At 48.1% G+C, this 70,928-nt stretch overlaps 1 protein-coding gene across 4 annotated transcripts; it reads left to right on the top strand.

Annotated features, from left to right (window-relative positions):
- Positions 1-49,282: 49,282 nt before the first annotated feature.
- On the top strand, positions 49,283-65,703 carry TSKU (tsukushi, small leucine rich proteoglycan). Of its 4 annotated transcripts, XM_048051086.2 has the most exons (4): positions 50,063-50,137; positions 51,722-51,806; positions 59,253-59,338; positions 62,011-65,703. In XM_048051086.2, the coding sequence occupies exons 3-4, from the start codon at positions 59,295-59,297 to the stop codon at positions 63,074-63,076; spliced, it is 1,110 nt and encodes a 369-aa protein (XP_047907043.2). In that variant the 5' UTR covers positions 50,063-50,137; positions 51,722-51,806; positions 59,253-59,294; the 3' UTR covers positions 63,077-65,703. The 4 variants fall into 4 exon arrangements, with proteins under 4 accessions (XP_066846107.1, XP_047907043.2, XP_047907044.2 ...); XM_066990006.1 differs by lacking the exons at positions 50,063-50,137; positions 59,253-59,338 and adding an exon at positions 49,283-49,344; XM_048051087.2 differs by lacking the exon at positions 59,253-59,338 and having other exon boundaries at positions 50,066-50,137.
- The last annotated feature ends 5,225 nt before the right edge of the window (positions 65,704-70,928 follow it).

The raw sequence follows: 70,928 nt of genomic DNA, 5'->3' as shown, positions 1-70,928 counted from the left end.
AAATTCCTTTGCCTATCAGCAATCTTCCACTACCCTGCTTTGGCTTTTGCTGTGGAGCAGCTCCTAGGTGTCAGGCCAGGAAAGCATTTAATCGTATTCTAAGAAACCTTGATCTCAGTCGTACAATTGCTTTGCATCCTCATTTAAGCTGTTCTCCTTTCTCTGCCATCGATTTAATCATACAGCCATTTCCAGGGTGTCCCATCATCCCCATTCCCTGGTGCTGGCCATATCCTGCCCAGTTCCCATCTTGCTCCTTTTAGAAGCAATATTTTGTGTATGCAGAGCTAATGCAAGATAAATATTGCCCAAAAGACATCAAGGCTGAGCTTAAGCAATATTTGTAGAGAAGAAACTTATCTTTTATTAAGCCAACCACTTTAGCTGAGAGAAAAAAAGCAGCTCCCAGGCACATCAAATATTTGAACCACTTGACCTGATGGTGGATGCAAGCTGAGTCACCAGCATCTCATTACAGTGACAGAGGCAAATGGTGACCCACCCCAGGGCACCTAAACAAGAAAGACCTGGGAAGATGTGAAATTGTCACAGACTTTAAGATCTGGGTACACCAGAGTTAGTCAATCTCCAGCTTGCAAGCACCTCGGGTGTGATTTGTATGTCAATGCCCTTCAAGTACTCTCTAATCCTGTAATTCCCAATGCATCCATGGTATAAATGAAGGCACTCACACTGTGTGGAAGAAGTCCTGACCCCAGGCTCTCATCCGAGCACGTTTCTTTATAAAGTGTGTGCTGTGCTGAAACTGCTCTGGGAAGATGTGAAGAAGCATAGAGATATTGCAATAGGGTACAACTATAACTATAAACTGAGACTGGATACACAGTGGACAGATACATGGCTACCTGGATTGTCCTCATGTTGCTCAGAAAGAGGAAGATTTGGAAAGAGGAAAATACAGGAGGAAAGACTGGTGAACCCACATTGCTTGCAGGAACTCAGCCTTAATAAGACGTTCTGACTGAGGACATAGGAACAGGATGAGTTAGATCCCTGGAGGACATTTCCAGACCCATTTTCTATGATTCTCCAGAATTATCCAAAAGGCTAAAGTACTGAGTTTTTAGGCAGGACTCTTGCCTGTTCCTTATCCAGAAGTCCCCGGTCTGATCTCTTCCCCTAGGAAAGGTATGTGGAACTTCATTGATTTCCTTGCATCTGTTATTTACCTGTAGTGCTGTGAGCTCTGGAGAAGTGAGTCCTGACTTCACACAGTCATTTGGCTTAAACAGTTGAAGGCTTCTCCTTCCACCACCCCGTCTAGAATAACATACAAATATGCAATAGGAAGGATGTCCCAAATCTTGCAAACCCCACAGCTACTGATTCACCCAAATAACCCCATCCCAGCAGGTCACATCCCATAACAGCCAAGTCTCAGGAGCTGCTCTGCCTGCCCCTGCTCTCCCACCAGCTTGCCGCATGCTTCTGCCCAGAGGGAGCATCCTAGAGACCAGAGCCCTCCATCCAGTAGCAGATTAACAGCAATTAAGCAAAGCTCATCAACCTGGTCCTAACCGGACCTCCCCTGAATTGAATGGGAGCCACACTGGATCTTGCCTCTATCCATTTCTGGGGCTAATTATTACCAGCTAAACAGCACCAGGCTTTTCCTTTTTCTTTTTTGCCATGCTTGTTAGCATTGTTTCTTCCAGCAGCTTTTCATCTCAATGGAGGCAATTGTGCCTGGCTGACATTTTAATTCTTTCCAGCTGCATCTGAACAAAATGACACAAATTAAGTGGAATGGCTTGGGGAAGAGGGTATTGGGAGAGCCCTGCCCCCATGCTCTGTCCCACAGGGAAGGTTTTGTGCTCAGTGCAGCAGATGTTCAGAAGATGCCACAGGGAAAGGTTTTGGACATCACACCGATACCAGCAGAAGTCACAAGGCTTTATGGTCTATTCATCCAGCCCCAGGCATCCTGTCATGTACCAGTGCTCTCTCTTTGGACCCCTTCCCATGAAAGTGGCAGTGGGGAGACTTAGAGATGAAGGATTTGCAAGTTCTCCCAGCAGAGCAGTGGCACAAAATTGCCTTTACTTAGAGGCAGTTTTCCAAGGTAATCCGCTGCAGAGGGACCATGCTTTGGTTTATGGACCCCTATGCCCCAGTAAATATGGTTAAGGGAGCTCCTGCCCACTTTGTGAAGGGTCTTCTCAGGGAAGCTGAGCTATGTTGGCTAAAGGAACATAAAAAGATGAGACTGGCAAGCTGTGGACCTCTTTAACAATACAAAGGAATCCCAGCTGTGAGCTAAGACCTCCCTGGGTAAGTTATTGCATAAATACAGAATAGAAAGCATGCTTATATCCCTAAAGGTAATGAGAAGACTAAAGAGATACATTAAAACTAGTGTACTTATATATTGCTTTTTTATATCCTACGATGTTTTAGAGGTCCCCAAGTTGCATGCTTCAGAAGCTAAGCCTTTTAGCTTAAGCTATACCGAGAAAAGAGATGTCAAAAGAAGAATTAAAGGCAAAAAGTCCTAGCGGGTAGTATTAACCACAGGGAACAAGATCAGGCTGGTTCAGTAAACCACAGGGCTACACAATTAGATTGGCGCTGGATTAAGCCTGCCCTGGAACCAGAAGACCAAATTAGAGACGGTCGCTCACTACGTTTGTGTTACTGCAGCCTCAGCTTGGCGAGATGGGGCAGAGAAGGGTTTGGCCTTTCAGCGGTTCCTCGCTTGAGCACCGTGCTTGTGGGTACACCACAGCTCCTGGCTGCAGGGGCAATAGGAGCCTTCCCCCTGTGATTGCTGCTTACACACATCCGCCCTTCTCACATTTGGGAAGGATACATTTTTTGGCATTCATCTACTTTACATTACATTTGTAGAGATTTTCTGAGGTTTCGCAATGCCTAATATCCATATGTTCCTTTCTTTTGCTGTTTCACATTCAGCTTTTTTTAAAGCTCTCCTGACTTTAAAAGGGCCAGGACCATGTGCTATGGTCGGAAGGTGCAGTATGGCTGTCCCCTGAACTAGCACTAGGCTGCCTGGCTCAGACGCATCAACTGGATGGTCCAACATCCCCAGGAGCTTCCCATTTCAGGGCAACACAGCAGCTGGTACAGGAGGTGGTGAGGGACTGGAGAGAGCAGGGGGAGCACGAAGGACCCCTGGGAACTCAGATGTGGGAAGCGAAAAGAGAAGGTGAAAGAGAAGTGGCACACATAGCCCCCGCGAGCTGCTTGCCCTCACCTGAAATCCCCATGCTTTCTAAAGGTAGCGCCACTGGGTATGCAGAGCCCATCCCAACATTTCCAGTTCTCTAATATCTTTATCAATGATCTGGATGAGGGGATCGAGTGCACCCTCACTAAGTTTGCAGGCAACACCAACTGTTAATCTGCTCAAGGGTAGGAGGGCTCTGCAGAGGGATCTGTATAGGCCGGACCGATGGGCCGAGGCCAACTGTATAAGGTTCAACAAGGCCAAGTGCCGGGTCCTGCACTTGGGGCACAACAACCCCATGCAATGCTACAGGCTGGGGGAAGAGTGGCTGGAAAGCTTCCTGGCAGAAAAGGACCTGGGGGTATTGGTCAATAGCGGGCTGAGTATGAGCCGGCAGCGTGTTCAGGTGGCCAAGAAGGCCAACGGCATCCTGGCTTGTGTCAGGAGTAGTGCAGCCAGCAGGGCCAGGGAGGTGATCGTCCCCCTGGGCTCTGCTCTGGTGAGGCCGCACCTCGAGTGCTGGGTTCAGCTTTGGGCCCCTCACTACCAGAAGGACATCGAGGCCCTGGAGCGTGTCCAGAGAAGGGCTCCGAAGCTGGGGAAGGGCCTGGGACACAAGTCCTGTGAGGAGCGGCTGAGGGACCTGGGGGGGTTTGGGCTGGAGAAGAGGAGGCTCAGGGCAGCCCTTATTGCTCTCTGCAACTGCCTGAAAGGAAGGGGTGGGGAGCTGGGGGTCGGCCTCTGCTCACAGGTAACCAGTGATAAGACCTGAGGGAACGGCCTCAGGTTGTGCCAGGGGAGGTTTGGGTTGGAAATGAGACATTTCTTCACTGGAAGGGTTGTGAAGCATTTGAATGGGCTGCCCAGGGAAGTGGTTGAGTCACCACTCACTGAATGCCCTGGAGGCATTCAAAAGACATGTAAATGTGGTGCTTAGGGACATGGTTTCGTGGTAGACTTGGCACAGCTAGGTTATCAGTTGGACTTGATGACCTTAGAGGGCTTTTCCAACCTAAGCGATTCCATGATTTGGCATCAGACTGAAGTGCCTGCATAAGGAACTGAGTTGCCAAAGTCCTGGTGCAGTCTGGGGCACCTCAGAGACACCCCTGGAAGGTGATGTGTATTTCAGCAGGTCGAAAACAGTTTCTGGAGGTGTCTTTCTCAATTCTCTAACTACAGAGTGAGTCAAGTATGTCCAGTATCCCAACCCACATGCCTCAGGAATTCAAGTTGCTTTTAGTGGCAGAAGAAGTAACACAGGAAGGATCACACCAGTGAAGAAGTGAGCATATTTTCCAAATAGTTTCCCTGCTGCTTCAGAAAGTAATCTGAAGAGCAGACTACCATTTACAAAAATCACTTCTGCTCCTTCCCTCCCTACATGCCAGGAGGTGCAAAACTCATTTTTATAGGTTACAAGGGCTTTCTTTTTTCTTTTTTCTTTTTTCTTTTTTAATTATTTTTTGGGTTGGTAGAAAAATGTGATTGAGCACCAAGAAGGTACAAGGTGATTCTGGCCGGCTTTCAAAGCACCCATCCTACCAGCTGAGGAAACATCAATGGAACTTGGTGAACTGAGAAACGAGGAGTGAGAGGGTGGAAAGGCTTGTTGTTTGCAGCATTTGTCATGATTTTCTTTTTCTTTAAAGATGTATTTGAACAGCTCTCAGCATGGGGCTGGAGCCAGGCTTTCATTCTGCCATGCAGCTTACAGTGTCTTCACAAATCCATGCAGTCCCAAAATATTTGCAATCAGAATTCAGCTCCAGGGTACTTATTTATTTGCTGCAATATTGTGCATCTTCTATATATCCTCATGACTCTAACTTTGAAAGGAAGAAGCAAAGAAAGGAGCAGGGGGTAAATGAGATAATAAGCATTTCCAGATTTATAAAAGGCTGTTTGTTGCTTTTTTTCTCTCTTTTTTTTTTTTTTTCTTGCAGAAAAGATCTCTGTCCAGTAAGTCAAATTCCTTGAGGTATTTAGAGGAACATGACACTAGCCCTCTGTCATTCCATTTGGAGGCCTTGCACCTCAGGCTATGCCTTCTTGATACATTTTCTTTTGCAGCGACATCAGCTTAAATCATAGCCTCCCTGTCCTTGTCTCTTAACCCATCCCAAATGGTTTTCCTGCCCTATCGTGGTGCAGTACTGCAAAACTGCTGCTGAGTAGGGTGGGATGAAAAGAATCAAGGAAGCAAACAATATGAAAATAATCATCTGGTTTGGCCATGTTGCTTTTAAGCTGGATCTGTTCCCCAAACCTGCTCTCAGCAGAGCAGCTGTATTGGCGGGGGAGAAGGGATAGCACACACCGGTGTGATGTCAGGAATGAGAGGCTGTGGAGGGAGAGCAGAAAAGCCACCAAAAACAACACACCTCGGTGCTAAAGACTCAATTAGTGTCTTTGCATGCAGCTTTTCCGTGTGAAAAGTAACTCACAGATCCTGCATCCTCCCCGGACTGCACCATGCCCGGAGCACCCATGGTGTCGGTGCAGAGCCCTTCTCCACTCCAGGGAGAGGATTGCTCTGAGATCTGCAAAAGAAAGTTGAGAAAGGCTCAGCTTCAGACCTGCGTGCATTTCAGCCATGTCTGTGCATTCCAGGCCCTGGGACTAAGGAAGACTTTAGAATAATGTGTGTAGGGATGTGAGCACGGAAAGCTCCACGAAAATGTCCCCAGACCTGAAGTCAGCTCATCCTGGCACCACCGAACAGAGCCTGGCTCCATCCTCTTGCCACCCTCCTTTCGGGTATTTATGGACATGGATGGGATGAGGCCATGCGAAGGCCACCAGGGAACCTATTCCCAAGTGAGCAGGGGATTGGAAAGTGAAAAATAACGGTGTGCAGCGAGCACGTGGGCAGTGGTGATGCCGGTGCTGACATGAATGAGTAGGGCTATTTGTGGAGGGGAAGGACTTTCTGTCTGTCTTTCAGAGAAGAGCAGAAAGGGCAGGAGGGGGAAGGGAGGACGGCTTTGCAGAATTCCAATGAGGCGGAGGTGAGGCTGCTTGATGCAGAGCTGAATGTGCTGAAGGGATCCTCCAGGGATGATTACTCAAAATGACTTTCAGAAAACGCCACCGGGACACTCCAGGCTCTGCGCGGAGTACACAGCACAATACATCTTCACACCGTGAGACTGACGTGCAGATGATGAATGTCAACAGTGCAGGAATTCTCTTTAAGGGAAGAAAGGTAATTAACTTTGGGAACAAGGACTGAGGCTGAGTGCACGTGGGCATGGTTTTTACAGGGCCGTATTTGAAAGAAGCTGGGTGAGATGGGTGTGCATCACTCGTGGATGCATCTCCCTGCTACTGGCCCAAAGACTGCTGTGTAAGGATGATTTTACAGTCACCTCTTAGGAAGTTCCCAAAGCCCCTTAAACTCAAGCTCAAGCCTTGAAATTGCAAAGGGCTCAGGGAGGAGGGAGAGTTAACACAGCAAGAGAGAAACTGTTGTGCATCTATCAGAGGAGCTGTGACTTCTTGTCATTTTACCATCGGAGACCATCAGAGTGTGTTTTGCAGTTAAAACCTCCCTAATTAATACATACGAGTACAGAAGGGGGAAAATACATAATGCCTTGCCGCCTTGCCAGACGGCCACCCAGAGAAGCTGGCCATCCAGTGGGTGCCCCGGGCTTTCTTGCGTATTTAGGCACAGCTGAGGATGCCAGCGCAGGATTTGTGCTTGAGCTAGTCTCACATGCAGTAGATACCACAGGGGAGAAACACAACTCTCTACCAAGGCCTGTAATTAGGAGAGAAACCTCCTCTAGTCTTTACCACGCTGTATCAACAGCTGTCATTTGTTTCTGAGACTTCAGCTCAGCTGCAGCACCACCTCTATTTCAAACCCAAACCATTTTGCTTATGAATCCAGCTCAGCACGCTAAGCACCAACAGTATCCATGCACTTACTAGGAGGTCCTGCACAAAACACAAGCACTTATCCAAATAACTAAGAATAAACCTAATGTCTCTCCCTACCACCTCAGAAAAAGAAACACATTGTTCCCATTAAAGCTCCAAGGAGTGTACTTTGCTGTGACGCAGTATCATGTGGAGAGAGAACAAAGACACGCTGGGCAAAAACATACCAAATTTCATTTCAGGGCTCGTTTTTTAACTTCTTGTTACTCAAAAATGCCTTCATTGTTTTTAGTCTGTTTTGGCACCACAGTTTTCGTTTGCCTTCCAGTTTCAACCCAATTTGATTTAGAAACCAAATCTACAGGAAAATATAAACAAATAAACAAAGAAATACATGCTGTGTGGGGTTTACTACCGATTAAACCTTTGTTTGGGGGATGCTGTTGCCTGTTTGGGATTCCCAGCTGGTTTCGGCAGCAACCCCAGTGCTCTTGGTGGTGGGCGGACATGAAGGAAGACACTACTCCCATACAAGCAAGCTAAGATCAATGCCCATCATGACAATGCTATTCAGCACATCTATTGCCAAGCCAGCATGTTCCTGCTCTGAATTTTCCTCTGTAGAGGTCTCTTTCTATCTCTCCAATGGCTATATTCATGCCTTAGGTGACTCTGCTTAAAACCTGAGCATGCAAATGGTACTAAGTAGGCAGCAGAAATGTTCCCAGGGAAGTCTTTGTGTTTCTGCACCCACAAAACTCAGAGACAGCTCCTTGGCTAAGGCACCTGGAGATTTCTCCTTGTTTTCTGCCTCCTTTCTTGGTTATTTGAATAGATGTCAGGGTATGATTCATATCATCCAAATCTTCATGCTTCAGAAAGATCAGCATTTAGTCGTCCAAGTATTCTCTCTATAGATAAGGGAAAGAGACTTCCAGAGGGTAAATCAGCCAATCTACTTTGGACACTGTACGTCAGGGTGGTTTCAATCATCCTGCACAAGTACCTTTCTATTTCCATGCAGTAGACAAGCAGCCTTGGGCTCCTCAGCTAGTAGCTTCCAAAGACAAATGCATTATCCATTCCGGTACTTCACATTTCCACAGACCTTTGTTTCCTCTCGGTGCTTAAGAAGCTATTACATTACCTTTCATTCTAATTCTTCTTTCCAATTATTCTGTGCACAAATGTGGATAGGTTTTGTTTGCAATGATGGTCAAAAAAGAAAAAGAAAAGAAAAGAAAAAAAAAGAAAAAGACTTCCAGGAAACAGCAGGGGTATTGGTTTAGAAATATGAAAAAGATAATAGATTTTCATGGTTTGGAACAATGCTGCAGCTAAACTTCTGTTTGCATTTTTTTCCCAGCTTTCCATTGTGTACTTTATCGTTTGAAATTCATCAATTATTTGTCTTCAGAGAGAGAGTGACCAACCTACATCAGAGCCATCTATAGTAAAGGTTCGAGGTAATGTTCCTGAGCCTTACCTAGGTTCAATCCCCCCCTGAAGCAGCTCTTACCAGTCTGAAACAGGTCCTAGCTTGGATACCTCAGTCAGAAATCCATGTCCAGTAGGATCACCTTGCGTCCAGCTGGCTCGATTACCTCAAAAGTGTTTGAGACAAGTCTGTCACATGAAGCTGATAAGAAAAGTGGCTGAGTTTGAAAGGCCTGGACTGGTCTGCAAAGCGATTTCCCTCTTTTTCCCTTTTCTCCCCAGAATTTAAAGAAATGAATAATGGGTTTGTGGAGTGGTCAATGCAGCAGTCGAGGTCTACAGAGCTGTCAGAAGAACATCCCAGCACTGGCAGGAAAGCCAAATTCCAGCTGGATGTCTTGGTTGTCCCAGAGGGAGTTCTCAGATGAATGAGGCTGGGAGTTCAGACTTCAAAGCATGACTCTCCAATGTCTTGGGAAAAAAAAAAATAAGAAAAAAAGAGCAGGACATGACTCATTCAGGCTAATCCATCTCTGGATATCTAGCCTCAAGGGGATGGCAGCAGGATCCCTGGACAGCCTGGATTATTCTGGTCTGAACTAAGAGTGACTCCAGTGAAACCATTACCTGGAGAAAAAGAGACGAGACCCTGCTCTGATCCTCGTAGTTTCTCATTTCAAGAAGAAGCAAAGTCCACAACATGCCACATACCACACAGCAATGGCAACTGTGTCCTTTTTCTCTCCCTTGGACCTCCACTCTGGATCCCACATGATGAGGGTGTTCAGTCATCCCTTTCCTGTTCACTTCAGCCACTTGTATGATTCTGGACTGCACGTATCCCTCAGTTCCTGGGAATGATCTGAGACTTCCCACCTTCACACAATCCAAAATCAAGAACTTCCAAAGCTAAAAAATATAATTAATCAAACTTAATGCCTTAATCTTGAGCTAAATATTAAGCCCCTCTAACCCCTTCCCAACACCTACCCTCTGTAGATAAGCAGGCAGAGTAAGGAATTACCATGTCCTTGGAGGAGGGAGAGAATGGGGACCACACACATCTTCCATTTAACTCTGCAGACCCTTTCAGCACCCAGGTATGAAAGGGACAAAGAAGGGAGCACCAGGCTCTCCATGGGGCCAGCTTTGAATATATGGGGCTGGCAAAGTTGGGTTTTACCAAGGCAGGCGTATGCTGGCAGCAGCTACTTTTGTTTATCAGGTTCCTTGTAGCCACGCAAATTAGAGACTGGATCATTAGCTTCACAATGAACCAGAATACTGATTTATTTAATGAATGTAAATGGTCTTTTGCTAGCTAATTAAATTAAGGAAATAGGAACTTTAGGTAATAAAATGGATAGCAAGGAGGGAAAAAGCTTCTGGATCCCAGTGACAGCTTTCCATGCCCCTGACCACCCCCCTCCCCCCCCAGCCCAAAACAACCCTAAATGCTCCAGACTTTTTGTCCTTGAGAACAGGATTTTACTGCATGATCTGAGGTCAGCCATGGGTTACTGGGGGTTTGCAGAACTCCTGAACTAAGGTAGGTGATGGACCAGGCTTCACTCTGCAGTTACACCTGTGCGAATCCAGATGAAGCTGAGTGGCCTCCCTGAGTTCCATCAGTGTGAAGAGGATCCTATGCATAATTAGTGCAATGAGCTATTAGCACTCATTTCCACTCACATGTAGCAGGAGTCAGTTGCTCAGTGCTTCAGAAATTCCCTGGGTTGAAAACTCTCCTGTTCCAAACCACCTGCTTTGGAAAATACACAAAAGAACTTCAGCCGCCAAGTCCAGCATCCACTACATCCAGTCCTGCCCTTCTAATACCTCAGCCAGAGATGGAAAAATTGCCTTCACACAAAGGCTGACACAGATGGTCCCCAGCCATGCACTAGGGAAAGGCATTTCAGGACCATAAAAGACCTGGCACACTTGCAAGAGCGGATTCTGGGTCTGTTGTAACAGTAATGAGATGCTGTGCTTCGGGACAATGCTGCAGAGGACCTCAGGGTGTCACAGAAACCAAAACCTCTCTCACTGACAGTATTTGGCAAAATTTCAGCCTGACTTCCCCGTGAATTACTTATTCCACCGATACTGCTCATCTCAGGAATCCATTCTCCCACCTAACTCAGACGCAGCAACAGGAGACTCCTCTGAGTATCGTAATAGCCAGATGTTGGGCAATAAATCTTCATAATTCCTTTCAGATGAGGCATGGGTATTCTTAAGATAATAGAGCTCATAGAGGGAAGGCATTAATTTCCTGTCAAGGAACATAACTAAAAGCCAAAGTGCCCTTTGACAGGTTTATAATCCACCTATGCATTGCCATCCATGTAGGTCATATATTAGTCAGGTCATATATTACTCAAGACTCCTCTTAATAAGCAACTTAAAGACCTTTAACAGCATTTTGTAGACTATTAAGAAGTCAAGTAATAACAGAATTATCACCCCACACTGTACATCCAGAGCATCTACAAACAGATTGCTATTCTCAGCAAATAAATCAAATATAAAGTTCCAAGCTTCAGGGAAATAACCTCCATCAGTTAAACCATGTAAATGACCAAGGTCTTCAAATCAAATCAAGCCAGCATAAATAACTCATCACAAAAGGCCACTTCTTGCCCGGAGGTTATGAAGGAACTCACCATGTCTATAACTATTAATAGGAGTAAGTCTGTAAAGATTTAGGTCTATGCTTGAATTTTCAGAGCTATATATCTATATAGGAGGCAATAATTGGAAAGTAGTGATGATTAATATGCCTGATTAATTGCACTATCAGAGGACAGGCAATGCAATTACGGAGCCTTTCAGACACGCATGATCCTACACTCCATCACCAACTGAATAAAACAAACACAAATGGAATTAATCAAATGTAATGGGAAAACTGAATTTAAGTAAACGCATGCAGAATGTCAAAGACACCTCCATCCTGGATCCCTCTCAATATCAACAAGATAAGCGTAAAATTAAAAAGCTGAAGGAGATAAATGATGCATCCCTAACAAAACCAAAGGAATCTCCTGGCACAGGCTCCCTTTGCTCTGCAGTCCGGTGGTGTGGTGGGAACATAAAGTGGGTAAATTCACTTTTGGGGTGTTTCAGGGCAGGCTATAAAGCACTTTAAAGTGGCCACTGGCCATGGTTATTGCTCCAGTTTGTTACTGCTGAAAGTGCGTTGCTTCCCTTCCCTCTCCCATACTCCTCTTTTTTATATATACATATATAATTTTTTTTTTCTCCTCACCAGCCTCTCCCAAGTGGGGAGAAGGACTTCTCTCAGCCAGGTTCCCTCACCTGCAGGTAAAACAAACTGCCCTGTAAGAACTAAACAAATATGAGCACAGCCTTCCCCTTCCTTCAGGAATTGCTTCGCCATGGAGGACCCAGGCACCTTCAGGTGTGCACACATCCATCAGCAGAGACCCCTGGGTGTCCTTGTCATCCTGAGCAGGACAGCAGCCCAGCATGTCTACAGCCAAGGGGGTGAGGGGGCTGCATTGAGGCCAGGGTCTCCTCAGCCCCTCTGCAGGTCCACCTCTGCACGATCTGCATGGAGTTCATAGCAAAATGGAGAGCAAAGCCAAGAACCCTTAGTTATGAGAACAAAGTCTTTGCTAGAAGACAGCCCACCTGGTACCCCTTCCTGGTGGGACAAAGCATCAGGGCAGGCAAATGCAACTGTTCTTGAAAACAACACAACATGTATGTGTTGTATACATATGTGTATTTGTGTATGCATGTATATATTATTTTTCTCCCTGGGATTTATTCCAGGGACTGATGTACACGTTCCAGTGTGTGCTCAGACACAGTGGCAGCAGCTGTCAGCAAGAGAGTTCTGGTACTTCTTTTTTTTTTTTCTCTGTTATTTTTTCACAGCAGGAGTTGAGTGCCAGCTCACAGCCCTAATTTAAAAAGAGAGAGAAAAAAGCGAGAAAGAGCTCCTCAAATGCTCCACTTTCCCCGAAAGCCCATTTGCAAGGGAATATTTCCATTGTCAATACAACCTGATGGCTCTCCCAGCACCTGGGGCTGTTTACTAGGAATTTATGCATCGTGCTGAATTTGTCACTTGGAAAATAGTTCCTCCCTACCGTGGAGCCCAGAAGCCACAGAAATGGGCACAGGGTCGGCAAAGTCAGCATCAGAGAGATTTGACTGCGGCAAGGACACAGCACACGGCAGGATGCTGGAAATGTGGGGTGTCCACAACAGCTGCATTCCCCAGTCCTTTGAGAGGCACAGGTTCCACAAGGCACCTCAAGAAGAAATCAGTCCCAAAACCCCGGAGTGCAGGTCTAGATTTCGGTACTACGTGGCTTTCGGGATAAAAATGGTGAAGGTGGGGCTTGGAGCGATCAATACCTGTGAAAACTGACTGTGGTTTTTAAATCTTATCGGTACAACTCAGGACAAGGCAAAAATTCCCATCCTGTTGATTGATTTGGGTGCATTTTTTTTCTAAAAAAAAAAAAAAGAAAAAACAAAAAAAAAAAACAAAAAAAAACACAAGGGTTTCCATCACCACCACCAGCACCCTCAAAATCCGCTGCTGCTGGGTGGACCAAGAGGTTACAGCTCCTCTATGGATCTCTGGGAGATACGGAGACAGCAGCATTATTCATTGCCTCTGTCTCCCAGTCTCTGACCCGTGCGTCCAGGTCTCCCTCACAAATACCCACCCCATCTCCTTGTGCTTTCCCATCTCTCTCCAATGGCAGAAGAAGCCCAGCTTTGCAGCAGTGATCTGCTAAGAAGTCTGGAGTTGGCCAAATTGTGTCCTTTTCCCAGCAAAGCCTTTGCCAAGCACTTGAAGCTCAAAGCAACCGACATCAAGTAGGGATCTCCTGGGGCACGTCCCAGGGGACCTCAAGGGGTGACCAGCTGCTGAGTGGTGTTCTCACGTGGTGCCAATATCAATGGATGCTCCCATGTGAAGAGATTTAATACTAGTCAAGCAAAAAGAAGAAGAAAAAAAAAAGTAAATGAAATGTGTTCCCACTGGGACAAAGCAGTCTCTGCTCAACTTCACACGTGCGATTTACACTCTTCCTCCCCCTCCCTCCCATATGCAAGACAGAGGTTTCCTTATGGAATAAAAAAAAAGGAAATGGAGAAATTGACTGGTTGTACAAAACTCGGGCCAACTGCTTCCTGCTCTGTGTTCCACCAAAAGGGTCCCGAACACAATGGCTTTTTGGCGTGTATTGCTGCAGCCTCTCAGAGCCAGTTCTGCAAAGCCCAAGTGATGTGCTAACCGATGGAAAAGCCATTTCCATCCCAGAAATTGCTCCAATTTGCTGGCCAGCTTGCTAACAACCCCTATCTGTGAGGCGCAGACCTTTAGACTGTTTTTCCATGAGAAAAAAAAAAAAAAAAAAAAATCTTATTGGTAAATTAGAGCTAGAGAGCTGTTCCTGTGGAAGGGTTAAACTGAGGGGTAGATCTAAGCCACGGTACAGAGCCTCTCTCTGGCCTCATTGATTAAATAACAAAAAGTGCAGGAAAGGAGAGGTTCAGAGGGAAGTTAACCCTCATCTCCCCTTCCGCCTGCGAACGCCCAAAGCCAAGGCAAGCAGGAACAGAAGCTGGGAGGAGGGAGAATGGCGTGGGAAAGGGGCGAACATTACGGGCTTGGAGGAGAGACCAGAGGAAAAAAGGACTGGGTTTAATGGGGAAGGAAGAGGGGAGGGGAAAATGGTGGGACAAGTGGGAAGGGCTGATGGCAGATGAATGGTTGGAGATTACCAGGTGGCTGGAAGGGAGAGTCCAAGGGGCAGAAGAGCCCCAGGGAGCTGTGTAAGTTGCAGCTGGGGGGGGTGCAGAAAGGGGATTAAAACACAGCACCGTGTCTCCTCTCTTGGAACAGGGCCGATATCCTCCTTCACATGCTCTGGGTGTTAAAGCAGGGAAAGGGGCACGTTGGAACGACGCTGGCTGGTGCATTTTGTATGCTCACACAGTCCCACTGAAGAATACTGCTGGAAACCTCAAAAGGGCCCCTTAATTGATGACTCTCAGTGGTTTAAAGCCAAGAAGCTTCTAAATTGCAGTAACTCCAACAGCTGTCTTGCACGATGCCACACTGTTTTCCCTTTGCGACCAGATTTACATCCAAAGTTGTCCAAACTAGCATCTACCCTGAGCTTCTTGCCAGCACAGACAAGAAAAAAAGTGTATTTCTTCCTCTCTGCAGCAGCTTTGAATGTGCTTTTCTCCCATCTCCTTGCCAGCCCCTCTTCTTTAAGGGCTTTTTTCACGTTCTGCCCCCCAGGATGTGTTCTTGGATGCCTCTCCAAGTCGTGTTTGCTTCAGCCTGGGTAAATCTAGGATCAATGTACATTCAGCCCATGGTGCCTCAGGTGGCAGATCCCCCCTTGACCCATGTGTCTGAGAAACCAAAGTGGTGGAAGGCGCTGCTAGAGTGAAACCACAAGAGCAGGAGAAGTGCAGACTTGAAGAGATGCTTGTCCTAGCTCCACACTGAAGAGGAGGAGGAAGATGAAGAGGACTGAGAGGCACTTAGAGATGATGGAGACGAGAGAGGAAAATAAAAAGGAAGGAAAGAGGAGAGGTCCGGTTTGTGACAACATCGCAGAACTGCTGTTGAGTGACTGCAGGTAATTCCAGATGCTCAATAAAAAAGGCATCTTTTCTTTTTTTTTTTTTTTTTTGGACGTAAAGCTCTGATTATTGACTCCTTGGATGACAACCCTGAAGGCCAGTGGCTAGATCTGCCATGGAAAGAGACCCGCATGGGAAAAATTAGGACAGCTGTGAAGTGACAGCCTGAGAAGGTGGTTTATAAAGCAGGTTTCCCTGTGGGAGATCCCACAGTCCCCTGTGCAATCTGGAGAAATGGGCCTCTTGAGCGCTTAGTGTGTCAAAGAAAATTATGTATATGAAAAGCCAAAGAAAATGTAATATATGAAGAGCCAAGTACCACTCCCTTCCAGCAACCTGGATCAAAATTAGCTCTACTGTTTCGGCAAAGCTAATCCAGATTTGCACCAAAGTCACTTAGGCAGACATTGGTCTTAATCCTTTAAAAGTATTTCCAAATGAGCCCACTTTGTGTAGAATAAATTCACAAACATCACTTTGTGTAAATCAGATTATTTTCTGCCTTACAATGAGCTATTGTTGCACTTGAGTGATTTGCTCCCCTTCATCAACAAATTACAGTTTCCCAAAGAACATAATTCTATACTCAGAGCATGAAGAAGATCAAACATATCCCCAATTAGAAAAAGCTGTTGTTATACATAAGTGATTTTAAATGAGATCCACTTGACAAAGGATTCTTTTCTCTGAATCTGCCTTTACTTCCAAGACCTGCGAACAGAGATGTTCATTAACTAAATCCCAGAAGGAGGCAATTTCTGGTGCTTAGGGTGGGTATTGAAATTGGAAATCTGAACAAACAAAAAAAAATGCAGACAAAGCTAAACAAAATAAAATCCATTTTCCAAACGGATAGAGACTGTCACATGGAGCAGCCCTTCAATTTTGAGGTTTTAGGAATCAAAATCTCCCAGTCATGGTTTTGCTTGGCTCTAACTGAGTATGAACACCTGTACGAACCCCACTTTGCAGCTGGGAAAACCAAACCACAAAGCAGCTGGAATGTGGCTTGCTCAGGACGACACGAGGGATCAGCAATGAAGAGCCCAGATTCCTGGCTGCTATCAGAAAATCTCTGTTCCTGTGATGTGTCCCTGGACAACAATGCCGTATCACGGGTGAGGAAGCTTTTTGCCAGTAAAGTTGGCATTCCAAGTGCCTTAAATGCCTTGAAATTCCTTGGATGCTTGCATTTTGCTCCCTGGCCTTGTTTAACCACATGGTAAACAGGAAGATGGGCTCCTGCCGGTATCCGGGCTTGATCTGGGAGGATATTGCAATAAAATTGCCCAGGGCACCAACCCAAAAGGTTATTCTGAGCCAAAGGACCTGGGGCTCTTCCCCTTTGACAGCCACCAAGGCTGACTCAGCCCAACACTGCCCTGGCCGTGGTGTTTTACCCCACACCATGCAGGGACAGCTGTGCCAGCCTTGGGGACCTGGGGGAGCCCTACCCCGTGTCTCCCCCGTAGCCCCTTCTCCAGTCTGGGTATAAAAGCAATCCCAGGCAGGGAGCTCCAGCCCCTGGGAGTAAAGGGGTACCCTTTTTCTAAATAAATGTACCCAAAGGAGGTCGGCTGGGTTAAATGCCACGCGGGATGCGATAGTACAAGGGAGGCTGATAAAAAGGAAGGGAAATAAGAGCCATTCACATGGAAGCAAAGTGCTCACTGCACGCAGGCACACATCAAAGGAGCTCTCTGTTCAAAGGTGGTGCAATTGAAGCCCCTCATTTATAACAGGAGAGTGTTTGTTTTAACCAACACTGATAGAGCAGGGAGGGTTTGTAGCACGAGGGAGAGGATTTTCTGTTTTTTTTCAATACCTCTCCGGAGCTGGGCCCCGCTTTGTTGTGCTCAGTCCTCGCCGTGAGCGCGGGCTCCTCTCTGCAGGAATATGGCCCATGTCGAGCCCCCGCCATCCCCACAACGTTCCCACAGTCACGTTCTCCTCCCCGTGCTTTAAGCACGGGATTATTAAACCACTCGCTCCAAGTTGAGCCCTGAACGACAGGGAGGGTTACGTGCTTGTAGGCTGCAGTCCAAGTTTTCAGCTAATGATTCGAGCAGAGGTAGAGCAGTTTGGGAAGGTCCCTTGGAGACTGAAGCTGGAACGGCAACAGGCATTTTGTTGGGAAGCCAAAGGTGTGAGATTTTGGTTGACATCCACCCTGGCCAGCCCCAGCGAGCAGGTATTTAGCTATGAAGTAAAGGAGCCAAATGTGTTATATTCCCCATCTAGCACCTCCATACATCCTTGGCTACTGTTTTTCTTTAAGGGTTTAGCCTTGGATGTTGTGTTCAGGAAGGACAGTTGGTTGCACCAAAAAAGCCTATTGATCCAGTAGGACAGGGTGCACTGACCTGAAGGTGGATGCAGAAACAACAGAGAGGTCATTAACTTCTGGAACATATGACCTATTTCTTTTGGAGGTCAAAAGTTTTTATTTTTTTCTGAAAATCTGCTTAGGTCCATCACAATTCACCACGTTCAGCTCAGAACCAGACGATGTGCCATTGTTTAATGAGGTCAACACGTAGGAAACCATCGCCTGATTTGTTTTCATTTCACGGATGCTTCACATTAAAAATCCACTGGGTGGAAAGAAGTGTCCAGTCTGCTCACCTGAAGGATGGGAACAGTCTGAGGAGGGGGAGGAACTGAGGTGGTCACAGATGGGGTGGTCACAGGGAGAAAAGCGGCACCACCCTCAGTTCCCTCTCCCAAGTGGCACAGCTAAAGATTGTCTTTTTTTTTTTTTTTTTTTTTTTTGAGAAAGAGAAAAGGGCAGAGCTAGCTAAATTCTGGACCCTTTAACACAGATTTCATCTCACCATGCCCAGCAGCAGCCTGGGTTAAAAACCAGTGCAGCTCCGGGTTCTTCACATTGCATTTCCAACAAGCGACCATCTCACGTCCCAGGGACGTGCCTACCCTGGGTCAGCGCAATTTGCAGTCAGTTAGGGATTCATTTTGCAAATCCTCCTCTGACCAGCGCTTGCTCACACAATGAATCCTTTTACCTCATCAGGCCTGATGACGTGAGTCTCAGCAATTTTCGTGGCCTCAGCCCCTGACCTGCCAAAAGCATGGGAAAAAAAACGTTCCCCTCAAGGGCATTGCTATGTAGGAAGCCCTACGGACCTTGAATGCTGCAAGAACACCACAATTTTGCACCGCAAATAATGTCTACCAGCAAAGAGCACTCTGGCACTGCAGTGCTTTGCTGTCATCAGTGCAAAATTAACAACTCCGTAAGGACAAGATATTGTAGATCTGTCCCTTTATTTTCTCTTTTTCCCCTCCGAGTCTCCACTGGGGAGATTTCATTAAACGAACGTTAGACCATGGGTGTTTGCTGCATTTGCAGCATATAATTAGCTGGCAAGGCTGAAATAAAGTATCTGCTGTAACCTCGGCTGCCAGGCTGCGAGGCGCAGCAACCAGATTTTAAGGGAGATGCTACATGGGCTGCAGAAATAATGATTTTTCCCCTGGGAACCCATGGAAGCTGTTCTTTTCTTGCATGAGGACTCCTGGAAATGACGAGCCTTTAATGAGCAGATCCCAGGTAATAAATCAGATGGCGATTTTCCTATTTCACGGCCCTATATGACTGATGCATAGACGAAGAAAAAAACAAAGGGCTGTCCCTGGGGCAATCCCCACTGACCTCTTGGGAGGGCAGGAAACCCAACTGGAAGCTTAAAAGATTTAAGACCTGAGGGTGTGAGTGCTTCTGGCACATATTTTGGCAACCAACTGTTCGTGGCAGCTTCAGACCAGATTATCCCAACCTTCTGGCCAGTGGGGGAAGGTAATACCAGCCATGAACACTTCAAAAGGCATTTGTAGGGTGTACCCACAGGCTTGTGCCCATATCTGCTGGGAGTAGGGATTTGGACTGCTATCTCTCGAGGTCCCTTCCTGCACAAATTTTCCTACAATCCTACAAAAGTTGGGTCCCTTGAGCTGAATTCCTTCCCTTTGTGGCCTCAGAGGGAGCTTGGGTCCTGTGCTTTGTATCTGTATCACCCAGACCTGAGGGCAAACCCTGCTTGTGCTCCCCAGGCTGCTGAGGGGCTAGATGTAGGCACCTGCAGGACCAGGACTTCTGTGGACACCGTCTGGTGTTTCATTTAGGTCCCATTTTAGGTCCATCTTGGCCTAAGGATATTCAAAACCAGACACGATTACTTTCCAAAACTTTCCTTCTTCTACATGAAATAGAACCCCAAAAGACAATCTGTAGGTTCACAGCCTCATTGCTGGTAGCAAAAAAAAAGCTCTTGGTATATTAGCATTGTTAATTGCTGATGTGCTACTTGTCTTTAAATTGAGACTTGGTCTGAATTTTCCCTTTGCTTTCCGAAGGAGTGGAGTGCGGTTTGATCTCAGGTGATGCACTGGTGGTGAACTCTCCTGAAATAGCCGCCGGTGGTTAAACAAACAGGACTTCCCAGCATGAACTTTTCAAGGGAGAAAGCCCTTGTCCCACCGCTAAATCAACAGAGCTGCCGAGCAAAAACACCGGGCACACACAGACCTGCAGCGCTGCAGCCTTGAGCAAAACTCTGTATTTATGACTGTTATCTGGTCACCTTTCAAATATGAGCATTTGATAGTGAGGTGTGTGTCAGTGGCCCAGGAATTTATTAGCCTGTAGTCAGTAGAAAGCAGTCGGTGCTTCTCAGGGAAGGGAAGTAGCTGCTGTGCATGCCAAGCACCTAATAAAAGTGAATTTTGCTGTAACATGGGAGATTGCTCCTTCTATTATCAAACAAATTCTGTTTCTTTACTTAACTCTTCCCAGGTGAGGAGGGAAGCGTTGCTTAACATGAGCAACATGAGATAACCTTTAATGGGCTTGTATGTCACCAGAGACAGACAAACTCTTGGTCAGGACAGTGGTTTCCAAATAAAACCTTGATTTTGTTAGTTTAACGAACAAATGAATGGACACCACTGGTGGGAGTGTGTGTCCCGAGCCAGGTCACCCAACCCAGATGCTGACAGGGAGATGCTCGGGCACATGTCCCTTCTCCCAGCTACTCTCAGCACCTCATGGTTCAAGCTTCAGAGCCTCTCTCTTTGCTCCTTTCACCCAGAGAAGGAGCCTTTGGGGAATTTTCATCTAAACTCCACTTGGCATCCTGATATCCGAGGTATAAGAAGAGCAGGGGTGAAGATTTACAGAGGCTAACCCAGGTTGTCTGACTGCAGTTCAAGGCAGACAAAGGGCACGAAGCACCAGGTCAGTGGAGATGCAACAGTAAATAAAAGCAGTGTCATTAATTACCCACCCAGCTATATAATAGTTGAAGAAAGTAATCAAGATGTTGGGTGCACCAGCCCTTCTCTAGGGCTAATGAGAGAGCGGCAGACTTTGAGAGCAAGCTTCTTGCATTTAATTAGACTTGTACCAGTCAGACGACCTCGTAACTGTAGGGTAGAGGTGATGCTAATGAAGGGGAAAAGGTGCTTATTTCCAAGAGATAGGGAAAGAAAAGAAAAAAAAAAGTTTCTAATGTGTGCAGAGGAAGGCTGAGCTCATGCACGTGTCCCAGTTTAGAAATGCCTGTTGGACTGGTAGAGCAGCTGGTGTTGCACAAAGCAGCATGATCGCTCCAGACGTATTTTCACTGGAAATCTCAAGAGGAAATCTTGCTCACTCATTGCTTTCTTTTCTTGTTCACCCAAGAGCTGAGGGTGGTTAAGCCAGTGCATTCTATCACATAGCTTTATAGACTACCAGAAAAGCTCTGTACATCTCCAGCCTGCATTTTCTTCTCTCTGACAACTGCCCCAGTGTATACACGACCTTTATTCTTCTATTACATCAGTGTTTTGCAAGCGTTTACAAACTCACCGACAGTAAACTTTTATCTTGTCTGCGTGATCACAGCAGTGATTTTGTGTTCTGCTTTTATCAGCTGAATTCAGCCTAGAAACTTAGCAGCCCAGGGTTAATCTTGCATCTCATGAACTTCCATAAACCACAGGTCAGGAAAGTTCACAACCAGTTGTAGCCGTGTGGGTAAAGGGAAAGTTCAATACAGGGAAAAAAAAAAAAAAAAAAAAGAAGAAAGGTTGCATGATGCAGCATTTAAAGAGAGCAGTTACTACACAACAAGGTTCCCGAAAAGGGCTCCTTTGGGAGTGTTTGACTGCATAGGGGACACATTGGAAAGAGTAGGTGGCATTTTCTTCTCGTTTTCCTGGATGTCTGACGAGTCTGGAGGATTTGCCACAGGAGCAACACGAGAACTTCTGCTCTGTGAAGGATATCAGGGTTCAAAGTTGGATTGGGTACTCTAAGGGGCATGAGAAATGACAAAGATGCAAAGACCTTAGCAGGGCAGAGGGAGAGATCAGAGGTGTGCAGAAGCAAGATGGGATACCAAAAATTTCACAAGTGGCATGACTGGGCATAATTTCTTCACCAAGAGCTGCCTCCCTGCTGCAGATTCTGTCCTCTGGGCAGGCCGTTCTAGAGTTCCAGATGGAGGAATCCCTCTGAATGGATTTCCAGATGGAGGAAACCACCCAGGACACTGGAAGAGGCTGAGCATTAATCTCTTGTCCTACAGCAGCTCCTTTGTTAACCTGTGTAGGGCTAAGCTTTGCAGACACACAGCTCCTCAGCCTGAGCACCAAAAGGTGAGGGAGGACCTTTGTGACTGGCAGATGGCTGTTGACCCATGCAGACCTCAAGTGGTCTTCAAAACCTGAAGGCAAAACCTGAAGGTCCCAGTAAGCTGCTGGTGCTCCGAAGGCATTCAAGATGCACCGTAACCCCGTTAGTGGTATTTAAGAAATCCTAGGGAGGATCTACGCAGTCTGCAGTGATCTTCATAGAATCATTAAGGTTGGAGAAGCCCTTCAAGATCGTCTGGTCCAACCATCCCCCTACCACCACTGTCACCCACCAAACCATGTCCCCAAGCACCACGTCCAACCTTGCCTTGAACACCCCCAGGGACGGGGACTCCACCACCTCCCTGGGCAACCCGTCCCAATGCCTGACCGCTCTTGCTGAGAAGAAATGTCTCCTCATTTCCAACCTGAACCTCCCCTGGCGCAGCATGACGGCAGAGGACCACATGTCCTCTTGGGGAGATGGGGCTGAACTCCCACCCCTGCCACCAGCAACACTTCCTGCAGGGACATCTTATTTACCATTGGGGTCCAGACCTTTCCCATGCTACGAATAACATGGCTTCAGCCTTGCAGATCCAATGGTGTCTAACTAAAGGAAATGATTCCCCAGAGATCTGTCTATTCCCCGTGCATCCAGAAAGACATGAGTAATTACCCTTGGGTAATTTTTCCTGGGGGCATTTGGGGAAGTAAAGCACCCATAGCTCTGCTCCTTTGGGCAAATTCCCACATAATTCAAAAGGAGGAAAAGAAATTAAAAAGAGAGAATTTTATTTGTTTAATGAAACTGCAGAAGTTCCTTTCTTTCTGGGAATGATATTAAACGTCCCTTCCTCATGGAAATGGGGCTGGTGAGTAGGTACTTTGTCAAGTTAAAGGAAAAAAAACCAGATCGGAAGTCTAATCACATTGAAACCATATGTGCAGCATATGTCAGCAGTTACAGAGAGCTTTAGAAAAAACAACTACAAAACCTCGGCCTCTGACTTCAAAAGGGTTTTAAAAGGACCAAAATTTTGATCACTAAATTTCTGCCCAGTAGGGAAAAGTCATGGGGATTTTTTTAATTTTTTTTTTTTTGGTCTGCTGTTGTGAATACTTTTGCTAGAGAAAAGTAACCAAAAGTCCCTACTTTCTAAAAAAAAAGGGGGCCTCTCAGAGCTGGCTTCCTCCCTGGGACCCTGCAGCTCCCAGCACACTTTCCCAGCTCAGACTTTCCACAAGCCACAGATCTGTTTTAAAGTCCAGTCTTGCCCTTAAAAAATGGCTTTGTTCAAGAAGGGCACCATGGGTCTCTGTGTTTCCTGCCTCCCCTGGTATCAACATAGCGTGCACCTTGTCTGGGTTTGCAAGGGCAAATGGCCTTTCCACCAGCAGTCAAGATCACAAACTCATTGAAGGTTGGAGGAGTTAACCTGGGCGCTTCCCCTTTTCTTTTATAACCACCCTTTACAATGCTCTGGCACGTAGGTTGGTCATAACATACCCGTCATGGCCTTAGTCCTCATCTTTATTGATATGCAGAGTCTTTATTGCAGGAAGGTGTGAGGTCTTGGGGAAAAAAAAAATAAAAAAATTTGCTCAGTTCTGCACAACCATCGGTGAAAAGGGCCCAAATGGAGGTCTGGGGGCAATCTGCAAAACAAGGTGGGGGCAATCTGCAAAACAAGGTGGGGGCAATCAGCTGAGCTCCTCTCTCAGCAGCCAGTACACACCAGCTGTGTCTGGAAGACATCCTTTAAGACATCCTTGGTCATAAGGGTCAGGGCTACGTCCTCCTCGGAAGTTTTTGCAATGCAAAAGCAGACCCGCGATGGCTCGAGCATCACCTACACGCTTTCTCAAGCCGAAGACAAACCTCCTTCCCAGCAGGGCCCACGGATAGCACAGCAGTGAGAGACGTGGGGATGTGCCAACACCGAGGTGCTAAAAGCCCAGCAGGAAATCACTGGGGGAACTGGTTTGGCCGGGATGGTGTAACTGGGTGAGCTCACACACACACACACAGCCCTTTTCCCTCCCACTCGCTCCCACCATGTGGCTCTGCTGGGCCAGTCGCAGGTGTTTGTGAGCTGGAAAACAGTAATTAGAAACCTCTTGGAAGGAGGTGGTGGAGAAATCAGTGCAGAGATGAAGCAGCTACGTGGAGTTTTTGGAAAGCAGGCTCTCTGTACACAGCTTGTGTGATTGCACACGTGTGGATGTGTGCATCGCAGAGCCATGGCACAGGACATGTCTGGGAGTGCTCACTGGAGCAGGCACAATGGATAAGGAACAGAAGCTGGCCTCTCAGCCAGCCCTGAGCCCACCAGGACGCTTTGTTGACCCCAAATCCTGATCCTGTTGCCCCTCTGTTGAGTAGAAATGGAGCCTGAGCTCGAGACGGAGGTCCTGGGGGTGCCTGGTGCTGCAGGACGCAGCAGGTTGAGCAGCAAAGCTCCAGGGCAGACTTGGGGTGCAACTTGAATATGTGGTCCCTGTAGAGACATGTGGTGCCTTTGGCCATGGCCAGGAGAGGAGCAGCAGCCCTGGTTAAAGGATTATGGTTCAAAGGCTGAAGGAGGGCTGAAGGGGGTGAAGTTTCCATCAGACACTGTGAAAATTAATTTATTTTTTGCAGCCCTCCTCAGTGGCAGAGGGGTGCAGGAAAAAGGTCATCTGCTCTCTCAGGGGAAGAGGGCCTGGGGCAGATCTCCTCCCTTTCTCATGTGGAAGTTTTCCACAAGCCCAGTGCGCCATTCTCTTCTCATTTGATGGCTGTTGAATATGAATTCATCCTGATGTCCCATATCACTTTCCCTAGCACACACTTACCTATTAAATTCCTATACAACACACACCACAGAAACCACCTATCTGACCCTTGCTTCACAAGACTCTCTGCTTTCCTCCTCTCCAGTACCAAGCTTCAGCAGATGCTACCAAGTGTCATGATCTTCCACAACCCAAAATACGAATTTAGTAAGTCTGGCTTTTCTCTGTTGCTCTTTTCAAGGCTCTTCAGAAGGCCTTCAAGTTGAGAAGCTACTTGAAAATTTCACTGGCATCTACTGACTTTTGTAAGCCAGATAACTCACCAAAAATATTTGCAGATTCAAGCTTGCAGGAGACCAGAAGGGAACGTGGACTATTTGAATTTGTACTATGACTCGTCATTACTGTTGTGCCCTTAAGCATATTGTGTCCCAGCAGTGCCAGCTCATCCTGCAAAATACATGACATTTTATTTAAAGATCTAGCTGGAGTCACGTGATCATCTGCAAACATTTACCTTGCATTTAAGAAAAAAAAAAAAAAAAAAAAAAAGCATTTTTCAAACTGAAAAACACAAAGAAGTTGAAAATAAACTCTCAAAGTTCAAGATCTAGAAGGTGAAGTATTAAAAAAAAATCTCTTCTTTTTACATTCCTCTACTTTTTAAGGAAAAAGTTGTTTTGTGGTAGCCTGATCCACAAACTCAATGCACCTGGGAGCTGATCACTCTTCAGTTTTGGACACAGTCTGGAAGATTGCAGAAAGAAGTTCAAACAGACCCAAGCAAAATGACTCAAGGATGATGGCTGTGACTCACACAAGTCCTAGAAAATCATTTCGCATGTTTGACCAAGAGAAATAAGAGCAGATAATGCCGTATCACAGAATCATAAAACCATAGGATGGTTTGGGTTGGAAGGGACCTTACGGATCATTTACTTCCAAACCCTGCCATGAGCAGGGACACCTTCTACGAGACCAGGTTGCTCAAAACCCATCCAGCCTGGCCTTGAACACTTCCAGGGACAGGGTACCCACAGCTTCTCTGGATAAATGCACAATTTCTCTGGGTAAAGATCACTCCACATACGATTGCTTCACATATAGAACTGTAGGCGGAGGGAGAAGGGCTGCATGGGTTTGCAGCCATGGCTAAAGCAAGGAAAGGAGATTAAATTTAGCTGGTTATTAGGCACGATTTCCTGCAAGTGAAGACAATTAGGCAGTGGAACTGTTTTGCCTAGTGAGGTAATTACTGCACAAACACTGGATGGACGCAAGCCAAGATTAGATAAGTATAGTGGAAAATGTAGTACAAGGTCTCTTCTGATGGGCCCAGAGGGGACGGCTTTGCTGGCAGCATGCCCAGCCAAGCAGTTGGATGAAACTTTCCCCGAAAACTTCTCGAGACAAGGAAGAGTCTGCTGGGGCAGGGACTGCGGGGTGGGCAATGTGTCAGACCGCCGGCCACAACAGCCTGCGAAAGTAAGTCTGAGGAGGTTAGGAAATGAAAGTAGAAGTGGAACAACGAGATAATTGCTTTTTATAGGTGACCCTTAAGTTCCTTAAAACTCCTTTTTTTTCCATGTGGGGCTGGGAAGTTTTTGCAGTAGTTGCTTCTTGCTTTTTTATTTTTCTCTGTCCACTAATGCAGACTCATAGAATGGCTCAGGTTGGAAGGGACTTTACAGATCATCTAGTTCTAATCCCCAAATATATGTGGAAAGTTTTTGGTCTGGAGCCAGGAGAGCTCCCAGAACAAGGGGACAGATTTCTGGAAGAGGTCACAGCCCTGAGAGCTGAGCACTTGAATATCTGACCTGCTGCAATATCTCCCAGAAGGAGAAAGCACTGCTAATCCACATTGTGGTTATTTGGTCCTGTTTCCCATTGTGATATTTTATATAATGTATATTATATTATATTTTCCCCATGGTGATATATTATCAGGAGTTTTCCCCCACAAACATGAAGGAGATGTACTCAATGACCCTTGCAGGTCCCTTCCAGCTCAGGATATTCTGTTATTCTTTGGTTCTATGAAAAGGGTGGGGAACTCAAAATAATATTCACACATAATATTCCCGATTTGTCCATCCAACAGATGCACTCTCTCCACTTCACCTGCCTAATGGATGTTTTTCTGAATGTATCTGTAGGAATATGTTAGCAGAGGGATTTCCTGCCTTTTATATCTCCATGCCCATCTTTTCCAGTCACTCATGGGATGGGGACAACTCTGCTGCATGAGGCATGGTGAGGACATCTGCCTGCTGGAGAAGTATCACTGGCAAGGATTTCCTTCCCGAACCCTCTCCAAAATATGTTTTCCTCAGCTGCGACAACACTTGGTAACCCCTTCTCTTTTAATTAGGGTGAGGGGATGGGAGAAGAACCCTGTCCCACTGACAGGCAAGGCATCATCTCAGGAGACAACCCCAAACCTGACCCTGTGCCTTTACTGAAGTCTGGAAGAAAAAGGCAGCCTGGAGAAAGGAGTAAATGGGTTACTTTGGGCTGGAAGCAGCCCTGATATACCCCAGTTAAAGATTGTCCAAAGACCTGTCCAGGAAGGAGGACATGAAGGTCAGAGGAGAGCATCCAGGTGTAGGTCACCTCCCCTCAGTCACACAGCGAGGATGGGAGCAGCGAGGTGCTCAGCCTCTGTCCTGCTTGTTGTCTGCCTACATAATGTCACTAATGCAATGTGTTGTCAGGTGCTTCACACTGCAAATTAGGCCACTTAATCAAACTGCTCTATTGTCCAAAGGCTTTTATAATAGCCTATTTACCCACCCTATGTGTAGGAAAACTCCTGTATTTATTTATTTGCCTCTTTAAATAGGTGCAATCTTTCCCAGGGAGGAGACAGAAAGGCAATCGTCCCCACCACCACCACCATCCCGATGTTGTTTTTAGGGAAACTCCCTCATAGTGGAAAAGCCACAGCTGAGCAAACAAAATAAAGGATGCTGAGCTGTCCAGGAGGCAGGGAGCCTAGCACCACCCTGGTTTATCCCTCTGGGATGGCATTATGTCAGGAAGCAGAGGTCCAGAAGATGTGGCTGGAGCAACAACCATGGCACAGGAGGCTGTCTTTTAAGCCAAGACACTACACTGCTGCATTTTTTTATGCGATATCATCCAAAGATTTGCACGTGGATGAAACTGAGCCTGTGGACTGGAGCTGCATCTGGGCTACCTTGGTGTTAGCTTGGGGAAGGCTCACCTCCCTCCTGGCAGTGCTGGCTGTAGCTCACGTCTGATTCAGAGGGATGCTCTCTCCCACCATCCTGACACCCCCTTATCTTCCACCCCCACATTTGGAAAAAGGTGGAGGAGTCTGGTCACCCCTTACAGTGCAATCACTGTGCTGCTGCTGGGATTATGAGCGGCTCCTGAGTGGGATAAGTCTAAAGCAGCTTGCACCAAGCATTAAATATATGCAGTGCTGCTCTAGGAATGCAATCCAGTCGTGTCTCTGCTGTCTCTTTTGCTCCTAACTATGGTTCGTTCAGACATTTCACAGATATTTTTACCATGATCCCAAATTCCTTTCCTGGCTACTAGCCTGCTTTTGACCTTCTTCCTGTAAACCAGATGTTTCCCTCTCAGATCCATTGGTCCCAGCTGTTTCAGGGGCTAGGATCATTCTGATTGTCTGGGCTGGCTTTCTGCTGGTGTACCTCCCTTGAAATCAGTGATGTTGCTCCTTTTTAAACACGTGAGGACCGTGTGGTTCCCGTGGAGTTAAACCAGGTTGAACAACCCAGCATAAAGGGCCAGGAACCTTACGTGCCCTGCTGGGACACAGCGATGCCTTCGCCAGGCACCGTTGAAGAAAAACGAGAAGCAAGGTTCATGTATGCTTCAAAATGTTGCAGAGTCATCCTCAAACAGTTTGCAGGAGGAAATGTTGTGGCCGCCGTTCATCAGCACTGCCTCTGTTCTTGCAAGTGGCTAATTTACAACCCGATAGGGCTAGATCAGGCAGGTTAGGGGAGTTCATGACGTGCAATGCTACCTTGGCAAGTATAGTCTGTGATGAATAATTAACAGGAGTTGTAATATCAAACTGTCCTATGAGGGGTGGAAAGGAGCAGGGTAGTAAAGGGAGAATATCAGGCTTATTAAAAAAGAAAAAAAAAAAAAGCCAACAAAAAACAGTGTTTTCTGACCTTGACTCTAAGCCCAGCCTCTATCTGTTCTGTTGATCTCTGATACAAGCAGAATCCAAAGCCCTCCTCCCAGGGATAAGATATCATTTGAGGAGAGAGGCCGAAGGGCTCCCTGTGACATGCTTTGCAGGGCTTCCAGCACAGTCTGCAGATGGCCAGGAGCCACAAAAAGGGGGCAGAGGGATCTTCAGACCTGAATTAGGCACCTAAGTTCCCATTTACTGACTGCTGGCAAGGCCAGATGCTCCCTTCATTCCTTGAGTGTGTTTTTTCCCAAAGCTGAAGTTCATGTCAAGATATGGCAGGAGATGCTTTCTAAACAGAGCTCTGAGAGGCTACTGGCATGAGAGAAATGCTCTCTGTTCGAGCCAAAGCCACCGAGTTGAATATTTTCCCATTGCGTGCATTGTGTCTTTGCTCCACTGACTCAGAGCCACATTTCCCACCCAAGCAGAGGGAGCAGCATCCATGAACCACCTTGGAGCAGCCTGGGCACCCCTGGTGAGGTGCCTGCTATGGTTTGGGGGCCCCAAAGCTTCCAGAGGTGCTCACACCAGTGTGGGAGAAGCCTGTTGTGGTACCACCCACCCAGTTTGGCTTTCTCAGGACCGAAAAAGAGCTCACACCCTGACCCACTCTCACCCAGGCTGCTCAGGGTGAGCACGTTTTCCAGCCATGCCTTCAAGGGTGGGGACCTGCAGCTTTCTTTAATTTTTTTTTTTTCATGCAAAAAAGCTGCTCCCTCTGCTCACTCCAGGCCACTTCTGCAGTTGGTCACAGCCACTTTTTACCTCCTGAAATTAATTTTTTTGCCTTGAGTAATATGTTAAAAGCGAAAACAAAAGCTCCGGCTGCAGCAGCACCAGCAGCAGTTCATTTTCCCTGCCCAAACAGTGCCTCTGATGTTACGTGAATTAACCCCTCTCAGCTCCAGAATAACCCCACGCATAACTGGAACTGCTGTGGAGTGAAAGGTGGTTTCCATGTTCCCCTGATGCCTTAAAACCTCTTACCACCCAGGCCCAATCCAGCTTGAATTTCAGGGCGGGTTCCCTAGGGCTGCTTCGCACAAGGTGCACCCCAAGGTGGGATCTGGGGGAGCCGTGCAAAGGAGTTGGCAACTCTGCACATAGCAAAGGAGTTGGGGTAGGGACTGAAAATATATGTGGGATAATTATTAAGCATGTGGGGAATTTATTAAAAACCACATGGAATACCTCCTTGGAAGGGGGTAACATGACCTCAGATGATGCATTGAGCTCATCTTTGAAGGATGGGTTCAGCCAAGGAGGATCTGCACTGAACCTGGTCCTTACAGCCCAGCTGTGCACGTAGACACCCAGGCTTTTGGGCAGGAGGGGAGAGGCAGGTACCTCTGGCTGCTCTTTGGGAAAGGACAAGATGGACAACAGCCAGCAAATGTCCCAGAGTTGTGAATCCCAACACAAAAAGGTGTTCCACTCACCAGGAATATTATATATATATATATACACATGTATAAAAACATATGTATATGTTTATATTTATATATATAATAAATATATATTATATATATAAACAGTATAAATATATATATTTTTCTCTTTTTACAGCCTCTCCTCAGCATTTTCTAACTGGCAAGAGCAAGCTGTCTCTTCTGATGCTCCTCAGAGCTGGTTGCCTCACTCGGTGGCCTCAGAAACAGCTTTTTGGCTCAGCGTTTGCAGCTGCAGGGATGCGTGTTGCCGTGCCGCATGGCTGAAGCCCAGGGCTTGGCGGAGGAGCCGGGTTCCTTGGCCTGGACCTTGACCACAAGTTCATTCTTGCATACCAGGGGCAATAACACTTTTCATGGAGCCAGAGCTGCCACTAGGCACCAAATTGGGAACAAAAGAGAAATTGCCACCCATATTTTGTTTGCAAGATGAATGCAAACAAAGATGTTTTGCTTGTGAAACCGCAAAATTCTGTGGTTTCTAAAGAATTCCTTGCACTTCCCCTAACACTCCCCATCCTCTTTGCTTCTTACCCCCTAGCTGGCTCATCACTTGCTGTTCCCTGTCCTACTGACCTTTCCTCATCAAGTCCCACAGAAAAAAGCAGGAGCAAAAGATACCCCCAACACAGCCCCAGCACCCTGTGGGCATGCCAGACGTGTACATTGGCTTTCTGGAGCCATGCATGGAGAAAAGGCCAGATGGGCAGGGGATAAACATCATTCAGTCCAGGCTGCTCTTGTCTGGGGTCCAGAATGATCAGTGGAGTAAAACATATCTCATAGGACTGGGTGCTAAAGGCTGAAAGGCCTTTAGCTCTTCAACTCCCCTCCCTCTCTGCCTCCTCCCATCACTGACAACATTTCCATCATTGCCCTTCTTCTGCTTTCTCCATCCCTCCACCATTGGCTTCACCCCAATTTAGGCTCATTTTGGGTTACCCTCACCCAGCGATGAAGCTGCCCATAAGATTGGGAGGACTTGGTGCACTCATGAGTTACACAGGCCTTAAAGCAGATCCGTACAGGGACCGTGGGAGCTGTGGGAGTGAAAATGTATGGAGAGCTAGGTGGGATAGATATAGAAGGGAATTAATCACGCAGTCACCATCTATTTATTGCAGAAACCAGAGAACTGCGTGCAGCAGCATCTCCCTTGGTACTGGGGCATCTTAAGTCTGATGTCCTCCTGGCTGGGACCAAGCAAAAACCCATCTCAGAGCATGATGGGGTGGAGAATCAGCCAGGTCTGGACTTTGTAAACACTTTTGGTCACAAAACAATTCAAGCCATGTGCCTAAAGGCCACAGACAGGGCCTGGCAAGGCCCCAGCTCCCTCGGGCCTGCACACCACAGGGCCTGCTCAGCTCCATCTCCAGGCTCGGTGCTGCTTTCTGCACACACATACAGGGTCACGTCTTCCCTAACTGAGCCCTTCAAGTGCTATTACTCAGTAAGAGAAAGAAATCAGCCGGTGTTCCTCTTTCCTCCCTCCACCCTGCCTTGCCCCCCTCTTACGCATCAGTCCTTGCTGACTGCAGTGCTCCAGACAATGTGGGTCTTTTACCCCAGCACCTTTCTGTAAGCCGACACCAATCCCAGCAAGCTGTTCCTGTTGCTTAAGGAGTTTAGCTTGCCAAGCTGAAACTTGAGAAATTCAGCCCAGAGAGAAATAGGAAGGGCAGTGGAAATTCCCCAGGGAACAGGATCCCGGAGAGGCGTGGGAGGCCCTCAAGCACACCACCAGGCACGGCTTCACCCCGCCAAAAGCAATGAGTTTGGTTTAGGACCCAGGAATCTCTTTGATGCTCAGGATGCACACATCCTCTCTGGAAGGCTCTCCCATACTGTTCAGGCTGATTTTACACAGCAAAATCCCATTGAGAAGTGAAGTAAATTAAATCCCCAAATCCAAGCCCTGAACCTGGCCACAGAAAGGCTTTTAACCCTGTCAGTGACTTCACAGGCTCTAAGAAATTCACTGGGAACCTCTGAACTGCCATTGAATCTATGGGAAGGTATTTGGTTACCCCAAGGATGACGCAGATAGGTAGATACAGCAATAGATGGAAGGGAGGGGGAAGAAAAAGGCAGCACAAGCAGTTGTGGTTTCATTTGTATTCAACTGCATAAATCAGACTCTGAGTGATACAAGAGCGAAAGGCTTCACTAATCTGTACTGTTCCACATGTGTAAAAGTGTTATCAGAAAGACTGGAAATGTCTTACACCAAGGCCTTGTTTTTTCTTTAGAGGAATTTCACCCATTTATTAGGAAAATTGTAAACACAAGAAGAGCAGTGGCTGGCCCCGAAAGGAAAGCCGTCGCATTTGTGCAGTGGAACAGCCTCCAACACCAACGCTGAAAAGACGTGCCACCAAATGCAGGAGCAAGTGGAGACTTTTTGGCCTGGAGAAGTGATATAACCTATGAATGAAATAAGGAGATGAATAGGTTAAATTCACCCCTCTGATAAAGCACTACAAGAAATTAGAGAGTTTTCCCCTGCCTCTTGCATTCCGGCTGCTTTGTGCTTTCCACCAGCCCACAGTGATTTAAACAGCAAAGTTCATCTAAAATGCTTTGCCAAATCCATCCTTCATATTACTAACAGGGAAGCTGAGACAAGGAGAGACCAAACAAGTTATCTTAGGCCTTCAGTTAGGCCAGCCATTTTGGCCCACATGAAAACTTCACCTTCCAGTTCGGAGTAGAGAAGAGGCCCAGCTAAACTCCAGTCTTTCGTTCCAAACCTGCCCTGTGCTTTCACATCTCAGCAGTGTTTTGTTTCTGGTTCCAGGTGAGACCCAGCTAAAACCATGGTAAAACATGCAAAGATTTGGGACAAAATGCTCAGAAGAGCCCTCAGGACCAGACTCTTAATCAGAGTTTGACTTGGAGCATAATTACATTTAAAAGAAGATCCTCCCCTTGTTCTCTTAACACAGGTCAGAGACTAAGTACAATCAGACACAACCGATACCTCATTCCTTTAGGCTCACCCGTCATCTCTGAGCCCCAGCCAGGGCTGAATGAGACCTTTTGATATATGGTTCATGAGCTCTCACCTCCAACATCTTTAGAAATGAGCTGAGATGACAGCACATCACAGGGTCATAGGTCATTAACATATTTTAGCTGGTCACCCATGTATTGGGCTTTATGTATGCGCTGATGTGCCGTGTTCTTTCCTGTTTATGCTTGCAAAACCCTTGGAACCCTCAGGGTTAAAAAGGATTTGGGGATCTGTTGATTGCACACATAGCATATATCAGTTTGCTGAGCAGTAATGGACTTAAGCCTGTGCTTAAGGGAGTTTTAGTCTTAAATGCACCCAAAGACATCTCAGTTTGTTGTTTTACTGTAGTTCTCCTATTACGTCAGGTGCCAATATTCACTCCAAATCTTCGGAGGTCTCCATATCTGCAGAATAATACAGGATGGTATCTTCTTTCTTTTTTCTGTTTCAGCTCCTCCCTCCTTACACAAGCTGTTACACGTGGGCTGTAAGCTGCAGGCTGCACACCTTCTCCTCTCACTGAAGGCATCACTGTTATTTCAGGTACGGTTTTCCTTCCATGCTCTCCAGTTTTATTCCGTGTCAGCAGCTGGGTTAATTTTGAAGGGTTTGATCTGCAAGAGGGTTAAAGCAAGCAGCCACAAAGACACAGAGATTTCTAAGCTTGGCAAGCCTAAGCGACCTCTTCTTTCTGCACGCCTTCCCATGGTTTCATTGTCTGTGTCAGCCAGGCTCTTGGTTCCATCTGCAAGTTTTTATTATTCCAAGAATAATCATTTGACTAACAGAGACCTCTCCCTGCAGACAGAAGGAAGGAAAACCAACCTAAATTGATATTGCAGATGGAGGTTAGCTTGGATCTAGTCACAAAGGAAAACAGTGAAAGTACTTTTTTTTTTTTTTTTTTTTTTACAGATGCATTTATCTTTTTTCCCTCTGTTGGCCTTTCTTTCTCTAAAATAATAATAATAAAAAAATAACGAAAAGAAACATAAGCAGATAACTGTATAACTGCAAGAAAAGAAACAGAGGGGCAGCCTTTCAGGTCCCCTAAAGGGCTGATTCAAGGCCAGCGGCTTACAGCATATTTGGGTCAGGCCCTTGGGAAGAGATGGGAAAGATGTCCAAGAGAGGCACCTGCAGCACCTGGTCACCACGGCTGTTGTGAGGCCTGAGATGGCTGCACGAGTCCTTGCTCCTTGAGAAAAAACATTATAGAAGGGGGTCTGCAAAAATCCGTTTTGCCCCAGTTCCTCACCCCTCTGATGAGAGCCACCACCAACACAGTGATGTGCATGGGACATAGCACACAATCTGCTATGGGAATTAGTTGACACGGGTGCACAAGGCTGACAGAGAGAGCTGTCCTGGATGGGTGAACACTACCTCATCTTGTTTCCCTTTGGCTAAACTCCTGGTTTTGTTGGTCAGGTCGGTTCCCTTCTCTTCAAAGGTCAGGATTAACCCAGAGCAGCAGTGCTTCCATCCATGGTGCATGGCCAGACTTCTGCCATTGTACTGGAGAGCAAAACACATACCCAAATCCCAGTGCCCATTGGTCCTAAATAGGCTACTCTGCCTGCAAAACCCCTGAGACTTCATTTTTCCTCTAGCAGTCTATAGCCTTGAGGCCCCCAGTGCTTGATTGTAAGTTGTTCTGGTTAATTTGACCTCTACACTTAACCCACAGATCTCAGTTGCTCTCCACAAGGGATCCAGCTGTATTTCTAGGCTCCCCAGGCTTCACTTCTCCATAGCGGCAGCTGCATGACTCAGTGCTGTGCAGCAGTTTTTATTTCCAGAGCGTTTTGCAAACATGAGCTGACTAAGCCTTGCCAGCCCCCATCGTTTGCCAGTTGGATTGAAGGGGCCTCTGAGGAGCACGGCTGCAGCTCAGCCCAGAGGTGCAATTTCATTTTCAATTGTAAAAGCATTTGGGGGGAGGTCGGGAGACAAAGAAAGTTGTTTGGTTGCTGCTGAGATTTTATTTCTATTTCTAAAATGCATTTGCCTTGTCTACTTGCTTGGCAATTCATCAGCATCCCAGGTGCTGGTAACTACCTCCCTCAAAGCACGGGAACTTCTGCCCCCCCCGCCCAGGGAAGCCAAGAAGGGTGGTGTTTAATGTCCCCCCAGCTTTAAAATCTGTGACTATATGAAAGCTGATATTCTGTTTCTAAATCTGTAATCCATCTTCCTCATTCCACCTCTGCCCTTAAGGCCGGAGGGAATTAGAGCAGGGGTTTCGTTGTGTGGAGATTAATGATTCTGGCTGCAGTGGGTAAAAAGAAAAAGCAAGTTCTTGCCTCCTGAGCTTTTCATGCTGTAGCTTTGTCCTCTCATGTTAGAGCCCCTGGAAAACCTCCCCACACTGCATGGGTGGTGGCACTGCATAGACAGACGAGTCTTCTAATGGCTGTGGGTGAAACAGGCTGAATTTACAACTGGGGTAGGATTTGGCCCATTTTTAAATACATAAAGTGTTGGCCAGTCTCAGGAGGCTCTGAGGCTGAGATAGATGAGTTAAGTGCACAAATCCCAGAGAATGAAATTCCCCAAACGACTTCACACCACCTGCTTTGCATCTCTGCAAAGAGCTGAGATTTTCCAAGCTGCCTTTGTATTCAGAGGTTTGTTTTAATAGAAAACTCACATTCAGATACACACAGGCAGCTTGGAAAACCTCTCCTATGAGTGCTGAGCTTTATATCACTCGTAGTGTGTTTTGATGGAAATTGAGGTGGAAAGTGTCACCGAGGTCACTCCCAGTGGAAACAATGAGCCTTCCCTCACTCGCCATCACAGGCAGCAAGTAGCACTGAGCTACGTGTCGCGTCTCAGGAGCACTCACTGTGATCTCTCCAGGCACCTCCCAGGTACTGCAGTCTGCAGTGCGTTGGATATGGGAGACCCAAGGGTCTAGATGCCATCACTACTTTCATCTCTCTCCTGCATCTCCTGGAATGGCTCAGTTTTCAAGTTTGCAAAGTGCAGCTCAGGAGAAAAGTCTCTGCTTAAGACAGTGTCAGAAACATGAAACTTTTTTTGGAATAAAAGCTCAGTTTCATCAGAGAAGTCTTGGCCTGAAGAAGATCAAGGGTAAACAATGGTCTGATTGGTACCATCTTGCTGTTTAAGCCAACGAGTGCATCTACGTGTTGGCTGTGCAAGACATTACTCAGAAGCTCAGGCTGCCCCTGAAAGCATAAGCAAAAAAGAATAATCAAGCAAATCGCCAGGAGAGGAAATCATGTTGGCAGCTTTCTGGTCTGAGCATTGCTTCACTGATCATTATGTCCTGCTTTGGCAATCTGATCCATTTCATTGATTTTCCTAAATGCAGACTCTGAGCTTTGGGTTTTTGAGACCTGTCTATCAGTTTCTCTCATAACTAAGTGTACATTTCTATTTAGACATCGACTCTTCCTGGAACAGTCTGCGACTGAGGAGTGGAGGTATCCTGAGAAGATGTGCTCTAGCACAGGCACTCCTGTATCAGCAGACTTCATAAGGAGTGAAATTTTGATGTTGGAATGATGCAGTAGGTCAACTTATATGATCATGTTGGTTCCTTCCATGATCATTGGGAGTTTGGCCCCTGCTGGTTAAGAAAAAATGTCAGTTATAGATGGTTTCATCCTCCGTTGTCCTATTCCAGCCCTGATTAGGCCAATTATTTCAGCAGTTAAGAAGGGAAGGTGGTGTGCCGTTCATGTACACATTGGCCTTAAGGAAATGAACTCCGTGAGCACATAAAGATTCAATAATTCTCAAATGGAGGCCATAACACCAATCAAACTTGGTTCCCTACGCCCGCTCCCCAAGAATTTACATATCTATTTAAAGCAGGATGAAGAAAGCTTCATGATATCTACAGTGTGAGCTCCTCAAGACCTGTTTCAAACTTCATATTATCTTGTAGTGGTTTTAGTGACAAAACTGAGAGCAACACAATGGTGGTTGAGACTTGGCTGTTTCTGGGATGAGTTCATTTAATGGAGGAATAAAGAATTGTACTGGGAAGCTTTCACTGTTAATCCAGACTGTGAATATATTGAGGTGGTAACAAAAGAAGGTTAATTTAAGTGCCAACATCATTCCTTGAGGTGGCTGACTTGCCTATTGTACCTTAATGACGCACATAAACATCAGCGTCTCCATGGGCATCTGATTGCTCCTCAATCAGCAAAGACTTGGTCTGCAAAGGGATTCGGCCGCCTCTGAAATTCAACATCCGTGTTTGCCTAGCTGAATGTGGACTACATCCTCTGTGTTGAACAGAGGCTCAGCAAGTGCAAACGAAAGCATTGTCTTCCCGCTGAGGTGGCATCCGGTGGCCAACACGTCCTCATGGGACTGGATGATATGACACAAGACCAGGTCACTCTTGTGCCCTAAGAGACTGAGAGCTGTAGCCAACAGAAAAGCCCAGCCAGCATCTCACATAATACTACATGGTTGTATTTAAGCAGCAATTCAATTTTCATTCACTGATATGAGAGCTTAGTAACATATCCCACATACAGACGCCTAAATGTAGGCACCTTAATTCCTTAATTTCAAACTGAATCCCATCATTTTGTCCTCTCTGTTCACGGTTTTTTCAGCCATAGAGCATTTTAACAAGCATCTCATCACACACCGTAAAAGTTAAATGAAGGCAGGTTGTTCCTGTGCTGGGATACAGACATTTTGTGGCACCAAATTTAGGTGATGGATGGGTATGACCCAGAAACGTCGCATCAAATACTACTGAATAAAATATTGTGAATTTGTCACATTTAAGGTAAAAGGAAAAGTTGCATCTTCCACTAAAGAAGCTCACTTCACCTTGTCTGGGTGATCTATGTAGGCAGAGGAAAATTCAGATTTTCAGTCTTAGGAGTCCAAACTTGCCAGCTGTGGAAAGCAAGACACAAAGGTGGCACTTGTGCACTGAGTCTGGCTGGGATGGAGTTAATTTGCTTCGTGGCAGCTGGTGTGATGCTGTGTTTTATAATGGTGACAAAAACAGTGCCGACAGCACGCTGATGTTTTCGCTGCTGCTGAATGGTGCTTGCACAGCGCCGGGGCTGTCTCTGCTCCTCACTCTTCCCCCGGGTGAATAGATGGGGGGGGGGAACACAAGAGGCTGGGAGGGGACACAGCCAGGCAGATGAGCCCAACTATAGCCCACAGAGATATCCCATCTGATGTCATGCTCAGCAAAAAGAAGGGAAAAGAGAGGGCTTTAGGGAAGTTGCTTACCAATTGGCTGCACACCAGTCTACCCATAGTGAGCCTTTGGGTTTGAATTGCCTTCGGATCACTTATTTTTTCTTTCTCTCTTTTTCCACTTCTTCACTTATTAAACAATTTTTATCTCATCCCACAAATTTTCTTGCTTTTCCTCTTCCCCCGGTCTCACTGGAGGGGGGACAGTAGTGAACAGGCAGCTACCTGCTGGGATTAGCCCACAGCACGCCACTGTCCTTGGCAAGCAGTACAGCAACGGATGGCAAGGCTTTTACATAAACTGGACTGGCATAAGCAGTCACTAAATCCATAATTTGTTGCAGGAAGGGTTTTGCAATTCAAGCTGACTGATGATTCAAACACATGGAAATGGTCTTGGAGGCTGGAGAACAGCTGAACATACCACACAGCTTCTGAGATTTGATCCTGTACCAGCTTCTCACTCCAGGCTGAGCTAAGCATCCTCATCTGCCCAACAGCAGTAACCCTGGAAGGACAGGTAACCAGCAAGGCTGCTATTCTTTCTTTTATTTATTTTTTTTCCAGATGAATGAAGCATATAAATAATATTGCCTACATGCACAAGAGAAATAAGGACTTCTGTGAACAACGGGATACTAATGTCTGAGAGGATCATCACAGCGATATTTACTGCAGCCTGCAGTAATCTCTGCCTAACTGTGATTTGCTGTTATGCACCAAAACAAGTTGCAGAGAAGGGGGAAAAAAATAAATTTTATCTGTAGAACATCTGAAATGAGGCCCGAGCTTATAAGGCAGTTGTGAAGGTGAAAGCTGGGAAAGCAGAGGATGAAAGCAGAAATAAGGGGCAAAAGAATATGCTGGATGATGGAGAACTGGAAGAAGCTGAGCCGACAAGAAGCAGAGAAGTTGCTGTGAGGTGCATGCGTATTCTTACAACTGGTGGCATTTGGCTCCCTCGTGGATTTACAAAGGGTCACCAGATGGTCACCCACAAAAACAGATGGGCCACAATTATCTGCAAGAGGCACGGCAGAGTCACTGCTGGATGTGAAAGTCTATAGCGATGCTGAAGGGCAGCAGTGATCATGAATTACTTATTGGAAAGATGGCAAACACATTAAAGCCCAGGGGAGAGATGGGTGACACTGGATGTAAATTTGATCCCGTAAAGTTAAAAGGCAAGTCCACGAGACAAACAGAGAAGGTAATGCTTGGAGAGTGTTTCAGACCATTAATTTGGAATGATAAAGAAATCTCAGTAGAGACCAGATGGGAAATATTTAAGGAAGCAATAGAGAACACAGTAGGGAACTTATTGGGAGGCCTAAACAAACAAGGAGGAGCTGGACAAACATCAAAACAAGAACATTAGAGGGAAAATACAGAGACAAGGATTATGGGAGAGTGGAAAGAAAAGCACAGAACAAAGCAGAAGAAAATCTCCAAAGGCTGAGCAAGTAAACCCTTTCATGGTACAAAAAAAAAAAAACTCAACTAAGAGAAACACCAGGAGATCAAGAGTGAAACTGAGATAGTAAAAGATTATGTTCCATGGGAGCACCACTGGGACGATGCTAGGAGCACCAGGAGGAGTCCCGGTGGACTGAGACCAAATGTGAATGAGAAGGTGGAGCCATAGAAAGAGCATTTTGCTGAGCATTCTCATCTACCTGGATAGTATCACACCACACCACGTTCAAGAGCATAGCTTGCATGACAAAAAAGCTGTCGACCCTGAGCCAAAATCAGATGGCGAAGTGGAAAGGACCATGTAGCAGCAACAGTTCCCTTCATCCGTATAGCAGCATATGTCCCAGCTCTGTTAGAGGTCACCCCGTGACTAAGAAAAAGAGGAGGTATCAGATAATTGGTAAAAAATAACACACACCACTGCCACCAGTGAAACTGTAAAGACATATGTTATGGGGCGGTGGGAAAAATCACAGTGGAATTAATTACTGGCTGATTAAGGTAAGTTATGAGTGAAAAATGCTGAAGTGTGAGAGGGTGGTAGATAAAATGTTGGTCTTCTGATTGTGGGTAGAAAAAGAGCGAGGATGGAGATTAAAGGTGTTTTCGAGGATGCTTGTTATGACTTTGAGAGAAGCATCATAGAAATTGAAAAAATATACATGTTCTAGCTCAAAGAATTGTAACTGCCGTTGCTCTGTAAAGCAGAAAGAGCAGGAAGAAAGTTAAGCAACCACTTCAAGTCTGGTTTTAGGCTGCACGGAGTAACTGTTAACATTGCCTCACCTTCCCTTACAGTGTAGTAACAATTCAAGATGAGATGAATGTCATGACAAAGGGTGTTATACCGTTAAGATCCTTATCTTATGTAAAAGGCACCAAGCAATCGGCAGATGATGGACTTCACACATTGTAAAAATACTTTTGTTAAAAAGGAGCTTCCACTAAACGCCAAAGTTAATGTCACAGAAAGGTCAGCAATTGAAGTGAAAAAAAATGCAGAAAGAGAACAAAAAGTTTAATTTGTATTCCTTGAGCAGCATGAGGGCTTACTCCCAAAAAAAGGTTTTAAACACATATTCCTTATCTCGTACTGTTGCACAGAATGTCATGGTGTCAGAAAAAGGGAATATCTGAGAGTCGTAACAGTCCAAGAAACCAACAGCATTGCCTGGACAACGGGATCACCTGCCTTTGGTGGAGCAGGTGTTGAACAGGAGGAGCCATGGATGACTTTGGGCCACAGCAGGTCCAAAGCAGAGCAATCTTAAGATTAATGGTGAAGCAACAGGAGAAGACTCAAGAGTCAAAAGGCGAGGACACTCAAGGACCTGGAAGAGCTGAAAAACAGTGGAGGTAAGGCAGAAAGCAAAGAGATGGCAGAATATCATAGAAATACATGCAAACATGATCCACATGGCTTAGACAAAAGGCTGTCAACCACTAGCAAACGCACACTGACAGTCACTCCAGCTCCTGTGGGCTACCTGTGTTATTGTATGGGAACAGACTCAGAGAGGACTAAACCCCAGATTTATATATATAGACCCATCAAAGTCTCTGTCTGCTTCACCCATCCTTTGGCACCTGCTTTCCTGTGTTGTCTACATGGGCAACGTTTACTCTTTCCAAAGCATTCAAGAAAATCAACCTGATTGTGCTTAAAAAAATAGATTTTCAAGCTTATAGATTGGACCCCATCAATATGAACCCTGAGCAGACAACCTGGGAGCTGAGGCACTAAGGCTCCTGCTATAATAAAACTTGCAAAGTGCCAAAAAAAGCTATTTTCTCTCACTGTTGACACCAGAAAATCTGTGGGTGGAAAGAAACAACAGTTTGTCCTGTCTGTGGCTTACCCACACCAGAAGAAGAAGAATGGGATGGATCTCGTTGCTGCTAGACTCAGGAGCTGCCTCGTGTGATTGCATCTAGAATCAGAAATGGTCCATTTATAACCAGAAATGATGAGAAAATGGGAGTCCAAGAAACTGCAGTCCATTTGAGACCTTTCAATCTCATCACACTGTTTGAAGGACAGAAGGAACAAAGAAGCCAAGCCACTAGGGACGCCTGTCCTATTGGGGTCTCACCATGCAAGTCCGAGCTTCTCCTTGCTCCAAATCTGTGTGCTCAGCCTGTCTTTTTTCTAAGAAGTCATTTTTTGCAGTAACACCTCAAGCCAACAACTTGGACAACAGAGTACAGCAGCCTCACCAAAACACTCAGTGGGAGGAGGTTACAGGCAGAGACAGCAGCAAAATTTCTGTACCATTCAGAGGAAAAGACAATCAGAGGAGAGAGCCAGCTCTGTTGGAAATACAGCCACGTTACAGCTGGGATGCACAAATCGGGTTTTTTACCTTAGCAGGAATAGCGTGCACAAGCCCCGCTGGCCCAGAAAAGAGACACTTCAGGTGTTTCAACGTCAAAGCACCGCTGATTACCGTGAACGTGCCTCCCAGTAAAACAGAGCTGCCTTGTCTGCCTCACCTTTTTATCTCAGGGTACCTCGGGTGCCTTCATTACTGGGTAAGAAAGCGCAGCTTTTCTCTCCTGTGGAGCCCACTCTGTGCACGCTCTGAGTCATCAGCAGGCTGCAAAGGAAACAAAGGGGCTGGAGGTTTGGGATCTGGGGGGGAAGAGAGCTCCTGGGGGGGTTGGCTGCAGGCAGAGAAAGAGTAAAGGTGGATAGAAGGAGGAAACCCACCAAATAGATGCGATTTTGCTCGCAAATATGAAATAATGATAGCCCTCAAAGGATTAGGAGAAATTCTGGGCCATTATATCCATGCCTCGCTAGCTCTATTTCCCAACTAGAGGCAGGAAATGTGTCATTTCCAGCTGTAATTTATCCCTGCCCCATCTTTACCCTGTTGTCCATGCTCCAGGGGCAGCTTCAGCTCGCCTAGCTCTTTTCCCTCCCCAGCAGTTACACCATGCATTTGGGTAGAGCATCTCTTCAGGTCATTCTGGGCAAGCCAGGCGTGAAGCCAGCTCGATGTCAGGGGCTCCAGCAAGTCCCTTTCCCTCTCCGTGCCCTCTTCACATCTAATTCTGGGTGTGCTTGGCCCTGTGGAAAGGGAAAAGAAGCTCTTTGCAGAAGATGATGTCTCTTACTAATCAGACCATCACCTCAGCAAGAGCTTCTGATGCTTCTGCCTCTGACCATACAAAAAAAGTCCCAAACTCTTGTTTCTTAGGGACTCCAATGTGGCGACAGGCTGTGTTAGGAGCTGATACCACCCCACATGTCTTTCTGTGATGGTCAAGACCAGCTTCTGCTTTTACCACTAAACCTTGAAGATCTCTCTGCCGCTGACTTTGCGAGGCGGTGTAAATCTAAGCGCTGCTCACAACTGTCTGCTCGCTTCATTATGAGCCTGTCCTTGGGTTTCACAAGGCTGCTGGGTATTGATGGGTATGTATTTTGGAAGGGCAGCATGAACGAACAGCGGCCGGATCAATGCTAGCTGCTGCAGACTCGCTGAGATAAAATATTGGCTTCATTTGTTAAACTTTAATGACTGACCTGCCCGACAAAGCCGAGAATGCAATAACTCCCGTTTCTCCGGGCATGTTTAGCTATTGGGTAATTACACTCGAAGCTCGCCGAACGTTGCTTCTTTCAAAATATTTTCTTGTAGAGGAGCTAAAACGATTCGTAATTAAACCTCAGAGGAGGTTCACACCTCACACCCCAAAGTCCCGGCGCCGGTGTGGGTGAACGGGGCGGCTGGCCACCCGGAGATGCGATCCCACCGAAGCCAGAGCATGTACATCCTTTGGGGAGCTCGGCAATGAAGGAAGGCTGCTGCCTCATCAGAGAAGCTATTAAAGCAGGAAAAGATGCATATGTCGTCTCGTCTGTGGTACATACCATGCTCGGTTACCATAGCAATGGACATTATAGGTAGCTTCAGAGGAAGGAGAGAGTGATTAGCAGACAGATAAGGGAGAAGGCTGCGCCTCTGCAGTCAGCGTATTTTCATTAAAATTACAAGAAATGGGGTCTAAATATTAGGCGGTAGATGTTTTCATTCTTCTCCTAATCCAACTTTAAAAGTACCAGCAACCAGGGCATCCCTCGCTTCCCTCAGCAGGCAATTCCACAGATGAAAGTCTTTACTTTTAAGAAGCTTTTCCCAGTATTTGGCCTCCTGTTGTCTTTATTTCCTACTATTTGGTGTTTAATCTTCTCAAGTGACAAGCAAAAGCACCCTAAGTCAATGTTTTCTTTTCAAATTTGGCCTCTCAAAGGCAAATTTCATCAGGTAATGATTTGTGCTCTGGGCTAAAAACTTGCTTCCAAGGCTTCTGTGCATGGATGAATTTTATTTTTCAAGTTAAAAGGAGAAGGAAAAAAGCTTTCATAACCGTTTTAGGTTAGCCTGAGAAAAGCAGAAAAATAGGTGAAAAAATGTTGCTTTTTACTGAGTCTGGAGTTATTTTACCCTCTTAGCCTGGTTCCTGAACAAAAGGATGCCCAGGTGGACAGTTTGGTTAGCCGTTAAATATTGAAACTTTTCAGCCTGTTAGGCAGTATCACCCCACTTTTTGGAAAGGGTCTTTGCCACTCCAGGCAGAGGTATGAGTTTCCAGCAAGCTTCGTGAATATCAGCAACCATGGAAAGGAGAATGAAATGCAAATGAAAAGAGAATGAATTAAATGTAAATTAGTCTATGTTAACTGGCCCACTAATGGAAAAGCAATTTTTTACTTGTTTCTTTGCTAGCCAAAACCACCTGGGATGCTGGGAGGAACTGGGAGTCCTGCAATATGAAAAATGTGCAGGGGTCTAGGAAACCAGGTTTCATTGCTAGTGGACATTGCTTTCTCTAACTACAGCATTTAAAATAGTTAAACGTTATCTATTTTTTCTTTTAATTTTTCCACAAAAAAAAAAGCAGGGCTTATTGCAGCAACATCCTTGCACCCACACATTTAACAAAGGTCACAGGTGTTGAGTGAAAATCATAATCTTCTGCAGAATTGAAGTCAACGGAGCTTTATCAAATGAAAAATATCAAGTGAGATTTTAAGAGCTTTCTGGGATGGGAATTGGACCTAATTTTGGAGTTTTGGACCAGAGACCTTCTGAAGTAACCTCTAAGCTAAATCATTCTGAGTTTGCATCTCGAGAACTGCCCTTGTAGTCCTTATAAAAAGTGCACACCTTATTTCTTGTTAGCTCTCACCTTGTCGATGTAAATGAGTCTTATTTTCCAGGCTGTCCTCTGAGAGGACTTTCAGGTTTCTGATTATCTGGATAAAAGGCCTCCTCCCGTGTTTCAATGTCCTTTTAGGTAATGAGATACCCAAAGTAGTTTGCAGCATCCAGGTAGGATTCTCGTTCCCTGAAGCACCCCCAGACTCTCTAAGCGTGGATTAATCGGGTAAGTATGGGCCAGCACACAGCCTGGCTTTGATTTTCAGTGATTTCCACCTTCCCAAAGGCCTTCTGATTCCAACCACTGTACATGGGAATGAGAGATGTTGAAACCTCTGAGGACATGAAGACCCTAAGAGGGACAGAGTGGAAGCCCCTGTGTGGCATTATAAAGATGCCAACAACCCTTCAACCTACAGACTGATCTGCTGATTCCAACATGAGGCTGTTCAAACAAAAAAAAAAAAAAAAAAAAATCCAGGTGCTTTGCTTTCTTCCCCATATGATTTTATGAACCACAATGACTCCAGGTAGCATTCGACACAGCTGAGGATGTGAGCTTTCATAATAAGAATTAACTCAATCAGCAAATACCCTTGCAGAAACAGGTCTGGAAAGCATGACAGGGTTTTCCCACCCATTGGCCCCAGGGCCTGCCCATGAATGATAGCAGAAAAAGCTTAGGACTCATTGATTTCATCCAAGTAAATCTCAGTATTTATTAACTCAAGAGCTAAATATTGACTGATGTCAAAGGGAAGTCAATATCTGCAACGAGAGACTCAAAATATAGAGAAAGGAGACACACAGTCCAGTGAGCAGCTTGCTGGGAAACAGCCACCCTCTTCCCAGGAGCAGCGAATACAGCCAGAGGGGCAAAATCCCACATTTAGACGATAAGGCTGGAAAAGATCTTCAAGATCATCTGGTCCAACCATCACCTTACTACCAATGTCACTTCCCTGGGCAGGAACTGTAGATGTTTGGTGTTATAGACGTTCAGTTTTGACTTACTGCAGGACTCCCACAAGGAAGGGGAATGTTCCTACAGCTGTCAGCTAGCCCTACCTCTCTTGTGATAGGGCTTCATTAATACCCCGCAGGAATAGCCAGGGAGGGGGCCATGCAGGAGAAAATCAGAGCTGGGGGTTGCAGGGCACCCGTCTGGTTCTGTGGCTTTCACCTTTCCTGGGATTGCATAAAAAGAGGCAGGGAAATGAGATTTCAAGGGAGGGATTCAGACATCATAGGGCAAAACTCCAGCACTGGCTCTTCTTACTAATCCATCTTATGTCATCTTCATTCACCCTTTAACTCCTTTCCTGGAATGTGTCTATCGGAACTTATGCAGGAAAGTCAGAGTGACTCAGATCTCTCTCCCTTGGCTGAAGAGTTGCCTGGATTTTATCATGCCAAGCCAGGCAGGATTTCATCAAACTTTTATCATGCCAAACCAGGCAGGATTTCATCAAACGCTGAGAAACACGGAACTGTGACGGTGAACATGGGGCAGAGCCAGGCTCAGCATGGTCCTGAGGGAGCTGATCCAGGAGAGGACATCTTATGATTTCCAGACCTGTTTGGGTCTCCACAGCAGCAGTATACGAAGGTTATTATTTGGAGTGATGCTGTTTGGGGCTGCAGGGCCAAAAAGCAAACTGAACACGTGAATCATCTGTGCTCATGTGGAGCTGAGCTCACATCTGGAGACAGCAACAGAGGAAAACTGGGGTGAGGGACAGGACAGAGCTCAACATGTGCTAGCAAAATTGCATGATAACTTGGCCTTTAAATCAGCTGAACTCGAAGTATTGTGGTGGAACTGCTCTCATCTGCTTTCCCAAAGTAAAAAAAAGGGGGATAACTCAAGCTACAGCAGTGCCTAAAACCCCAGCTGAGGTCCTGGCATCATCTGGTGCTGCATGACTTCAGGCAGGTCCCTTCCTATCCCCAACTTTCATCCTACTGTGGTGTATTTAGACAGTAAGCTGTCTGAGACAGGTGGGGAAGTTTGGCCAAGCACAGCATGGGGGGTTCTGCTTGATAAAGTTCAGCCCATGGGACCATACAGCTCTGGGAAAACCCTTTGAGGAAATGCAAATATTCAAAATGCAAAAAAAAATGAAATAGAAAATGTGATGGAAAAAGTGACGTTACACCTGAATGCCCTGTGAAAATGAACGTGGTGTTATCATGATAATTAACTGGGTGGGATCTGTAGGGATCATCCCTCCACGGACTGTCCAGCCAAAGCGTTTTGCAGTGGATGGTTTCTTGGTGCTGCAACGTGGCCCCTGCCAGCACCAGGTGTCACTTTGTCACCCGTCTGTGCAGAAGACAGATGTCAGCAAGGGATGGTTGGGGGCCCTGAGAAGCCGAGGTGGGCACAAAATCTGCCAGAAGAACACGAGGGATAATTTTGTGCTAGCAGCTCACGCGGGCCAATCCCTGCCAGATCACCCAGACGTACATTGCCAGCCCATTGTCAACCTCTGGGTTTGGCCAATGGGGAAATTTTATTAAAATCCCTTTTCTTAGCATTAGAAGTTCAAGGAGAACACCTCTCAGTTCATTATTGCTTCATCTGAGCAACAACATTTCTGAGCACTCAATTTTCTCATGTCCAGCAGCTATTGCAAAGCATGCTCGTTTTAGGCTTCAAATAAAGAAAACAAAAATTAAAGATCCTTCTTTAGCAAAATTCGGAGGTTTTAAGCCGGGATCATGTTTCTCACTTCTTCATTTCAAATCCCCAGCCCTGGCAGTGCTGAAGTTTGTCTCAGCTGCAGAGCTGAATTCCCAATTCCCCCAGCCTCAAACTGGCATTTTGCTTTGCTGAGGCCAAGCCCGACATGGCAAAGGCCTATCACAAGGAGCGGAAAAAATGAACAAAATGGAAAAATTAAAGAAAAGCTTTCAGCCCAGCAACTTCCCCTGCCCAGAGCTATAAAAATGAACTATGCAGAGGCCTCGGGGAATGGAGCCTGAGAGCAGACTGCTCATGGCTGGAGGTACCGCCACCAGCTTCAGCTGGAAAATCACCACCCAGACGAAGGGGTTTTCCCAAGGTTTTCCCCCAAAGCGCTGGGTGCAGCTGGGTCCTGAGCACAGCTTTCCGCTGTCTTCCCCTTGGCAGAGAGCTCACCAACTGATGGTGATTCCCAAAGTCAAGCCTGCAAATCTCAGGCAAATGTCAGGCTGAGCAAATTTTGGTCTTTGGTACGGGGCGTTTCAAAGCACCAAAGAACCTGACTGCGCCTTTCCAACACAAACTCTTGAAGAAACCAGCAAGCACACAGCTCGGGACCTGCCCCAGCTTTGGGATTACAGCACCATTGGGCCATAAAACCAACACTCAAGAAACTCGGGCACGGGGCTGCTCTTTTGCAGCTTCCTCGGAGAAGCCCCAGAGAGTGCCCATCCTAAAACGAACATGTCCTGGCTCTCTGCTCCCCAGATTGTGGGGTTTTGCCTGATTTTTTTAGCTCTATCCCATGTCAGGGGTTGCACCATAGGATTTCTTAGCCCCCGTCTTCTGCAGCAGTTGGGGGCTGGTCTGGGTGCTCAGCCCTGGGTGCTGCCTTGTCCTGCTCAGCACCTCGGGGGGGCTGGACCGGACCCTGTCCCTACACACCTGGAAAACTGGGGGCAGGAGGTGTTTGGGAACAGGACCCACTGCTATAATACACGAAGGACTGGAAATAGGGCTGAGGGTAATTCTGGACCGAGCCCACAAAAGCAATGGGGTTACAAGGGGTTGTACCCGGGGAGGGGATGCAGGGCAGCAGATGGGGGTGCAAAGCCGGCGGGAAACCTCCCCATTTTCCCCCATAAGGGAAAAAAAAAAAGAGAAGGGGGGGTCTGCCAGTCGCCCAGCCGAGCACAAGTCCTGCCTCCTGCCTCCTTCCTCCTCCTCCTCCTCCCAGATGTTCCCTTGTGTGCAGCCATCTGTTGAGCTCCCTCCTCCCTCCTCCTGCGGGGAAAGGGGCAGCCCGCCTGCCCGGCCAGCTGCACGCCTTGGAGGAGGAGGAGAAGAAGGAGGAGGAGGAGGAGGAGGAGGGAGGAGGAGGAGAAGGAGGAGGGAGGAAGGGGACACCCGGCCCCCAGGCTTTGCTCTCGCCGGCTGCCGGCGGCGCCCGCTCCCCGCCGTGGGAACCGGCGCTGCGTGGCCGTGGGAAGCAGCCCCGGGGTGGGAACCGACCCCGGCCCCGGTGAGTGTCCCCCCACCCCCCTCCTCACGACCCCCCCAATCCCCTCCCCACGCTTACAGGCAGCCGACAAAGCAGCAGCCCCCTCCCCATCCCCAATTCCCCATTCCGGGGAAGGGGGGAGCTCGCTGAACGGGGGGTCGGGGGGGGTGCTGAGCCTCCCCGGGGATGCTCAGGGCCGAGCTGGGGAGGGGTCTGCTGGACACCCCCCCCCCATACCTCCGAGCGAGGAAACTTTTGGGGTGCCACGACTTTTTGCCCCGCGTGGGACCTCAGCCTCTCCAAAAAAGCAGCGGGCGTGCGGAGATGGGGTGTTTGGGGAGGGGAAGCGCTGAGCTCCGGAGGGGAGGGAAACCACTTTCCCCCCACCCCTGGCATCCCAAAAAGGGGGGATTTGGGGTACGGAGACTCGTCCGAGCCCTGCCCGTTCCCTCCCCGCGGGCTGCAGCCGGGGCAGGACTCGCGGCTCCGGCCGGGTTTGGGGTTTTATTTTTATTTTTTTTTCCCCTTCTCCTTCCCCGTGCAATGGTGGCTGCGGAGCAATCGGGCTTGCCACGGCTGCAAAGTAATCCGAGCAGCAGCTGGAGGCTCCGCACCGCCTCCCGTGCCCAGCTTCAGGGCTTTGATTTCACACAGGGCTCCCTGTCTGCCTTCCTCCCTCCCCTCTCCAGCGGGGAGCCTTTGGGGTTTTTCTTTTTTTTTTCTTTTTTTTTTTTTTTTTCCCTTTTTTTTTCCCCCTCCCAGCTCGGGTTCTCGTGCTGTAGGAGCTCGTAGGGTTTCGCTGCTCACCCAGAAGGTAAGGGGAGAAAAATCGGGGGGGGCAGCTTGGGAGGAAGGCAAAGCTTAAAAGAGGGGGGTTTGGGATGGGGCGAGGAGGCGCAGAGGGGCTCAGATAAGGGCAAGGCAAAGCTCCCCGCCCGGGAATTTCCCCTGTCTCTAAGTGGATTAAGCTGGAGGGGAAGGTGTGTTTGGGGGGGCGGGGGGGGGGGGGGAAGGGAGAGGAAGCAGCCCAGGATTTATTTGTTTGTCGGGTTCTCTTCTTGGGAAAAAAAAAAAAAAAAAAAAAAAGCCTCTGGTTGTGACTTTTGAAGCAGGAGGTCAGAAAGCACGGGGTTCCCCTGCTAACGCGCGCACACACCCTGTAAACTTTTAAGCAGCTCCATGGAAACTTCTTATTAATGCCGGAGGCGTTAAAAGCCCCGGAGCCCGGCAGATTTATTAGGGCAGTCACCCACAACACGTGTCGGCCCTCTCCAGACAAAAGGAAACTTCGCTCCTCTGCCGGGGATGAGCGGGGAGCCCGAGCGGGGAGCAGCGAGGATGGAGAGAGGGGTCAAGGACGGAGAAAAGGGTCAAAACGTTGGGAAGTGGCCTTGCAGCCGTTCCCCATCATGGTTAGTTTGTGGGGCAAAGCCCCAACGCGATTTAATTGAAGGTGTTTGAGCCCCAGAGCAGCGAGAGCCCCGCGAGAGCCAAGCCGAGCAGCGTTGGCGGCGGCGGCTCGGAGCTGAAAGACTTCCCCGGGTGCCTGCCGTGCTAAATCAGCTGCCGTGAGCCTGAATAAGCGCATTCACTGGAGTTACAGTGGGAAACTTGTCTCTCGCGGACACTGTGCCATTGCTCTGCGGAAAGCAGCCGGTGCCCGTGGCTGAAATCTTGCATTGAGCGCCGCTCCGGAGCCCGGCTGGAGGCGCGCGGGGCGTTATTGCGGCGGTAGCGAGCACTGGCGTGGTGGAAAGGCAGATTTAGAGCAACGCCTCGGTGGTTTTCCTGGGAATAAGGAGAAGCTGAGAGGACTGGAGGGAGCCCGGTACGTCCCCAGGAGGATTTGCAGAGTTAAGCTCGGTTGGTTGCTCCAGGGAGCGAAAGCAAAGGCAAAGTGGGTCGTGGCCACCGCTCTGCCATCCACACACCAGCCTCCACTGCATTTATAGACCCTGGGAGCCAGTCCCAGCCCCGGAGAGGCCACGGGACACGGGAGGTGCTTGCTCACACGTGGTTTATAAACGAGGCCCCGAGCTCAGCCACTGCCAGTCTCCGGTCCTGGAGGCAGCTGGTGCGCGGGGTGAGCGGCTCGGGGCAGGTCGGGTGCTGTGGGAGACACCCCGCTGGGAAGGAATCGGGGGGCTTTGCTCCAAGAGGCAGAGGGGAGCGATGGCAAAATGCCTGGGGGGGACGAGGATGTGACCAACACCCCCAGGGGACCTTCAATTTCTGGAGAGGGAAAGGCTGCGAGGGGTCTGCAGCACCCCTATTTTTCCAGCTTGGCTCCAAAGAAAGAAAAAAAAACAGCATTGAAAGGATGGGAGGAAATAGGAAGAAAAGAGTTGTAAAACAAAGCAAAAATGTAAAAGCTTTTGTCTTTTTTTTTTGCTAATAGAGGAAGAAGCATCCCGTGCTCTCCCAGCCCTGCAGCCAGCAGCAGCGTGTGCCACCCCGGCGCGAGACGGAGCTGGGAAAAGGAGGTGAGGCCCCGGCTTCAGAGGTTTACACTTTTCCCTCCATCCCTAAGTGCTTTTTTTTTTTTTTTTCCTTCTTTCCCTCTCCTCTCCCTCCTCCCTGCCCGGTTGGTGGGGACAAGCAGAGGCTGGAGGGGGGGATTTAAGACAAGGCATCCTTGTCTGCAGCCCTCCTGACCCCCGGCGCCCCCGGGGAGCGGGCACGCAGCAGCCGCAGCGCCGGCAGCCTGGCAGGGTATCAGAAGAAACTTCCGAAACGAGCGAGCGTGGAGATATTGGGGGCCGGGAAGAGATAAAGGCTGGCTCGAGCGAGCCCTTTCTTGTATCAAAACTTGGCACCTGGACCCGTCGTGGCAAACGGGTGAGCAGGCACGGCTCAGCGCCATTCGTTACGGGGGAAGCCTTGAGATTTCTCATTCCTGCTGCAATTTATATATTTATTATTATTTTTTTTTTTTTTTTAATTTCCTGGAAGCTGCGCAGCAAGGAGGGTGGGGGGAAGGAAAATGCGTGCTCCGGGAATCACCCTGGCCTCCCCCTGCTCGTGAAAAGCCGCAAGAGATTAACCCAACCTGGCTGCCGCAGCGCGGGACATTCCTGCCTAGCATTAACCAGGCTCCCAACCCGCCTGTTGGAGCAGTGGCAAACTGGAAAAAAAAAAATGCACTTTATCTCCTCTGCAGCCGAGCAGAGGGCCATGTGCTCTGTGTAATAGCTGAGTGCTGGCATCTGTGAGGTTTCTTTTCCTTCCCCTTTTCCCCGCTGCCTGCTTCTTTTTTGTTATCTGTGATGCTGACTGGTCGCCTTCCCCTGTTTGATGCCCGGCGTGTGATGGGTGGGAGAGGGGAGCAGAGCTGGTTTTTAGGGGCGAGGGAAAGTCCTGCTGGAGGAAGAGGGGTCCCCACTCGTGGGACAAAAGTGGGGGTCCTCATAGGGATAGGAGCCAGCAGGTGACTTGGAGATGAAGGGCTCTGATTCCTCTCTGTCAGGAATCGCTGTAGATCCTTGAGGGTTTTTTTTTCTCAAAGGTGAGCTGCAGGGGAAAGAAATAAGACTTTCTAATTTGGCTTTGAATACGAGATCATCAGGAAAAAATTCAGACTTAAAAGCAAAGCCCCGCTGTGGCACATGGGTCAGGCAGCTGTGATTCCACACCCCCACCACATCCAAAGCTCTCTGGGGGGGGCAGGATGCAAGCCCAGCCCCAAAATCACCTCTTTCTTCCCAAAACCTCCCCTAACCTGGGAACACGGGGAGGTTTCCCACACCAGGATGGAGGAGGCAGTTCCTCCAAAGCCCTTTGATACGGGTGCAAAGGCTCAGTTCCCACCAAGGCGTGGGGCCTCCACCCAGAAGCAGCCTCTTTGTAGGACATCTCCAGCTCATGGGACCGCAGGAGTATGGGGTAGCTTTGAACGTGGCTGGGTTTGTGCTCTGGGTGGAAGCATTGCTCAGCAAAATCAGGTCAAATTAAGTTAGGATTTGGCTTAAGGCAGGGTTAAATGGTAAACGCTGGGTGGTTTTGTGCGTCCTGGGTGACGTGGGTCATCGTGGCACGGCGGAGGGGTCACTGAGTAATGGGACAGGAATGGGGATGGAACAGAGCCAGGGCATGGGGCAGAGCCCCCTGGAGAGGCAGGCTGGCTGCTGGCAGCCACAGAGGAGACGTCGAGACACCAAGATCGATGGTTTGAGAGGCTCTTAAATGTTCCTCCACCGCACCAACGTCCCCGGGTGTTCTGTCCCCCAGCCTGCCTGCCTTTTTTGTGGAAGTCAAGGCAGGGCCGGTGTCCTGGACACACCAGGACGTGGCACATGAGGACAGTGGTGGCATTTGGCTGGGCCAGCTGTGGCCACGGCAGCACGGTGGTGATGTCCAGGAGGGTCCCCATGGGGTGAGATGGGGGCAATCTCAGCTCGTGCTCCAGTCCCCGTTAAAGGAAAGGGTTTGGACCTTGGCGGGGTGACTCCAGGTTCACCTCCCAGTCCTGGGGCTGGGCATCCTTAAGGCTTCAGGAGGGAAACTGAGGCACACGGGGGGGGAATTTATGGCAATATCAGCAGTAGGTCCTGCATGGGACACGGCTCTCCCAGCCTCCGTTAGATGCCTCCATCAGGGCGATGGTGCTTTAGTGCCTCTTTCTGCTCTGCGCCGGCTCGGTTGGCACTGGGGTTGGCAACCTCGGGCTGAGATATCAGCATGAATCCCTAAACCAAGTGCACGGAGAGCCACCAACCACCGTCACCTTCCTTTCCCACACCACCCATGAGATGCTGAAGGATCCAGGGAGAGGAGGCAGAGAGCTAGGGAGACACCACAACACCATGTTACGGGGACAGTCGAGCAGCATCTGGGGTAGGAACCGCGGTGGGGAGGATGCCCTGCTCCTGGAGCCTTTGTCAGCCTTACCCAGACCCCCTTCCCCTCCCCAAATCCCTTTCCAAATCTTGCAGGAGACCTGCTGGGCGTAGCAAATATCTCACATCCTCCCAAAGCCCCCAGTGATGCTCTGCAGGGTGGCCACCATGCCGAGCGGCCCATTGCGCGCAGCGGTCACGTTGCAAGAATTATTTGGGGGCAGGGGGGGATGCCAAGAGAGGAATGAGACAGGAGCCTCCAGCTGTGCTGTTTGCAACAATAACGGCCAGGATTGTATTTATTATCTCCTCCGTGGAGGGTCTGCAGCTGCACGCTGACGGCCACGGGTGGCGAAGGGGCCTGGAGCTCATTTTGCAGGAGAAAATAAAATAATAATAATTTTAAAAAAAAAAAAAAGCCCACAAAGAAGTCCTGGGCTGGCCAAGGCATTACCAAAGGGCATCCAGCCTAATGTTGCCTCCCTGATTTGCTCTCCCTTATTGAAGCCAGCAGGCCTGGGAGGGTGGTGAGGAGATGGGAGGTTGGCAGCTGCTGCTTTTCGGGGAGTTAAAGCTGCACGGGGTCCTCTTAAAACCCTCCCGTTGAGGCTGCAGGCTCTGCCCCCGGTGGATTTCTTTTCCCTGGGCTTTTCACTTGATTTTGGCCAGCAACCGAGGCGTGCCATTGGAGGGAAGCTCTCGCATCTGGATGGCTGTTTTGCAGCCTCAAGGAGAAAGCCCTCGGAGATGCAGGAGGGTAAGGGTGAGCTACCTGCTCTGGGTGCACAACATGGCCAAGCAGCTCCGAGAACAGTTAAAAGCAAGGAGTGTAGGAGGCTTTCTCTCCCCGTGCTGTACCTCTTAACATTTCTCCCTGGTCTGGTGCATGGGGTGCATCCCAGAGCGCATTCCTCTCGGATTATATCATGCCTCCAGGAGCCTGGAGTGTTATAAAGGAGTACGGACACAGCAGGAGCTGGTAGCGGGACCGGGTGAGGCTGGGAGTCAGGTGTGGGAGAGCATTGTAAAGGGCTGAGGCTGGAGGAGCAGCGTGCTGGGATCCTTTTAGCTTTTGATAACTGGCTAGCCAAAAAAATAAGAGCCTTCATTAAAGCATGAAATGACCAAAAAAAAGGTGTTTCATGCTTTAAAAATTCGCATCAGCTTGTTGGTTTATTTGCTCTGATGTCCTGACTCCAGGAATGGCTGGACAGGAGGGGAAAGGATGTTCCCTGAAAACCCTGAAATCCTGCATTTTTTTGGGTACCCCATCTGAGCCCGCACGCCCTAAGATGCTGGGAAGCAGTGTGCTGCTGCTGGTGCTCCCACTTTCCATGGACCAGCCCGTGCCAAAGTGGAAATGCTCCAAAAGCTGAGCAGTCCTGGGGCTGGCGTGATCAGGAGGCAATGGCGAGACCACGATGCTCTCGTGTGTGTAGCCAGGGCTTCTTGCTTCAGAAACGCCTCCTCCGAGCACAAGCACAGCTCTGCGGGAGGCTGCTGGGCAAAATTAATTTCAAAAAGCCACAGGAGACTTTTTCTCCCCACCAAGGGGAGCGGTTATAACCTGAGAGAGGTTATGGCTGAGAGGGAAGGCGGATTTGGGGTAAAAACCCTGGGGTTTGATTGCAAATGTGCTGGAGTTTGCAACGACCTCTTGCACAGATGCTGCCTGGCTGCCCCCATCGGGGTGAAATCCCCGGGAGCTCCCGTGACGCAGCTTTTGGAGGCACGCTGCTCCCGGCCCTATTTTGGCTGGGGATGGGTGTAAATCAGCTGGAAGGCGCCCCATGGGCTGGCGAACCTGCCCGTGCAGGTTTCCCCTTGTGGGAGCCAAAAATACCCCGCACCGCACCTCGGTTTCCTCCTGGGGTTGCCGAAGTGGAATAAATTGTTAGTGGTTTAAGCCCTGGGATGATAAATCACCCCTGGCCTCTTGCAGAGCAGATGGGATTTGTGACATAAACAGTCGGAGCGAAGATTATTTTAACAGGGCTCTCAATTTCTTTTGTGAAAAAAGGAGATGCATCTAGCTTTAAAAAAGAGAGGGTGTTTGAGCAGAGCAAGGGATGTCGCTGAAACCAGCGACGACAAACCCGTGCTGTGATGCTGCTGTGGGGTTTGGAGGTGCTTGGCTCCCTCCTGACCATCCCTACGTGTCTTCTTCTGGTGGGCTGAGGGGCTGCTTTCTTCTGGCTTTGGGCTTGCAAAGCACTTCTGACATTTAAAGGTTTGTCTGGCTTTGTTCTTGCTCATCTTACCCATCCCATCACCTTTGAAGCCTATAAAAATCACACCGAAGCATGGAGAGCAGTTGTGGGATGCTGGTTAATCATTGACTTTTTGGCTCAGCTGCTGCTCCGTGCTTGCAGCTGACAAAAACGAATGGAAATTAGAGAGCTCTGGGGGAAAACAAGGAGTGGGGTCTTGGTTTTTCCCTTCCTTGGCCCTTCTGGCTTGCCTTACCCCCAATTCCCTGCTTTTTGGTGAGATCCGAGTCTTGTAACAATAGACTTGGTGATGTGGTTATTTCCATCCCCAAAATATAGGCCTATTGCCTACAGTTGTCTCATAGCCTGGATTCCCAACACCACTGGGTTAATTACTTGCTAATGACTCCCCCTTGGCGGTGGGGCTGTTGACTGGATGCAGACGAGGTGGGCTTACATCCAATATTAGAAATCATTAAAGTGAAAAGGAATTCGTAATTTTTTTTCCTTCTCCTGCCCTGTATTTAATCCCGATTTTCCCAAGTGAGCAGGAAGACAACAAAAACCATCTGTGGGATGATTTCAGCTCCTCTTCATGCCCTCGGTGCCTCTTTACCCAGAGCCGCAAGGGCTAATTCGGCTGTCCCAGGGGCTGAGTGCCCCCCAGCCCCATGCTGGCACACAGGGCTGGGGAAATAGGGTGAGGTTAAGGTGGAGACAGGGTCGTACACCCCCTTCTTTATGTCCTGGTGGGAAATTTGGGATGGCCCAGCTATTTCAGCAGCTTTGCACTTCACGTCGATAAAACCATCTCTGATAACGTATCACCCAAAAGCAATTCAAGCAATGGCTCCTGACAGAGGGGTCTGTTAAATCGGGCTGAATTTAGACGTGCCAAGAGGCAAGCCCCCATCCTGCTGTCACCAACACCTACAGTAATTCCGTGAGCTCCTCAAACCCACCTAGGAACACCATCAACTCCCCAAACCCACGCAGGATCAAACCTCATGAACAGATACATTGGATCTCACTAACTCTCCTCTTCCTAAACCTAGGAAGACACAAGTGCAAAACCAGGACCCCAAAGCAGCTAAAAACAAAAATTCTCCATCTACAGGTCCCATCTACACCAAAACTCCTCCCTAAGGAAGCACACGGATTGGTTTAATGAGCTTTGCAGAGGGGGCACACACAGCTCTTTGCAGATGGGGACTGCTTCAGGGAAGAGCAAAAGCCCTTTACTTTCATGGGTTCACGAAAAAAAAAAAAAGAGAAAAGTTGTCAGCAGCAGTTTCTTTATCACGGGAGGAGTGTGTGATGTGAGACAAGGGATTAATGGTCTCGTAGGCTGGTTGGAACCAGTTTTGTTGTGTGCTCACACTGGCGTTTGGGATCCAGAGACCTGGCTGTGATTGCAGCTGCGGCGTCACTCGGGCTCGGCCCGCTGGAGCCCAAACCGGAGAATTGCGGCTGTTACTGGTGCTGCGCCCCACCTGATCGTCATTCTTGCTTGACACAATAATGAAGGAAAACATTTTGTTTAAAAAAAAAGCCCTCTGAAGGAGTTCTGTTGTTTGAGAAGCGGCTCAGGAGCATCCTGGCACTGCGGAGCTGCCGTCCCAGCTGCGTCTCAGAGCCTCCCAAGTATTTATAGAGAAAGAGCCAACTTGCTCTCTGTTTTTTATTTTTTTCCCTCCTTTTCTTTAGCAGTCTGAAGGATTTATGGCTTCTATCATATCCCATGCAGCTCGCTACATTTTCCAATAGCGTTCCCTTTCCCCTGCCCCCCATTAAAGGCAGCCAAGTGGGCCTCGTGGGCCTTCCTATGAAGATTTTGCCTTTTGTTCACTTGGCTGACGCAGGAGGCAGAAGAGAATCCCCAAAACTTTTCCCTCGATGAAATATTGCTGCTTGCACAACTCCTCCACCCTTTGCTAAAGCAGTCGCTTTATTTGCAGGAGCAGGGCTCCTGCCCTTCCCCTTTGCCTCTTGTCCTTAAAGGTTGCTGTATTTGCTTTTAAGCCAGAATGCTCCAGTTTCAGCAGCAAAATCACAAAAAAAAAAAAAAGGAAACTACCCACATCTGTGCACTGTGCCTTAGACAGAAAGGAAGTCACGTCATCACAAATCTGCTCTGTTTTTGGGCCACCAGGGAGAAGACTTCTTCTCCCCATCCCGGTAATCCTGCAGCTGGGCAGGAAAATTTGCTGGAAAACTAACCCCCAATGGGGAAAAAAGGTTAGTTTTTGTTGGATGGGTGAGCATGGGTCTTGTCTTTGGTGGGTTTCACCCCGTTCTGGAGCAATTTCTTTCTCTTCACCCTATTGTACAGACAACCTGGGGTGTCTGCTCTACTTGAAGATCACCTGCATCTCCTCATCCCCCATGAGAGGATGAGTCCCTGAGCAGCAGGCTTCTATCGAGGGTTCGATGTGACTGCAGATCCCTCCTGGGTGGGAAGCAGGTTTCTTTGGGAGGTTTAGATTGGATATCAGGAAGAATTTCTCCATGGAAAAGGTCCTTAGGGATTGGAACGGGCTGCCCAGGGCCGTGGTGGGGTCACCGTCCCTGGAGGTATTTAAGAGATGTGTGGACGTGGTGCTTAGGGACATGGACTTGGTAGTGTTGGGTGATGGTTGGGGTCTTTCCCATCCTAAATGATTCTCTGGTTCCACGAGGTGGCAAAGTCTCAGCTGTGGATCACTGGAGCAGTGAGAAAAGGGTTTAGGGAATAGGAGAGGGAGGAAAACGAGTGCAGTGGGAAGTGGAACTTTGCAACGCCACCACAGCAGGGCTTTCCCCTCCCACACCCCAGACCTGGGTTTCCTCTGCGATCTGTTTTTAAAATCAGAGTGACTTTTCAGGTTTTTTTTTTTTTTGGCAGGAGGATCTCAGTGCGAGTTTTCCGCCTGGGTCCTGCCAAGGGATGAGCAGAGCAAGGAGGAGCGGTTGGGGCATCTGCAAACTCAGGTGTGGGGAAATGGGACTTGGGGAAGATGCCGGACACCCTGCAGGGAGACCATGAGAGCCACAGAAAAGAAAAAGTCACGGAGGAAGGCAGGGAAAACCAATCCAAGGGGTGGTTGTCTTCTCCTGGTGGCTTTCCCTGCTCTCGATCACCGTCCCAGGCGCTGGGGCTGGAGATTTCTGGGCTGTGGTGTTGCCTCCGGGTGAACGTCCCCAGTGCTGTAGGAAGGATAACTCGTTTTTCTTTCGCGAGGGGATACCTTGGCTTCCTGCCTTTATCAACAGAGCAGCTCGTAGGCAGCCGTCCAAAGGCAATTTGATGCGGTTTCAAATACACACTGTACGCAGATGAACTGTAAATGCCTGTGGCATGTTTCCTGCCCCGTTTCAAAAAGCTGTATCGATTGCTCCATGCGGCAATAAAGCATGCCCATACCTGACTAAGCTCTTCCTTGATTATCTGGCAATACAAGAGTCTCTTCCTTGGACTGGAAGGTGACCGGCACCTTAATTTCTCCTATCTTTTAGGAGAACCGGCCAAGTGGCTTGTTAGCCGAGGAATGTTTTGTGCTGCTCCATAAGGGACTTTTTAACTGGTAGCAATGGATCGCATCTCATCTGCAAAGCAATCCCAAAGCCAATAAGGGAGATCTTGGGGTGCTGGTGCCAGGAGGGAAGAGGCAATAGCTGCCACATAAGCACCTGCTGGGGTCTGGTCCAGCTCCCACCAAAGCCAACGGGATGCCAGGAGGAACCGAGCTGGGGTTTCAAAGGAGGAGTTAGGAGGCATTTTACCTGTTGAGATCTCGAGTGGGAGGGATGTGAGCGATGAGCCACCGGGAGATTGAGGTGACACTGGTGCAGGTGCTTCCCTGTAGATGAAACTTTTATCATTTAGGGTTTTTAGTTTCCAAAGGGCTCCCCACTGCTCTCATTTCCCTTGGTAATGGAACATTTCAGTGTGTTTCAAAAAAATAAAATAAAAATCAGCTTTTAGTTCGGGAGTGGCTACAAAATGGAGCAAGCTGTGGTCTGCGTGCACAGAAACAGAGGGTGGATCGGCCTTGATGTCATTAAGAAAGGGATATCTGGACACGTGTCTGCAGAAAGCAGCCCTATCCCCTGCATCCCCTCTGCAGACACATGTGTTTTCTCAAGAAACCATTGAGATGGGCTGAGACTAGGGCTCATTTTACAGTTTTTTTGTTGTTTCTGCAGAATAATGTAACCCAGAGGATCGCGTGTTGGCCTTTAGCAGTGCTCTGGTTGCAGGCTTTTTGGTCAGAGTCCCAAACTCTGTTTTCAGGAGGTCTGGGAGCTGCTCCCAGACAAGTCATACCAGTGATCAGGGCGATATTTTTGCAAAGGCATTTTTCCTTTTGCACTTCTTTTGCCCGTTGGCAAATCAGCCCTGGTGGGTCTCCTGGGAAGGAGCATGGGGCCAGGATGACCATGCTGAAAGGGGAGAGAAATTGCTGCCAAGGGGAGGTAAAAGGAGGTGTCAGCTGCTGGGAAATGGTCCTGGGAAGGTGCAAGGGCTGCAGGGAAGGGCAAGTGGGAGAGGTGATACTGCAGGGATGTTAATAAAGTGTTTTTAAACAGAGGTGGGAAAGGTGAGAATAGAGACCAGGGGGCTGAGATGGGGATGGGAACATGAGTTTAAAGGGGATTTTTATTTTGCCAAATGAGTGCTTGGCATGTGAGTCTGTGTTTATCAGCAGCATAGCCAAAGAGCGGTGCTGTTGGATCTGCTTGCCTGCTTTGGTGGGAGTTTTTTTATATAGCCAGCCCCCCAGAGACCTGATTTTTAAGGCATGAGGAGCCACCACCCATGGCTGTAATGGGGACCAGATCGGCCCTCTTCAGCGACGGAGGGGCAGAAATGTCTCAGACAGAGGAAGGTCAAAACCAGAGGGGTGGAGAGAGCTCCTCGCTTGCTGGCAGCATTAATCAGGGAGAATACTTAATGTAATTAGCAAAGACTCCCCAGGGAGTCTACATGAAACAAATTGGCTCTCCCCACTCGATGCCTTCGAGGGAGCAGTGGCCTTCGTCTGTCCTGCCTGCCACCATCCAGCAGCATTCGTCTTGGAGTATGCTCTGATGATGCCATTGTCTCTGTCATCTACAGGAAATTTGAACAGAGTTTTGGTTTTTCCCTGGTCTGACAAGGGTTTGGGATGCCTAAAGTTTTCACTGAATGCGCGGCCTCAATGATTTCTGCTACCTGGTTCTCTCAACCTGGTTTCTCTTAAACCCGGTGCTCCCAAAACGCACATGGATGCCCTGACTTCTGGGTGGGACGTGGTGAGATCTGGGTGCTGAAGTCCTCTGGGCTGTAAAAAGACTCAGTATTTGAGCTGCCATTTAACCTCACATCGAAGGGTCCAGTTGAAAGGGTGTACGTTGTGTAGATTTTGCTTGAAGGCAGCCTATTGCTCTTACAGCTAATTTCCAGTTGTACGTTAACTTGGTTATACCTGCAAAGGCTGTTGACCCATTTTTTTTTCCTCCATTAAGTTCCCACTGGGGTTCATAACATGAGAAACACGGTGTTTGGGGCATCCATGCTATTTAAGGGTATACTTAGTCTTTCTCTTTGTGAAGACAGAACTCAAACCATTATGTACCTTCAGTAAAGTAAAGGCAATTAAATCTGCTTTCTTGTTTTCCAGGTCAACAATGCAGTTCACAGCCTGGTTCAACCTGCTGCTTCTCCTTCCCTGTTTTGGTACCACCAAAACCTGCTTCCCCGGCTGCCACTGTGAAGTGGAAAGCTTTGGTCTCTTCGACAGCTTTAGCCTGACCAAAGTGGATTGCAGCGGCATAGGCTCACACATCGTTCCCGTCCCAATCCCTCTGGATACCTCCTACTTGGATCTGTCTTCAAACAAACTGGAAACAATCAATGAATCGATGCTTACTGGCCCTGGATACACCACCCTGGTGAGCCTTGACCTGAGCTACAATAAAATCGCCAAGATTTCCTCCACAACCTTCTCCAGGCTTCGCTACCTGGAGTCTTTGGATCTGAGTCATAACTCTCTGGAAGTCCTTCCAGAGGATTGTTTCTCCAGTTCTCCTCTGGGTGACATAGATTTGAGCAATAACAAGCTTTTGGATATAGCAATGGACGTTTTTGCCTCCAAAGGTCAAGGAAAACCCCTGAATGTGGATCTATCCAATAACATGCTCAGCACAATTACGAGGCACCGCGAGAAGAGCATCCCCAACATTCAGAACTTAAATCTTTCTGAAAACAGGCTAACATCTGTGCCAAACCTCCAGGGCATTCCCCTCCGATACTTAAATCTTGATGGGAACCCTCTAGTCAAGATTGAGAAAGGAGACTTCGTGGGGCTGACAGATTTGATTCATTTATCCCTCAGCGGCCTGCGTGGCTTCAAAGAGTTATCTCCGTATGGTTTCAAGGAATTACCAGCCCTCCAAGTTCTGGATTTATCCAGCAATCCCGATTTGAGGTCACTGACTGCCGACGTTATCTTTGGCTTGAACTCCCTACAGGAGCTCAACCTCTCTGGGACAGGCATGTCATCCTTGCCAAAGACTGTACTGAAATATCTGCCCTCCATCAAAAGCATCACCCTGGGGAAGAACATACAGTGTCTTAAGACCATCAAAGAAGGACAATACCACCGACAAATTGGGCCGACCAAAAAAGAGGTCCTCAGCTGCCACGACAGCCATGGGGCCGTAGCAGCAGCGCCTTACGTTTTGTGATGAAAGAGGACAAAAAAGGGATGGGGGAGCTTGGGTGGGAGGGTGGGGGGCCGCGGGGTTTGTACAGGTGTCGGACTGAGATGGCTTGCAGTGTGCCTTTTGTAAAACTGTTGATAATTTATATATTTGTACATGCCAAGACTTGATTGTTCGTGGATTTTATACATTCGCCAAACCCGGCCCGCCTCCCCTGCAGGCTCCAGATCGAACCCGGGGTGCTGAGGGCCACCACGCAGCCCCTTGGCTCGAGAGCAACGCTGTGGGACAATGGGACCGAGCTGCTCTGTGGGTCCCAGAGCAGAAGAGCTGCTCTGGAGCAAACCTTCCTGCCCCAGACACGCTGCAGGAGCACAGCTACACCTCTCCAGAGTGCACACCAAAACGTCCCAACTCCGTAGCTGTTGGCTTACGACCATGCGCTTCACCCCGCTTTTTTTAATTATTATCCCCCAAGAAGTGCCTTCTGGATGTCGCCTTCATTAGCAGCACCCTGTTCCCTGCCGTGCACTTTCAGTCTGAAGAAGCATTTCCAGACAAACCTGAACGCAGGGTGCTCCTAATGTGCTGGTTTTTACATGTTGTTTGCATAGACGTGCAATGAACCTGGAGGAAGTAGATAACTCTTCCCACTCTTTTCCCCCTATTTTGCCATCTCGATCCTTTCCATATCAAATTGCTTTAGGTCCAGCCTTGGCAGCCTCCTGTCTTTTTAACCTTTTGTTGCTTGGAGATAATGTGCAGCAGAGCAAGAGGAGTGGGGAGAGAGAGGTCTGCCGACACCGCATTGCACCTGGGCACCAGCCTCCCACGAAGCAAATTAACCGAGCTGCAAAGCGATCGTGTAGCCTAGCTTGGGAAGAAAAACAACTCCCTCCTTCCTTTCTGAATGAGCCTAGGAGGAAATTCTGACAAGGATTCTCATCTCCATGACCTTATCGAGCCAAGACGCAGACCCTGAGGACTTCAGAGGAAGCTGTTTCTAGGCTGATGTTCCCCATCTGAACTCAACATCTGCGACTCAGCTGGGCTCGTGTCAGGCAATTTCCAGAATGTGCCGGGGGAAGAATTAACGCTGATGCCTGCAACCCTGGAGCAATTTGACGATTAGAGGAAGGATCTTGGGGTTTATTTTTTTCCAGCATTGTGGCTTTTTTTTCTCTTCCCACAGCTCCTTGGCTGCCAACTGAAACCTGATGAAAAGCCTGGTCCTCAAAGCTTTATTTTTCCTTCACTCTAAGATGCTGGCAAAGCACGTGGGAGCCCCTCTCATCCCACTGCTCATCCACATCCACGTCTCATCCACATCCACGTCTCATCCATGTCCACATCTCATCCAAGTCTGCATCCACATCTCATCCATGTCCACATCTCATCCACGTCCACATCTCATCCACATCCACATCTCATCCATGTCCACATCTCATCCACGTCCACATCTCATCCACGTCCACATCTCATCCACATCCACATCTCATCCACGTCCACATCTCATCCATGTCCACATCTCATCCAAGTCTACATCTCACCCACATCCACATCTCATCCACGTCCACATCTCATCCACATCTCTGGGCCAGGAGAGAGCAGGTGAAGGCAGCACTCAATGCTGGGTGTGAAGCCTTCAACCTACTCAACGGAGCATCTCCCATGGAGGTGTCTGCTCAGAGTCCAGCCCAAATCCCACACACTCTGCCCTGGGGATGGGAAGGGAAATCGTGCAGGGGGTCCTGCTCAGACTGATCTACACCCAGCCTTGCATCAGGGTGACTTTGAAGTGTTGGAAACAGGTTTAGGGAGGTCCATGCAAGGATGATGGGGGCATAAACCCAGCCCACAACCCTCCTTGAGAGTGCTGGGAGGAGCTTGGCTTCATCCTCACACCCCCAAAGGTCTTGGCAGAAGGAAAATGCATTGCCCAAAGCTACGGGGGTGGTGGAAAACAGCTGAGCTCATAAAAGCCAGCTGCTGCCAGGGGGGGCTGAACCCAGATTCAACGCCTTACTTTGGGATACTGAAATCTGTCTCCCACGTTTTCATCCATCTCCTTTTCTGATTGAGGACCTTAGGGTGGGATTTTAACCCTTTCTTTCAGTGCTGGGGGCTTTGTCCCTCTAGTGAGCCTTTGAAAGGCTCAACCAGCCTTCACACTCACAAGAAACGCGGTGATTTTCTTAAAAAGGCAACAGAATGGAGACCCACATGGGAATAGCAATGGGGGCAGTGCAAGATGGGGCCAGTCTGGGAGGAAGGGGGTGGTTTTTAGTGGCTCTTGCCTTTTTAAGAGAATTATTTTCTGCTGGCAGAAAAATGTAATTAAAAAAAAAAAAGTGGTTTAATTTTATAAATCCGTATGTAGATGCAATGTTACGGGGATCATACACTGTTAAAATCACCGTCTTTGCACCACTGTGGTAAATTTAAAACCCAATGTGACAATCCAACTGAAGACTGCAAGATTTCCTGGTGTAATCTCACGCTAGCTGCTAGATAAACAAGTCTTAGCAAAGGCTGGCAAATACCGTCGCTGTATTAGTTTGTTGTTTGTTTTTTTTTTTAAAGAACCTCAGCAGCATTGTAAGGCTTTGTGATTAGTCACAATATAATAAAGTGATTTGGAGGAGAATAAACTCAGATCCCTCGGATTTATTTCCTTAGTGCTGGGAGGGCAGTTGGGTCCAAAGTACAGCACTGCACGTTGCTCCCAGTTCTCGGTGGCATCTCCCTTTGCTCAGCCCTACCAGAATCATGGGTGTTGCTCCTCCAAAATGATGTGTTTTTTGGCTCATCGGGCTCCATTGACAAAGGCTTGAGGGTTTCACTAGGTCTAGGCAAGCTGACTCGAAGGAATTTATGGACATGGGGCAGCATCCATAATTGACACAAGAGTATCCAGAGCAAATTTCCCACTCCAGGATCTGCTCCAAAGGTTGGTGGGAAGGTCTTCATGGATTTAACAAATTTGGGAAATGGGCTGCTATGGGGGCAGCAGGGTTGAAAGGCTGGGTTTGCAGTGCAGGGAATGTCCGTGAGCTGTTTTACAAGTCCCTGGGGGGGTGGGAAGATGAGCGGTGGCTCGGTGTGCAGAGGTGCTTCGTGCCAGACTGCAGAGCTTTTGGAGGTGAGATACATGTGGGTATGGGCTCAGCGCCACCCCCCGAGGAGTGGGGACTGTTGTGGGGGGGGCTAAGAACATGCAGAGCTGTTGCAACTGAAGAATAAATAGCAGCAGGATCCCACCAGGGCTTTGCCTGCTCCTGAACAGCATGTTTAGGACCTGTAGGGGAAAAGCTGTGGATGACACTTGGAGATGGATGCTCCTTTGGTGTCTTTGGGGTGATGGGAAGCTGGGTTCTTCAAATTCCTTGGGGATGCCCCATTCACACATTGCTCCCAGCGCTGTGTCGCCTTGTCCCTACCAGTACTCCTCAGCTCCCAAATCTTAGCTCCCTCTTGTTTTCCTGGTCATTTTTATTACTTAAATAGCCTTTCTGAAGCCCTGTGCATGGGAGGAGGCAGGCGAGAGCCCCCACGATCTCCAGGTCATCTCCAGCACAGCTGAAACGCAGCACAAGTGTCCCTGTGGAGGAGGAAAAGGCACAGGGTGACTTCAGGCTTGGAAAATCTGAGGAGGGCCTTGTGCCAGCTTCCTGAAGCCGCTGTCAGCCTGATCCGAGGTGTGATGGACTAAAACGTGGTGTCAGACTTCACCCGGGCCAGGACAACCCAGCCACGGTGGTCACCTACAAGCTCGGGTAGTCCCCAGCTCTGCGACCAGATATTTTTGCCCTGGCAAGCAAGACGGATGCTTTAATTAGAGGCTGCATATTTTTAGAAGCCGGAAAACCTCAGCGGAGGCTGGGCAACAAGGATAGGCTGGGGTAGGGAGGGGAAGAAGCGGCTGAGCTTCTGTTTGTTCCCAGCTCTGTCTCCTGGAGAGGTATCAGCATCTCCCCCTCCTTTCCAGCGTGCTGGGAAAGATACTGAGGGTCACTTCCCCCAATCTCCTTCATGTCCAGGGCTTAGGGATAGCACAGGACAACCCGCTTGTCTTTTATTTCATTTCATTTTATTTCAGAAGGCACAGCTCCTGATACCCCAAAGGTCCTTATCTCTGGTCTGTAGGAGCTCTTTCTCCTGGCTGTCAGCCCACAGAAGTCCCTCACTGCCTGATTATGTGGCTGGCTGCACAGCGGCAGTAGGTGCCGTCCCTTTTTTAAAAATAGCTGTATATTTTCCATTTTGCAGGACGTATTCTTTCCAGCAGGTCTGGTCCACATGTCCTGGCTCAGTCAGGCTGGAAATCGATGACGCATTCTTGCCATGCCAGAAAATCATGTCGTGGGTCTGGAGACAGTCCTTCTGGCTGCCTTGGGACAGCTTTGGGGCAATGAAACCCGCTGCCTAACAAATTTTTTAGAGGGAGCAATGCATTGGGCATGCGGATATATTCCTGCTGCACCACCCCTGCACATCTCCATCCTTCCCGTTTTGAGTGGATGGTGGAATTGGGAGCCTGAATAAAAGGTGAAAATTTTGAGCTGAAACTGGCCCAGCAGATAAATCCTCTGGTGTAATAAGCTGGGATTGGGAGCACCGGCCCTTAACCAGTCTTTTTCCTCCCAGTGTTTGTATGCCTGCGTGCACACCTTAAACATCAGAATAAAACCACCCCCCTCCTGCCCCATTCCTACCCTGCACTGCCTCTTACAAACTACATTAAAATAAAATTGGTCTGGATGCTTCCGTGAAAGCGCTGTCCTGCAAAAATCCCCACCAGCTACAAGGAGAAGGCAATGGGTTTGGGCAGGGGGATGTGCTCCATCCCCTTTTCCTGGGGTCTTGGTGCATCCCAGGAAAATGATTCAGCCTCCAAAAACCAAGCAAGCCTCCCCTGGATGCTTTCCCACCACCTTTTAGCACTGCCGATGCCTGCCCAGCTCTCAGCACCGCGTGCCCCCCTCTGCTTCCTCGTTAGCAGTGGATGCGTGTCACGGGCGCTTGCTAGTAATTGACTCCGGCCGTGCTGGGAATTTGAACCTACATTTCAAAGAGATCGTTAACCTCCTTTTCCTTCTCTTTGAACTGCCTCACTTTATTGTAGGTTAAAGGAAACAGACGGCTCCTTCCTCCCAGAGCCTCTTTTGATGGGAGCTTGGCATGTCAGAGCGGGGAGCGCAGGGTGATTGTACCCGTGCCAGGTTTCGGAGGGGTCATGCTGCCTCCTCATTTTAGACGGGGTTGAAGATAAAGGAATGGCCCAGAGATGTCCAAGGGATTGGCAGAGGCATTTAATTCTGGTCACATAGGGCCAAGGAAGGACCACAGATTATTGGTCGCTCACCCAGATGGAAGGCTCAAGCCCCTTTTCCATGGTGGATGTCCTGGGTGGGCTTGGCCACACGAACGACCAATTTTCTGACGTGTGTTTCCAAATATTCTTTAAGTCACATAGTGACTGAGGTTGTCCTGACCTTCCTCCCCATTACATCAAAAAAAAAAAACCACACACACAAAAGAAGTCTTCAGACATGTTCCAGCAAGCTGAACCAACCCATCATTTGACCACACAACCACTAGCAGAAACACGGCAAGAAGAGCCTGGTGCCATCCTGGTCCCTCTTCGTGGTAACATCTGGACTCTGTGAGAGTCATCTTCATCCATCCTAGGTTCAAAACAGGTGGACTGAAGGCTCCCAAGCACCTCCGAGCATCTTGCCCACTTGCAACCTATAACTCAGCCCTGACCAGGCTGCTAGGGAGGTAAGGGTATGTAGGACTGTGAGGCATTGGACTATTAGATTTTACAATATTCAGAAAGCTCTGCCTCAGCAGAACTGAGATCTGCATTGGTACGTCTCCACTGACAACCGGGGTCATCCTTGGGACTATGGTCCTAAAATCCTTGCACTGTTAATGATGCTTAGTGTGTCTCACCACGGTTCCCATGCGGGGTGAATGCAGCTCCTCCCTCGTACCTGTGCAGAGAGGGAAGGTCCCTGGAAGGACAGTGGTGGATCTGCTCAGGGGAGAGCAGAGAAGATATTTCCCACTTACCAAACGTCCCGTGATAGTCCCATCGTGCCCATTTCGCTCATGTTCCTTTATGTCCCAGCCACTGCTTCTGCAGAAGTCCAAGCACATGGGGCCAGTTTGCTCCAGGAGAGCAAGATCTGATCCCCCATGCTGTGAGCCCACGCTACAGTAGGGGATTTGTGCTTTTTGGTGGGGCAACTCCACCAGTTTCCTTTTGTGGCCCCATCCAGCCACTGCATCTACTCCTCCATCCCATGCTGGCTGCAGTTCATGCCCACGTGGTGCAAAAGATCTCCTCTGGACTTCAGAAGGTGCTCATCTGGATTGTCGGCTTGCATTAGCCATCCTCTTGACCCCTTGGTAGATGCTCTACCAAGCATCTCTGAGTGGCCGGAGTATGTTCGATATACATCTTGTTCAGAAAGTCTTTGAGAGGATCTATCTCAGCACTTTTCTCTCCACCACCTGGGACAGGACCAGGTACGATGGGTAGGAAGAGATCCACGGATGGAACAGATCTCTGGTGTGTCCCCATGGCTCTACTGCGGTCCCTAATCCAACAACACCAAGCTGTTAAGTCCCTTTCCACCAATAATTGTCCCTATTTTTTTGCAGGACTTGTCCATACAATGATTACCACAGCTGAGCAAATCCCAGATTTTAACCGAGCCCTGGCCACTGACCATATTGAAACTCTTAGCTTCAGCAGCTGTGGGGGAAAGCATGCCAGTAAAACCCCAGTAAAGCGTTTATGCTAATACGTCCCGCTTCGTGCTTGCAGAGAACTAAGTGCACATGGTTACCACAGGTCAGCTAGCACTCATAAAACCTCATTGAGTTGATCAAATATCTGAGAACTCATATTAAAAGCATCAATCAATCTGTCCTGCTGCATAACCTGTGGGATATTTCTGAGGAACAATGTTCCTACAGTCATTTTTGTTTTACCCGTACGCACCGCAGCTCTTTCTCTCATCTCCTCAGTGATTAAAAAACCTGAAATAATGTAGAGATTTATTTGTCTTAGAGCCATCTAGGACCTGCATCCCAGAGACAGCAGAGGTGAAAATCCCCTTGAATAACAGGAAAGGAGAACACAGAATATATCCCTATAATATCCCAGGGAACATGCCTGCATAATCCTTGGGTGCAGATGTCCTATAATGCTATTTTCAACACCATTTCTTAAGTGTCTTATGTCTGCACCTTGAGCTTCCCAGGACAAATGCTTTTGCACCGCTAGACTGGGAAGGGTCCTGCCCCAGAGGGCTTGCAACCAGAGGAGAGCTCCAAAGGAAACGTTATCAGAGACATCCAGGAATATTAGGGCTGAGTTTCAGTCTGTTTTCCCAAAGCCTCATTGCAAAGCTTTATTTTTTTCCCGGGTCACTTTAGGAATCCACGTTGGCTCCTTCCAGTCCATATCTGCTGTAAGGTTGTCCTAGTGGTGTGTCAAGAGTTTTGAAAAGTCTGGTGGGCTTCTCACTTCGGAGGCTATTTCACAGCTGGGCTTGAATTCACCAGTGAGCCACCTTTTCAGCCCCAAATATTCCTCACCAGAATATTCTTTTCAGCTTCGCCTTCTCAGCTGTTTCTACACCCACACTCAAGCAGGCCAGTCTCTGCTCCACAGGAGTGGGACTACACAGTGATTTTGAGGTGGGGGGAAAACGTTTCTCCATGGTAGTTCTGCAAATGTTGTTTGTGGGGTTCCAGCCGTCCCAGAAAAGCAATGGTAAGTCATCTTTGCCTGGAGAGCATCCCCTAATCATAGCCTGTAGTCCATGGGCAACCAGTTTTGGATAATTCTGTCTGGAAT

This window comes from Anser cygnoides, chromosome 1, assembly GCF_040182565.1.
Source record: "Anser cygnoides isolate HZ-2024a breed goose chromosome 1, Taihu_goose_T2T_genome, whole genome shotgun sequence".
NCBI lineage: Eukaryota > Metazoa > Chordata > Aves > Anseriformes > Anatidae > Anser > Anser cygnoides.
This window is presented reverse-complemented; position numbering and strand designations above follow the sequence as displayed.

Bases quoted from the DNA above. Each gene is read 5' to 3' on its own strand.
- TSKU (XM_048051086.2), top strand. From the start codon at position 59,295: ATGAGCAGAGCAAGGAGGAGCGGTTGGGGCATCTGCAAACTCAG. The intron at 59,339-62,010 runs GTGTGGGGAAAT...CTTGTTTTCCAG, and splicing joins TGGGGCATCTGCAAACTCAG to GTCAACAATGCAGTTCACAG.